The sequence below is a fragment of the Corvus kubaryi genome, unplaced genomic scaffold (assembly GCF_017639235.1).
Source record: "Corvus kubaryi isolate FWS band 111438036 unplaced genomic scaffold, C.kubaryi_AGA036_p1.0 65360, whole genome shotgun sequence".
Lineage (NCBI taxonomy): Eukaryota > Metazoa > Chordata > Aves > Passeriformes > Corvidae > Corvus > Corvus kubaryi.
The window spans coordinates 77,216-142,954 of NW_024581941.1; the positions used below are offsets into that span (position 1 = coordinate 77,216).

The 65,739-nt window shown below is 42.8% G+C and overlaps 2 protein-coding genes across 2 annotated transcripts; both read right to left on the minus strand.

Moving 5' to 3' along the window:
- Positions 1-810: 810 nt before the first annotated feature.
- Positions 811-25,235, minus strand: LOC121673339 (proline and serine-rich protein 2-like). The gene is given in 5 exon segments (XM_042046563.1): positions 811-4,515; positions 4,517-4,581; positions 5,470-5,722; positions 15,710-15,925; positions 25,094-25,235. Coding segments are annotated over 4 exon segments (1,419 nt in total). The 5' UTR covers positions 15,890-15,925; positions 25,094-25,235; the 3' UTR covers positions 811-3,594.
- Positions 25,236-43,794: 18,559 nt separating this feature from the next.
- On the minus strand, positions 43,795-49,607 carry LOC121673341 (enoyl-CoA hydratase domain-containing protein 3, mitochondrial-like). The gene is made up of 5 exons (XM_042046565.1): positions 49,340-49,607; positions 49,132-49,253; positions 46,848-46,945; positions 45,793-45,993; positions 43,795-44,283 (listed from the first exon to the last, which is right to left on the minus strand). The coding sequence occupies exons 1-5, from the start codon at positions 49,465-49,467 to the stop codon at positions 43,957-43,959; spliced, it is 876 nt and encodes a 291-aa protein (XP_041902499.1). The 5' UTR covers positions 49,468-49,607; the 3' UTR covers positions 43,795-43,956.
- Between the last annotated feature and the right edge of the window lie 16,132 nt (positions 49,608-65,739).

Consider the following 65,739-nt stretch of genomic DNA (forward strand, 5'->3'; position numbering starts at 1 on the left):
GTCTCCCTCTGGCTCCAGGCTGGAGCTGGACACAATTACAAAAGGGCACCTGCCCTGCCGTGGCTGAGACTCGTAGCTGAGCCCTGAGGCAGTCCCGGAAGGCTTGGAGACAAGGCTGCTGCATCTGCTGATGCTTTCTGGCTACCAGCACATCCAGCCTCAGGGATAAAAAAGTAGCTCAAGCAAATGGGAAATATTTCTTTTTGCTAGAGTGATTTCTGTTCTCTCTTTCGTGACACATGATGTTTGGACAAATGCTCAACAGCACCTGAATACTTACCACGAAATCCTTCTTCAAAAGACAGAAAGGCAGCAAACACAGATGCACATGCTCAGAAGGGATGGGTAGGAATGTTCTCTGACAGGGAACTTTGCCCTGTGCCACAAGGGAGACTTCCACACTCAGCAGGACCACCCTCACTCATGGTTACAGCCTTGGAAACAAAGATGTTATTTTTCTTTCACATGTAAAATGTTCCTCTTGGAAAGGTCATTTTAATAATGCAGAACATTGTGAGAGAGGGGCTTTTGTCTAATTCACTGTTCAGGATGAATTTCATTCCTGCAAGGACCCTGATCACAGCTGCCGAAGCCCAGCAGTGAGAATACACATCTCTTGTCAGACATAACCTTTTATTTTTGTCCCTCCTCCACCACTTGACATGACAGGGTTGGGCTCTGGCTCACACACATCCACAGTTGCAAAATGAAAGGTTATTAAATCAATATTAGCCATTAAGAAGAAGTCACCTCCCTCATCCAAGAAAGAGTCATACTACTGGGTGGCAAAGAACACAATGGCACCTCTCATCAGACATCATTTCATTGGGTTTATTCTAGTTTAATAGATGATTATCAGGTTTGTGCAAGACAGTTACCTCTAGCACAAAGGGGAAGAAAGTAAAATCACAGCAACATATACACACAAAACAAGATACACAAAATAGAGCTAAATTTATATACAGGTTATTAGCAGCTAGACTTAACTTCATTTAGTACATGGCTTTACTGACTACAGTTTTAGGCACAGAGAAGGATTTATCTGCTATGATGAAGGGCCACAATGAATACCTCGTTCCAAGTCCTCCCTGGGCAGAAACTGCTTTACCTAATGAAGATCTAACTCTCACTTCCCACCAGTTGAGGACACAGCCCAGCACAAAGGATGAGAGAACATGATCCAGCTAATTCAGCATACAGCAACTTTAGATATTAAACATCTGGGGTATTTTTAAGTAGGGTGACTTTACAGAATTATTGAACTGGACTGAATTTCAATGAAACAGTGTCAGGGTATTTTCCCCCCGTTTGCTTAGCATGGGCTCTCAGCTGTAAACAACTCAAAGAAGAGCTGGCAAGAAATGATTAGATGTGGAGATTGCTTTGTACGCACTTCACATTCATAATGAAGAATTTGCTTTACCAGGATTTAAAAGCACAAAGGCCATGAAACATTTAAATTTACTTATCAGGTTATGTTAATAAATGATGATGCATCATCCACATGTTGGCCTCTATTCCAGCCTGCACTGCAGCACGTGCTTGGGTGTATTTTATGTGACCCCTTGTCTTTCTGATTTAGGACTACAGACTCAGAGCCCAGCAGAACAAGCCTGTGCTTTACTTGCAGCACACAAGCAGCCTTTTTTGTTTCAGCAGCACCTCTCACGTTTGATTATGCATGCCCAAGTGCTCTGCCAGCCCAGGAATGGCCACATATTTTAATTACTGATTGCTTATGTATAGAAAGCCTGTCACAATGAGGAACATGATCACTTACCCAGTGAAAAGGCTGAAAAGAATAACTACATAACAGAACCAGCCAGATACCGTAACAACACAATTAAAAATTTAAGCAGCAAGCAGATAATTTAAAAAAAAACCAAAACAAAACCAAAAACCCCCTTAACTTATGAGGCAGGTTGAGAATGACACAAAGGTTTTTTCCCTTTGTGACAGCTTCATTTACCAGTACAGCTCAGCAAGTTTGAAATACTTTATCACAAGCACTAAAAACTTGTTTATCACAGTTATGTCAGAGCTCCTCGTCAAAGGGTGTGTCAGTTTCTGCTGTAGCCACCCCTCCTCTTCTCCAAGGTTTATCGCTCAGCTGCTTGGGAGAAGGAGTGGGTTGGTCGAGGCTTTAGAAAGTGCAGAGAATAAGTCAGTTTTTCCCTTTAGAAAAAAATCCAAAACACCGAGAAATCAAACATGAAGGAATAACAACAAAAAAATTGTGAGTTTGGCATTTGATTTTAAAGTGGCTATTCTTGATGTTTTCAGGTAATACAAAAAGGGAAGGAATTTCAATGTGGAAGGGCAGCTTTGCCATATAAAAAAAAAAAAAAAATCATACCAACACACAAATATACTTTGGGACGATCTTTACCAGCTTGTCTATTGAAAAAAGGCAAAATACCACCAACTTGGACCATTCAGGAATGATGTGCTCTTACATGCAGCTCTCCTGAAACTCCACTTAGCCTGCACAAATTTTGGCTGTAACTTCTGTTATGCATTGGCAGGGCAGAATCAAATAAGGCTGTGAACAGAGGATTATTAGGGCTGTCAAACTACAGGAAGACCAATGACAGTTTTAGAAGTAACAGAAACTTATAATTTGGTAGTACAGTTACTGTTCAAAAAGTAACAGCTCCTTCCCAGGAACCCCAATGTAAAAGACAAGACTTTTGACATACAGGTCTTGCTTTTGGTACAAAGTTAACTTGTTCCTATGGCTTTTCTGCTGTGAGATCCTCCCTGGGACAGAGCAGTTGGGGTCACAGATTGTCGGGAGACTCTTTGGCTGTCAGTGCGAAATCTGGTGCTCGGTGCATATCCTTGAGGCTTTCCTGGTGCCTTTCCCTGGACACGTGGGCTGCTCAGGCATGACCAAGAAGCAGGTGGCTGGGAAGGGAGGGGAGACTCCAGGTGCAGCAGCAGAGTGAGGCAGTCACCCATTCAAAGCCTGGGCTGCTCTGTCCAGGAGAAGGTCGAAGCAGAAGCCACCCTGTGCACAGTTCGGAGTCAAGTGCAGAGAGAGGGAGCAGAAGACCCCACCACTGGCAGGGAAAGAAGCCAAGCCAGATAACACAGACAACAAAAAGTCACAGAAGGGTGTCACCCTGTCAGAAATTTCAGCTGTGACATTATTTCGAGCTCCCACAGACAGACACATGTGGACAGGACAGACAGAGCTCTTGGTTTTGGCTTCAGAAAGAGCGAAAGCAAGATTTGCCATTCAGTTTGCTATGTACAACAATACTGCACTGTACACTTCATTAATGAGATGCTGCCTGCTACAGTCCAGCATTAATTAAATAAAATTCCTCTTAGTCACAAAGAGCAACAGATGAGTATCTCTGTAGGAAGGAGAGCCAAAACCCACTGCTGTACAGGACCCTACATGGAGCCAGTCCTTCTGGGATAAACACAAGTGGCCATTCCACAGTGTCTAGTACCACCCTGGCTTGCCTGAAGCAGAGAACTTTCCCTTTTTTCTTCCAAACCACTTGATCCCAATCCTGTTGGGACTGTTCTAGCACAAAGCCGTGCTATGACTTTCCCCTCACTGCCACAACATTTCCATCCAAGTTAAGCAGTCTCTTTCAGCAGTCCCAGTTTCCGGAGTGCCTCTCTCCTGGCTTCTTCAGTTGAGCCACGGCCGGAAAACTTCACCGTTATCCCTTGGGATCGAAATCCTGAAGGTCTAGGCAGCGAACCCGACCTCCTCCGCATGTCCAGGCTTACACCAGGTTGTTTATAATCATTACAACTCTCTTCTGTGTTCTGCTGTGTGCTGCTGACTTTGTTAGTGGCAAGAGCCACCTCTGGTTTGATTGTTACAGTTTTGCCCATAGGAAGGAAAGGGCTGGGCTCGCTTTTTAAAATCTCATGGATGTTTTGATATCCATTGGTAACAGCCTCTGCCTGCTTGGGCTGCACATCACGCTGCTGAGTGCTTGGGGCATGGTCCACTTGGTCCTGAGCTGGCTTTCCCTTAACTAGGCCAAGTTTTGTCAGGGCTTCATAGCGTGTTTGCTCTGAGGAGAGATCCCGTAAAGAAGAACTTCTGTTACGTGACAAGAAATCGTTTTTGTGCAGCTTTTCCTCCAGTTCAGCTGCCAGAAGGGCTCCCCCATTGATGTTGGCCAGCACCTGAGCCCGCCGCTCCTGGACGTTAACCGCTGCTTTGGAAATCGTCTCGCTGAATTCCTTGCCACTGACATTTGTTATGTTGATGTTGCTTGGGAACCGGTGCAGTTTGGGGGCAGGGGCAGGAGGGTGCTTGGGTGCCGTGAAATAATCACCGTTGGCTACGGGGACTTTCTTCCTTTCGGAATTCCCTTCCTTGAGGGCACCAGGGAAGCGCGCCCGGCTCTCCGCCTGCTGCTCACAGATCTTCTGGGCCATGATGAGAGGAGTGGGGATGGAACGGAGCAGCTTTGGGTGCTGCACTGGAGGAGGGGGTGGAGGAGGAAGTGTCTCTGACACCGTTGGTGGTGGTGCGGGGGGGGTTTGGGGGAAGGTCAGCAGGTACAGCTGGCTGAGGGCTCTCGGCTCTCCGGGTAGTATCCAACACTAAAAGGCAAAACAGCAGAGATGTCATTAAGTCTTCACACAGAGCAGAATGCAAAACCTTCTTTTAGCATCATTTCTCCCCTCTCCCTACCTTTCCAACTCAACCTCAGCCCACATAGCCAGAAGAAACTATAACTGAGCTCCCAGCAATGGCATCTCATAGGCAGTGCCATAGCTCAAATCACCACATTTACACTGTGTCACTACCTCAGCCCTCTCTCTGCCTCTCATTCAAAGTCTGTGTGTTGCTCCACTGTGCTTCAATGGCTGCTCTTTCATAAGAGTTTTGCAGTTCTTATTTTTTATTAAAACAGCCAGGAGAGGACACATTACATCCCACTGTGTGTACTAGCTGATAGATTCATTCTCCAAACACAGAGAGAACACACTCTACAGGGTGACAAAAACAACATGCCATATGCTATCTTGTCACAAACTCACTGATAGGAAAGTGTGCCTTTCAGTCCCACAAAAAGTAACACTGAAAACAATCTGCTATCTTAAAACTCTTGGAGAAAATCTTAAGAAGTCTTAGAGAAAAGCAGAGTGTGAACAGGCTGGTGAATACTGTCTGCCTTGTAATGACTGTGCACAACAGTGACAAGTCAGTCTCCAGGCAGAGGACAGAGAGCAGACCAAAAGCTTCATCAGACGCACGAGCCCCATGAGGGACATGGAAAAATTAGAAAAAAAACTTACAGTAGCAGCAAGAATTTCAAAAACCCCAAGGCAAATTAAAATCACAGTCCTTAGAGCTCCTGATGTGTAACAAATTTATCTTGAGGTAGTAAGGAAGGTACAGAATTTCTTTAGCTGTTTCTAAGGAGAACTGGAATAGGTCAGGGCTTGATCAAAGGGAAAACCCACTCTTGCAAGAAACACAACTACCTGGTTCTGTATCTCTGCTGGAAGGGCCTTCATGGTCACTGCTCTCAGGTGTTGACTGTACTAAATCAATGATATCTTCAGTCTCTGAATGACTGGACACATTTTCTTCTGTCGACCTTGGGGACTGACAGTGGATGCCACTGTCACGTAGGGCCATCTCCTCCAAGTCATCTTCTAAGGCATCTATGGTTTCCTCAAAGAACATGAGAACATCCTGTTCTTCATGAGTTAAGTATTTCAAACTTTCATCATCCTGTGAGGAAAAAAAGAAAAAAAACCAGAAAGATGAACACCTTCCCAAAGAGACATTTAGATATTACAGTGCTAGAGGACAAAAAAATTTTTTTAAAAATCCCAAGAGCAGTAACTGGTATACTACATCCTTTAGTTTGGCAAAGAAGTCTTCGTTTGAGTTGTACAGAACAAACTGCTAAAAGATCATAAAAGCCATAAAAGCTACTAAAAAAAAAAAAAGGCAAAAGAAAAGCCCTGCACCCACTGGTGCCTTTGCAAGGGTTAGGATGGCTTCTTCTGGTTCCAAACTAGGCTAAACTGTGTTCTGTGTCAGATTCAGGGACAAGGCTTGGGGAACAACATGGGAGGGAAAGGGTGCACTCAGGACAGTCCCAGAAACAGATTGATTTCCTTTTTTGGTCTAGTCCAAAGTGGGACTTGGCTTCTGAAAGCAAAGCTGGAGCTAAGAAGTGTCTCTACCCCCACAGAGTATAAATTATCCAGTTACATGACAGATTACAAAGAAGTAATAGTTAGGAGGGAGCAGGTTTCTAAAGATTTTACCTTTGAGTTACAGAAAGGAAAACCCAAGAATAAATATGAAGATATGCTCCGCAGCAGTATACTGCCTTAGGCTATTTTCTTCAGCAGGAAACAATCCTGTAGACCACAGAAGTGATAAATAATCACTTGGCCTATCCAGTCTTCATTTTCTCTGAGTCACTGCTCTTGATTAACTCGATTAACACATTATCACTATGAGAATGCTGGGCAGTAATGCATTAGCTCTTTTCCTGACACCCTGGGAAACACTCACTTTTCCAGAAGCTTGGAGATGACAAAGAATGATTAAGAAAGGTACTGCATTAAGACAATGGACACAGGAAAGACATTTCCCAAGAGAACTGTGTAAGGTCTGGAATGTAAGTATATATTGTTGAAAAGCAAGAGAGGCTTTCCCTTTTCTGGATTGAATTTCTCCCCTGCCAAGCATATACTGGAAACTTTGCTGTCAGTAACTTAACAAAAAGCACCAAGGACACCTCATTGTATGTGCAGACAGGGTAAAAAGGCTACTTCTCAGTGGAGGGCTGGGAGAATTTAGGTAAATACATAAAGGTATGCAGTCCAAATATTCAAGAGGTAGCCATGTTCTTGCTAGGGCAGCACGACTTGCTTCAAACTCATTGTGCCTGTTCAGATCATCTTACATTAGATTAGACTAAAAAAACCTTCACACAGCTTTACCTGTTTACTCCTTGCACAAACAAAGCTTTTATCCCCATTCTCAGCATTAAAAATAAGAACAACACAGCTCTGTAGGAAAGTAATGCCTATAGATTAAGAAATATAACGTGCTGCATTGTACACAGTGGCAGCTGGTCTCCAAGCACCTAGAACACTACAGATCAGAAAAGAAAAGCTTTGGGGCTCTTAACTGCCTTCTCCTGTGTGGCCAATAGAACATTTGGTGGGTGGGAAAGATGTACAGAGGTGTGGTTATTTCTAACTTATCTTACTATCCACAGTGTACTGTCAGAATAAGTAACTTATTCCAGCTTGTAGAAAAACTGCTACAAAGGCTGAAATTTGGATGCCATTTGCCACTGCCTCTTTAAAAGATGAACTTCAAAGGCTGACGTATTCCACAGCTCGCACCCACCACATGTCAGTTTTCAAAGGCCAAGGAAAGTTTTACAGCTGCACTTGAAAAGCAAGAGACAGACAAGCCTTCCTTTTTTGTTTTTTGGTTGTTTTTTTTTTCCTTAATGGATGTTGCAATCTCCTTCCTTCCCCACCCAAATACTCATAGGGCTGCTATGTGTAGTAGGCGAGAGAATGACAGGAAAAGAGCCCTTGTTAGGTAGCCCTGAGCTGGAACTGAACAAGACTCCAAGAACCTTTTGTAGAGGGTGAGCTCACTGCAAGAGCCAGACTTACACAGGCAAAGGAAAAGAAGAGGGGGTGGTGTTTAAGAAGTGCATAGTGGCAACAAATCCAGAGTGTGGTACAGGAATTACTGCACCACACTGTGCACCTAAAAAAACTGCTCCCACCTGAGCTTAACTTGTTTAATCAAGAGCAGAGCAAAGAATAAAGCAAGGAAGCAAAGACTTCCAGAAACACTTCCTTCCATCCTTTTCTGTGCTGTAAGACTGAGCATTTTTCCATGCCAGGTAAGATCTGCAGGAGAGCTTTGCCTGATTTAACCATCCCTCATGGATCTTGCTGAAATGAGCAGTGTCCCTTTAGGTGAAGAATCCAAATTGAGTAATCATCCCTTTGTAAACACATTTGTTATAAATGGCATACCAAGATGTGAAAGGCCAACCTCATCTCTGTTAGTACTTCGATCTGTTTCCTCGTGCAGTTTCCCTTCACGATGATCAATGTCACATTTCATCAGGAAAAAAAAAAAACCAAACAAACCCCAAAACCAACATCTCTGGAGAACAGGCAGTGTTAGGTCAGGGCACTGTACTGAGATGCAAGGCATCCAGTCTGGATAGAAACTCCCTCAGGCAAGGCATGTTTCAGTTTGCCAGCCAAGGAAACAATCCCATTTTAGACACACAATCACAGTGGAAAAAAAACCTACTCAGGCTGGTCAAACCAAAGGAGCTCAGAGATGTGAAGCAAGCAGTGACTTGCTTTATTCCCACCTGTATTACTTGTATTATAGTAAAGCCTTCAGAAAGATGGGAGGAACTTTTGTAACTTAACAGGTACCAGTTTTAGCTAAGTTACCAAGTCTATTTGCAATTAATTCATTTGCCATATATTCCAAGTACTGGAACAGCTCATATTCTTTCCAGGCTGGTTTTCCAGGCTTCCTTTCTTCTTGATGAATCTGTGTTTTTTAATAGTCAAAGAAAAGTCTTTTCAGCTACTTGAGTTACTCACCTCAAAGTTTCCATCTATTCCCTACTCTTGACACACAAACACACCTCCCTAAACTAAATCTCACATACACCTAACACTGCAAACTTTAAAACTACTGTTTTACTTACTAAAAAGACAGCCTGAATTTGAAACTTGGTAACTGTGCCTCAGCTTAAAATTACATTAAATTAGGAGGATTAAAAAGACTGTTTGGACAGAAGAAATTTGGGATGCAAACAGCTGAAATAGCTGAGTATGCTCAGCTGGCATTAATATTTTAGATCTCTGTGCAGCCAAACATTTCCTGCTTACGCCAAACAGGAAAGAGTCTGTTATAACAGTGTTTGGTATAAAAGAGGAAAAAAAAAAAGAAGAGAAAGAAAAGAAGAATACAATCTGTTTCACAGAAAAGATTCCTTGATTCCTTTCCTACCTGTTTAAAACAATGACTTAATATCCAGAGGCCCACAATTTTTCATATACATCTTAAGAAATTCTGAACATCACATCCAGGTCTAAAATCCTAAGACCAGCACAGCTTTGACAGAAACAGACCAGCACAGGAAATCCCAAGACATCTGCAGTGCTTAAAAAAAATCCAAAACCAAACAACCTTCTAAAAACTGCTAAGGAACCAAACCTCAATTAGCAAAACACCAGGAGAATGCCAGGTTCAACTGATTTATCAATCACTTGACAGTGACAAAGAATTAATAGGCACAATTCCATGAGAGAGAAGTGACTGGATGCTTCTCAAATGAAGGGAGCAAACTATTCCAATATGAAGTACAAAGGCCAGTGTAGCACCACTTGGGCCACAGTCTGTTAATAACAAGGCAGTTTTACTTGTTAGAAGGGGTGAAAAGGAAAGCCCTACATGCAGGAACTGTATCAGAACAGGCATAAAAGCTTTAGCACAGAAGAAGTCAAGTACCTCTGACAGGATTTACAGAAAAGGGAGACGGAATGGATTGTACTGCTGTGTTACTGAAGCTGAAAGCAAGTGAATTACAGCTGAGAACAGGAACTACTATACAGGAGCAGACCAAAAAGCCCATTTAGCTCAGTAGCCCTCAGCAACTATGAACACACAGGACAAGGGAGAGAGGTTGGTGGGGGTGTTGCTGTATATTGGATGGATATATCTTTTTCTCCCCTAAATCCTTCCAGTTCCCAGCAATACATGTCTTAAGGACTTCCCAGATGCATCTGCATATTTAACAGCCCTTAATGAGCTTTTCTAGCATGAATTCATCTTATTGTTTGAGCCATGGAAATGACTGGCATTCACAGCATTCTGTGGCAGGGAGTTCCAGAGTGTAATTGTGTGCTGTGTCAAAAAGTGCTTCCTCTACAACCCACTATCTGATGGTTTTGATAATACCATTTCATTTGGTGAAGAAGACTATAATATTGAGTGTTGTTTTCTTCAGTTCACGAGCATAATTGTACCCGTGTGCTTCATAATAGGTAGCAAAGCATATAATCAATAGATCCTAAGTGATGAAACAAATTATCTACAAGTACTTAAAAGATAAACTAGATGAGCTGAAGTCATAAACGGACTAAATTACTCCTAACCTACTTTTAAAGAAAGCAAGCTGAGTATCTACTTAAACCCCAAAGACATCTCTTTGATAAACAAAATAAGGCTGATCAGCTCATAGACATTAAAGGGAAAAAGAAATTGTGTTAGAACAACATTGAGAAAATTGAGGATACATTTCAGGCGAAAGACACTAAATAGTTTCCATAAAAAAATCAAGTAATTTCACACCAAGCTAATTTCTCATGAGAGGGTTGTTGACTTGACCAATAGGTACAAACACAAAATGTCACATACCTTGATTTGAAGCCTTTATGACGTGGCCCCCAAAAATGCACTCACAGATGAACTAAAAAATGATGCTGAGATGAAGTTACTGCAAGGTACCTGCACGATCTGTGACTCTGTCAGTTTAAGTGCCATAAAGAGGGAAAAAATCTGCTATTCAGGGATGCAGATCTCATTCTGGGATATATTAACCAGGGTGATGACATGACAGCACATCCTCATTCAGAACACAGAGTTCAGAGTCAGTTGCTGAACTTTGGAAAGGATGCAGCCAAGCTGGACAGGGTCCAGAACAACGCATGGAATGCTGCGAGTTTAGCTGCACAGGAAGGCTCAAATAATGGAGCATGTTATATTTAAAACAGGAGAGAATGAAAGGGTGGTGGGCAGATGCAGCCCTGTGTGTATTTTAATTTATAAGAAGTTAACCACCCATATAATCACAACAAATCTTCTCTACATGCACTGAAGGTGAGACAGAAGTTGGCTTTCACATTACAGAAACTCTAATACAAGTATCCTGTGAAAAGTAATGGAGTACACAAAAAAAAACACCACTCTGGAAGTTCAGGAATGCTTATCAGTGTGGTTTAAAGAGCAGACTTGCCCACCTGCTAGAATAACCTATCCACCAGATCCTGCTTTGATGCAGAATGATGCAGTTTGTGCATAGAGCCCAAACTGCCTTCAGGATCCATATTCTCACTACTAGCACATTTTACAACAAGATCATTCCTTGCTAGAAGTCAGGCTCTTATTTTTCCAAGGCATATGCTTCCAGGTCATACTAACATCAGTTTAAAGCAGATGAAGCATAGCAGAGCTCTCTCCACACCCTGTACGGAATGGCTTCCACCTGCCCCAAGGCAGCTCTATCCATACAAAGCAAACAGTTAAAAATTCTTCTCATTTTTTTGTGTATTGTTATTTGGCAAAGTCCTTGGACAGAGTGAAAGGTCTTGCAGTACAGTAAAGCCTGTGGAGTGTCAGTGTCAAGGGGGAAAAACACATTAATTTTATGAAAGGAGTCTTTCTCAGGACTTTCCCTTGAATGTACCTGAAATGCAACTCGGCATCACAAGACTCATTCAAACTGTGAGGAAAAAAAGGTGGCAGTGGGCTAACAGACACATGATCTGTCCTTTTCCAAAACCCCTAAATCTACACTGGATTCTCATCAGAGAGGTTGGGGTAAAGAGACACTAGTATGGTGCACTTAGAATGCCAGATCTATTGCATCTGAATTATCTGTACTGATGCAAAAGGGATAAGGATCATAATAATGATTTGTTAGGCTACGAGAGACACCATAACTACAAAACAACCAGGTCACCCCTGAGTTAAATGGCTGAGTGTGTGAAACAAAACACTGAGCCACCTCAGACTACTCACAGCATACTTGCTCCTCATGTCTATGTAACCAATATTCAGAATGTCACCTGTACTATACAAGGGATCCAGGAGTGACAAATTATCTTCAGTGACTGGCTATCAAGTCTTGTTAGAGCCAGAGAGAAAGCCTGTTTGAAAAAATAACAAATCAGAACTAGCAAAATCTCTTTTTTTAGAGTCATGGCCTCTCCCAGTTTAAGCCATCTGATTAGTGTTCAAATGAAATAGTCACTTGAACAAATTCTGGAGGTCACCACTGCCCCAAAGAGAGTGGTGGTGAACTGTGGTATTAACCAAGGATCTGTCTGATCCAAAGGCAAAAAATGAAATAAAAAACACAGTATGATCCACCAAGAATAACAAGAACTCACTATCCCTCAAAGCTATCACTCAGTGAGACATGTTCAGATACAGATGGTAAAGTACTGAAGTTATAGCAACAGATCCAAGGCACTGACATAGCTTATTATCAGTGCAGTTCCAATTAGCACAGCTCACTTCAGGTACAACCAGCACCTCTGCCATGGTTTTCATAGGTAGCACGATTGTCGTAGCACATTATTCACACACAGAAACTAAAGAAGTTACTCATGGCTGAGAATAGATACCCAGTCCAATTACCAGAGAGAAGCACTGAAAGAAGGATTGGCTTTAAGAAGCTGGTCTGTGCCTATTCAGTCAGTGGAACAAGACAAATTGCTTCAAAAAAACCCCCAAGACCTAGTTTTATCTTTGAATTAAGTGTCCTTAAATTGCTGCAACTGTATTTCATGGCAAGTTAATTCTTATACCACATGTCAGGGAGTGTCATTCCAGACTGGGTTTTGGAAGCTAGAATTGCCAAGAACAGAGTGTTTTTGTTTGCCCTCACCCTTGGGTTAGTGCAACTGATTCCATGCATCGAGAAAATACACTTTTCTCAAGTAGATGTATGGATACCTCTCTTTAACAAAGAAACCAAAATATATGTGCAAATTCATGTCCTCATATGTAACAGTTTTTAAGGTTACAAACATTCGTGTGACATGAAGATATCAAGGCATACATTCCTCCCATCTCAACTCAGCCTGCTGTGATAGATTTGGCAGCATAAATCCAGACCTGAATATCTATCATTTCTATGGAAATTCTCCTAAAAATCAAGGCATCACCTTGCTTTCCATTAAAAAAAAAAAAAAAAAAAATCTGTCTTGAAGGCCTATAGTTGTCAAAGATTAACTGAAAGCACCCTTGTCTAGGTAAGAGAAGCTGAGGAATCTGGCAAAACTAAACTGAAGTGACAACAGCTGACTGGGAAGGGGCCCACATACAGAATTTTAAGACTTTTTTAGCACATGGCAATTAATGTCCATCTCCTAGTCATTCCTAAACTGACAACCAGTTCCCCAGCAAGTGATGCCAGCACAGACACACAGGATGCAGGACCAGCCAGAAGTCAGCCAAACCAGCTGTGAGCAGTCAGCGAAGGCTGAAGCCAATCCAAGTATTTGTCCCTATTATCACAACCCTGGTTTTGTTTGAATTCCACAGATGCAATACAAAGGTTATATTTAGTGACTAATGCAGTTTGACACTGAGAAACTTAAGAGCCTGGTTTTTTTACAATCAGATAGGAAGAAACCTGCAGCAGTACAGGCCTGTCATAAGAAGCACTGTTACACTTCTTTAGTTTGCAAGGCCATTACAAAAACCCAAAATAATCAAAGCCAACCCTGACCTTCCTTGCCATGTCTCTAGGTGAACAGACCCAGGAAAGGGCTAAATGAAGAGGCAGTTAAGTCTTTAGTTGCTTCTGTTTTGGGGCTGTGAAGGTGCAGTGTGCCTGAAAATAGATCCCCTCCTTTCTCAGAATTGGTATAATAAGAAATTCTTTGTCTAAACAAAGTTGCCTATTCCTTTCTTCTCATTAGGCCATCAAAGCTTCTGCATCTTCTGAACTTTTATAATAGAACTACTGAAGCCAGAAGATGAAGTCTCTAGGAGCATATTATATATATATATAAAATATATTTTTTTTATATATATAGTATTATATATAATATATACATATTATATATATAATATTTCTCTATATATTATATATATATTATATATATTAGGCAGAATTTCCTTCATGTTCAGTTTAACACAGACCCCTTCTCAAATTCAGAAACTGAAATTATGCCTGTATTGAGAAGAGTTTATATTGTCCAACCCTTTACTCCACACATGTGAGCTGTCAGCCTTATTGGACATGCCACCTACTACACTGCTGGAAGAAAAATCATGAAAGGGGATCTGTGGCATCACAGTTAAAACTCGTTGGTACACACTTCACTGTGTTCATGCACAAACTCTAACAAGAGAAATGAAAGGCTCTGTGAACTGCTAATTCACAGGTCTGGTGGGAATTGCCTAAGCCTGCAGCCAAATCTATAAATTACTGCATTACAGGGTAGGAAGGGATTCCAATTCTAGCTGATGCATCATCATATGGGTTATCACATGGCAGGATCTAGTTTTCATTTTCTGACACAGCAGACCCAGGATAAGACTGTACAAACAGACTGATTTACACATTGCTTTGTTATTCAATACTGGTTTTTCCAAATGTCTAGTCTCATGCCTGCTACTGCAGATAAGAATAAAACCCAAGGGGGAACATGATTGACTACTACTGTGATAACCTGGGCAACTAGTGGTAATGAGCAAAATTAACTTGCAATTCTGTTTAAAATTAAGTTGTAATTCTCTAGAAGTACTACTTCCACTGTAATTCTCTAAAATTCAAGCAGCTTTCATAAAATAAACAATATACACTAACTTCCCGAGTCCAAATGGTGTATTTAACCTCCTCCTGATCCTTCACAACTTTTTTCTAGAACAGATCGGAAACAGTTAAGGAACTGAATTCCATAATACTTGTTTTGTGTTTTAACTAGCAACACAAGCTGAAGGATACAGCGTCATATTAACAGTAAGTATTTTCAGTAGAAACAACAAAAAAAGGGAACAGCTTTAGAATTGCCTCCAGGCGTCAGAAAGCTCAGAAAGTAGCACAAAAGCACGAGTGTGTCTGAGGTATACAGATAAATACAGGTTTTGCCACTTACTCTTTCACAGAAAACTACCACATTAAAAAGGAAACTATCAGGGAGGGCAGAAGGAAAGAGACAGAAAGCCTAATTCTATGTTTAAGGCAAGACAGAGATTTAGATTTCCACTTAGAGCAAGCATGTTTACCAGAGTGTTCTTTCCTCAATTAAAAATGGATGCTTTTCAAATGGTCGTGATGATAAAAAAAATATGGAAGGAACCATACCTGCTTTCTAGGCTTAGTCTGTCACAGTACAAAGTGTACTGTTGAGTTCACTGCCTGATTCACCCTGCTAATTGGGAAAAACACAGAAGTGCATCCTACTCCCTCAGTTACTCACTCACGATTTAAATGGCCACACACTCATACTCACTAATGCGAGGATGGCTTTGTTTATGGTGACATATTTGTTACTCATCTAATTAAGGTAGAATAAGCTGAGACCTTTATTCAGGAGTGTCAACAAAGAGATTAAGCAAAAAGCAGCATGTAGAACAACCACTATCCTTAAATTCCTTCATGAGCTATTTAAAAAAGCAAGGGCAGAGCAGCCCTTACTGCCATTCCCGGCTCTCTGGGAGGAAGGGCTGGAGAGTAGCACTCTCCAAGCTCTCAGAGACAATCAGACCAGAATAACAAGCTGTTGTACCAAAGCTCAGAAGTTATTTCTGGCCTTTGAGTTTAACAACTGAGACAACACCAGCAACTACTTGGGATTAGAAATGGCAAAAATCAATCTTAATAAAACAAAAATTGCGTGATGTGGACAGAGCTATTAATGTAATCTGTATCACTAAGCACAAGGCTCATTAAACACTTACCAAGGCAAGATTTCTGCACCTAGCTTGGCTGCCACGATTCTCCACGCTGCCAGCCCTCTCCATGCTCCCATGCATGTGCTCTGGAGAGATTTCAGATGCCATTTCAGGAGAATCTGCCAGGAGATTCCTAGGCATCACACTTTCTTGACTGATTGATCCCGATGCAGCACAGAATGCCATCAGTGTGTTACGTGGGGCTGCTTGCTTTCTTCATGACTGGAAACAGAGAACAACGTGGTCTGGTTAGATCTGCTTGTTAAAACACTTGAAAAGGAATTGAAAATAAGTGGCAAAAAAAGATCCCACACAAGTTAATAAAAGGCATATCTTTATGCCCTGGAACACATCTACCACTTTATGGACACCTTTTAAAAAACTGGTTTTATTCAAAAAGATGACTAAAAATCCAACACAGAAAGGTTCTGTACCCCATCTCTCATGCTTCTAAACCAGATGTCTATGGTCAGTTAGAAGCAAGGACCCTGCATAAATCCTTGTCCTACAAATTCAGTTTGTGTTTTCCATTATGACACATCATTAACAGTAATAAAATCCCACTGGCTGAGATACCAACTGGCCCAGCTCAAGTACCTTTATTTGGTTTTAAACAAGAATTCTATTTATGGGATCACATGAGGGAAACAGAACCCTGTTCATTTCCTAACACTGCTGCAGTTAACTTGTGTTACTGAAGCAGCTCTATGCCGCCTGCTTCTGGTGAAAGATCCGTGAGCAGAACTCGGTGCCACTTTTGCACCAGCGCATAACAAATTACATTTTAAAGCTTCAAGAGCTTTTATTTCACTCAGCCATGAAGAAACAGTACTTGTACATTTGGAAGACACTTACTGAACAGACGCATGCACCAGCACTCACTGGAGCAAAATCCCCCAGTTTTTTAAGCTTTCCCAATGTCCAGTTCTGTAAAACCTCTCTGAATTATTGTCATCTCCCCAAGCACTCTGGCGGAACTTTTCTTTTCAAGGACACAAACGCAAAAGTCATCTCAGTGCACTAACAGCATGAACGGGGGTAAGCGAAAAGTAGAACCTAGCTCATTTCTCACTCCAATACATTAAACCACTCTCTGCAATGAGAAATTGCCTTGCTTGCTAAGAGTCCATCTTTTCACCCACCCTGCCTGTGACCCGTGAACAGCAGTGACACATTCCTCCAAACAGCTGGTTCTGAGGTACCATGTCATATGCAACCAGCTGGGAACTGGACACCATTCCCCTGACACTGCACAAATTAAATGAGATGGTCCTGCTTCCCAAGTGCTTCTCCCTTTATTACGGTTCAAGAGGCGACACGAGAAGCAAAGTCAAGCCTGCATTTCCAATTCAATCGGATTACTTCTCCTTGCTCCCCATGGCTGTGGGCTGAGAAACCAGAGCCTTCTGGTAAGCTGATTAGTGTTTCATAGCAGTGAGATAACATCTGCCAATACTGAGCAACAATTCCATCCCGCTGAGCCCTCCTCCCAGGAGAGGGCTATGACATTACCAGAGGTGCACTGCCTGCGCCGCAGCACCAACGTGTCCTGTGGGAAAGCTCCCACACAATGTAGCTAGGCTGCAGTCCAGCAAGTCTTGGAAGCACACCCATAATCCAGAACACTGGCATGCCACAACAAAAACATCTCATAGCCCTTCTTATGAACATTAGGTCTAACGATCAAATTTAGCCTTGCTTTTACACAAAAAACATTTTTCCTTTTTTCTATTAATAACTTTAGCTACCAATGATACAATGCATCCTCAGGATAATGGGCTAAGTGATGCCCAGAGGTAGAAACATGCTTGTGGTCCTGGTTTTCAGACTCGCAGGACAGGCAGACGCAAGAGCACTGAGGCAGCTGCTGTACTGCTGGGTGCTGCAGAAAGCTAAACAGGAAAAGAGCAGCCTGAGCATGGAACATATCCTGCAACAGCAGCTTCATCTACAACAAACCCTGTGGTGCTGAAAAGCCGCACACAAACACACCCACACAAGAAAATCTATGCAATTTTTGGAAACCAATATTATCAGTGAAAATCTTGACACCTCTGAAATTCACAGAAAACTCCCACTGACTTCAGATTTCATCCTATAACTGTCAAGGTGACGTTCAGATGGAAAAGAGAGACCAGCAAGAGGTGAGTACTACTACTAATCCAACAAAAGGCAAATATTATTTCTCATCAGCACTTTTTAAGTTGCAGCATCAAATTTTTATCCAGGTGTCCCAAATATAAACAGAACATCCCATGTTTGTTCAGTCCTTCAGTGATGCTATAGACAACTACATATAAGAGATTTCTAGAATTACACTCTATACTATGAACATTTTATGGACTATATTTTGAGAGGTCACAGCTACAGATTACAATAGATAGCACAAATGAGACCCACATTTAAAGACTAACCAGAAGAAGATACTAATCCAAGTTACCAAGAAACCAATCAAGAGGCCCAAATTTTGAGAGAGAAGTATTTAAGAGTACTGTTCTGCTTTGTCCAACAGCAATACCTTAGTTTAACCAGGACTAAGTTTCATGGTGGGCTATCTGCATTCAGGAGAGCAGGAACACCCAGATTCAGCAGCAATAAACATTAAAGCCATGAATTCTAAATAACAAGTAGCTCTGGTCCCAGCAAGCTCCCATTACTCATTCTGGAGCTCCAGTTCAGATGTTTCACAAAGCTCCTGAACAATGACTAAAGGCAGTGAGTGCGACTGGTTCAGAGAGCCACCCACACAAGAGCCAGTATCAAACATTACAGCACTGGTCCTGCTTTTGTGCTGGAAGCTGTGGCTTCTTTGGGAGTTTTACTCATTTCAGAAAAGCTTGAGAGCTGTGCAATAACCTGTGAGCCTGCAGAAAAGGTGTGGGGGAAGATTTTTTTTTTCCCCTTCTTTTACATCATCTTTAACACATCAAAGGTATATGTCAATAAAATCATAATCCATTCATATACATTATTTTTTCTCCCCTTCACTCTGTTTTTTATGCTTTGAGAAACTCCTACACCTTTGTACAGTGCCTAGAGCAGCAAGAGCCGATGTGAGGCTGCCTGGCACTGCTACAATAGGTAGAACATGTTTTACAAATTCCCCTTCTCACCATGGTTAACACTGAAGTCCCTTCACCCTTTTTATGTCATCACTATTAAGTGAAAGACTTTATGGATTTAAAATAGAAATAGTCAAGAATCTAATGAATTTCCAGGCCCCACTGTCTGTTTCAGTAGGATTGCCACGGTAACAAGCAGGGTTCAAAAATAAGGTAACGTAGCTCAGAGAAAGCAGGAGCAGCAGGACAACAGGCGGCTGTTCCTCCTGACCTTCAGAGACGCATTAAATATGAAAGTTGCTTGCAATGGGATTTGTTGTTCAGTCATTGTAGCTGGGTATTTTTCAGCTTGGCTTAAGAGATGTGTGCCTGTACCATTAGGGATTAATAATAAAAAAATATCAGACCATGACACAGGAGCGCAGAAGTGTGACAGGAGCAGTACTATTTGGAGAGAAGATCCCAGATATTAAACCAGAAAGGCATCCTAGAGCAGCTATGATTCTATCATCTGAGGCAATCACTTGGTTACACTAGAGATAGCCTTCGTGAGATATTTAAAACAATACAAGTCACATATCATGCATGTTTTTCAGATGGCAGAAGGAGGAAATTGAAAGATTCTAAAGTTAGCACTGAATTTCACCTCCAAAGATTTAATTTTGCTTTGACAGAGGCAAATAATTCAGAGAGATTGTATTAAGTTCCCATCAAAGATAAGGTGCGGTCTGTCCTTTCAAAAAGGATATTTTTATAATTTTGCTGACTAAGGTTGCTTCTTCACTGAAGCTCAATGTTAGCATTTACTGTTTCTATAGTAGCAGGAGATTGGAAGAATTTTTTATTAACAATCCTGTTTGAAGACTAGCTTAATAGGCAAAAGGATCAATCCCACAAAAGTGCAAGACATTTAAATGCTAAAAATCAACTGCTACGTAAGCCAGAAGCCAAAAGACAGCAGACAGCACCACGCCATTAACTGCACAACATACTTAAGGTGAGTTGACAATTTTTAGAAAATTATCATACATTTTTAAAAGGGCACAAGATCAGTCTGTCCCTTTCACTATACATACAATTTCTAGAACACTAATTGCACGAAACATTTCTCAAGATAGATTTCTAAGCCTTGAGTGTACTGAGCATCACACACACTTTGTTCTTAACCAGCTCTTTTCTCAGTGATTCAACTGAAACAGAAGAAGTGGTCAGTGAACTTCAAGGTTGGTTTAATCTGTCAGCTGTGTACAGACACAGCAATGCACACACTCAGCTCTGCACACACTGTCAGTCACCTTGCACTCCATGGCAATGGTTGAGTTTGGAGAGTTAAGCATCTGGAAAAAACATCTGGAAATATTCTGTGGTCATTAGAAGTGTTCCTGTGGGATGGGTTCTATAAAAATGATGGTACAGGGGCAGACTGGAGACCTGTATCTCTATCAGCCTCTGTCAGTTGGCAGCAAAGCAGTAAAACAAGGCAAAGGAGAGTAGGAATTCGTTCAGATTCCTGCGTGCTGTGGTCAGGAGACCACAGGGCTTCCCAAAACAAGTCAGGTATTCGTGTCTAATAACCTCATGAATTTTTCCTTGTATTAAGTGCTCCTGCAACATACCTTTGAACCAGCTGTACAAGACCAGAGCTGAACAAAACCAGCTGGCCCATGACATGTCTTTACTGAGCCACTGCTGTTCCGAACTCCTCAAAACTGATGGTTAGTTATGGTGGACACATTTCCTCCTTCTGAACAGGGCTAGCAGCAACTGAATTCTTCTACCTCCTTCAGTATGTTAAATACTGAGTAAATCCTTGAGCTTTAGGGGTAACCCTACTCTTGTGATACACAGTAAGATTGAAGGTTTCTGGTAGACGAATAGACTAAGTAACAGTACTGCCTACAGAGGCCAAACCTCACAGGCAACTTGACTAATTCTAGGAGTACACAGGATAAACTGATGAGGTTTTGCTGAACACATAAAATCCCCACAGAATCAGACAGTAAATTTATAAGTTGTTTTTACAGAAAGAAACAAAACAGAACTGAAGTAACAACAGACAACAGCTGATGTTTAGGAACCAAGGCAAACCAAAACTGGCCAACATGGTTAAATTCTGACTTTTCTTCTCCACATCGTAAGCATAGAAGCTTATGATAACATTTAGTATGATTCACAGTCTTTATCTGCTCATGAAAAATCCTTTGTGTTCGGAACAGTCATGGCTATTTAACATCCAGCAACCTGGAAATGTTCCTGCCCTTGTTTAGAGAGGGACTGTCACCACAGTATGGCCAGACAAATAGAAATGCTGACCATTAACAGAACAAAAAAATACACAGACACAGAATCCATGATAGTAAGGTCAGCTAAATGAGAGCCAGGCCAACAGCATTTTTATAGACACTTCCTTGGACATCAATATTGATTTGCAGAACAGGTGACAAAGTTCACACTTTAGCCAAGTGTGAACTCAGGGGGCTCTCATGGCAGCCCATCACAGAGATGCAACTACATCAAAGTAATTATAGAGTGACAACAATCATGCAAGAGTCCCAGAATTCAATGTATGTAACCCCGATATTTTGTCTTAAATTTTCTGGTTTCTGTGGCACACTTGTGACAGTTCAAACTTTCCTCTAGAGGCTGGGGAGCTACAAAATCCGTTAGTTTTAAAGTTAAAAACAAAGATTCTCTCAGTCCTCTAAATCTGGAGCCTCAAGAAACACACTGAATGTCATTCATACAACTCACACTAGAATTTGTGAGAGCTGCCAACAGTGAAATAACTAATCCTGTGTACATACATTTCTGAAAGAACTAGATGGGAAAGGCACCCATTCAGTAGAACTTAAATCTGTCTGACTTCACCAGGACATTCCATCACATGCTTAAATGGTTGGGTGAATTGGATCTCAAATTAAATGTAGGAACCACTTAAAAAGAAAGGAAACAATCACAAACCAACATTTTCATCACCTAAGTAATAACTCAATTACTACACTGAATTCTCCACATCATGCTTTGCCCAGAAACAATGCCTAAGGTCACACCATGTTAATCCAAGCCTGAAGACACCAGAAAATGAGGATTCCATACTGTGTGCTTCATTCTTAACTGGTCTTTCTAGATTTTCAACAACAGCCTTTTTACTGTTTTGAGACCCTATACATTAGACACTTTGTTACCTACAACCAAGCCAACCCAAGGGCATAGCTCATCAGTACTCACACATACTCCTCTCTGCAGTGTTTGGGAAATGATCCTTCTTTTAAGGCAGTGGAATACCAATGCAAGTTTTGATGATGCTAAGCACATTGATCCACCCTCAAGACAGAATTTATTGGGGTAAGAAAAGGCATATGCCCACACATCTTTGTCTTTTCCCTTGCAAATAAACTCTGTTCCCAGTGCACTACAACAGCAACAGCATCAGCTGAATCTCGATGCCCAAAATGAAGGCCAGTGGCAAAGGCTCCTAGGCAACATTGTGGAATAAACCACCAAAGATCCCTGAAGTGCTCACATTCCCCACATGTTTACAGTGGCAGAATCCCTTCCTGCCCCAACTAAAAATAAAACTACAGCCAGTGACAAGTAGTTACTTTTCTTTAGATTAGGGTCATACCTAAGGATAATGATAAGGCTCTCAGTGGGACTCTCTAGTTGAGATTTGATGACCAGTAGCTGCTCAGTGGGAGAATTATGAGTGATACCCAGGGCTGCTTAGTCCAGTCCTATATGGGGCTTTAAACACATCCAGGTGACGGCTGAGCTCTTCTCCGACTTCAAACGTCCTTACGCAAATTTCAACAAGGAAAATGTCCCATTCTTTTCAAGTTACTCTTTTTAAATCTCCCCTGTTAACATCAGGGTGGTGCTATCTGTGACAGCCAACACTTTAGAACCATGAAGTGTACATAAACAATTTCAGGCACAGACGCCTCTGTAATTAGTCAACTTCTGTCTTGTTACAGGTGCAGCATTGCTGGGGTTTAGGGTTTCATTATGTAACTACTGCTACAGTCATAGCAATGGTGAGCCAAATCCTGTTTTACAGAGTATTTAGGATAGCAAGACAATTTTCAGCCCCAGTAAAGCTGTGTCACAGTCTCAAAACTGGATTTTAGGCTGCTTTCCTATGTTTCCTTTTGTGACTGCTGTGCTGCTGTAGGGAAGAAAGCAGAGGACATCTGAAGCACAATGCAGGGGTGTTTACTTTAAAAATTAACTTATTTATGGACATTTCATTCCTATGTAAGTACATAAAGGTCTGCCTGCCCAAGTAAGCAAAGCTGAAAACAGCACTGGCAAAACAGAGCAATAGCGTCTTGGCCCTGGACTTTACTTGGTACAGGGATAATCCATACACATCCAATTGAAAAGAATATATTTAAGCAGTTAGTTATACTGGAAATTAAAATTACTTGGTTTTATTTTTTAATTAAAAAAAAGGAGGAGGGAGGACTTAGTAACAGCCTGTCTGGCTGGCTTTGAAAGCCACATTCATATGCTCATTTATTTTCATGCTCCAGTATTTCAGAAGGTCAGTCAGCCTGAGACTTGTCAACTGCTCAGGAGTTAAGTTGTTCCAGTTACTATATCCAACCAGCAATCTGTCTGCCAACATTCTTGGTTAATATTTCTCTCAGAGGCATGCAGAGAAAAAGCAGCTATGTCTAACAGAAGAGTTTTACTACTGACAAAACAGAGATGCAATAAAGAATCTCCCTGCTCCTTTCTAATGCCAGGCGTTACTTGCACTTCCAGTCACAAAACCTCATTTTACTCATTACTCTCTGTAGTAAAACCCCCAAACAAATCCTTGATAAGAAAGACACTGCTGGGAAAATCTATTCAATTTATGAGAAATAAGTAACATCTTCATTTCTTAGAGACCCAACCAAGCAACTACCCCCCCCCCTTTTATTGTTTAAACATCAGCTCCTCCCTTATACAACAGTAATTCCTGCAAAGGCACGAAAAAAGCCACAATCATAATTCTTTAAAGTAGTACCTGTACAAGGAAGGCCATCTGCAATACTGCATTAGTCAAGGATCTGTGGTAAAGTCTTAAAAGAATACCTTTTTATTAGCATAAGCCAGAAATTGCAAAAGCTTTTAAAGCTAAGACTTAATGCTTTAGGGTTTGCAAAGAAGTTTTTCCTTGTGTGCCCTTCATAAAAGGGAGGGGAAAGGAAATAACTGTTACATTTCAGATACTTGTTATAAAATCCTTGCAAAATGTTTAGAAAGATTCGGACGAGGCTGTCTTATCTCTTTCCTATTTCATCTGTATGCTTATTACCACAGGAATCATCTCTTGCTACACCCATGCACAGGACCAAGCACTACAGAGCTCCACTTCCAGCAACCGCCTCTCGCTGCCACACTAAAACAAAAACTATTCAGGAAACATGCCCTTGAGATCCCGGATTACTGAAAATCCCGAGAGTGTTTTTAAGGCTGTGCTTTCTCTTTACACGCACTAAACCTTCCCAGAACCACCTAAGATTAAGATCTTAAGAAGTACCAGCCATCGCACGCTCACCCTCTCCAGATGGAAAAGGCACCTGACGGGGGAAGGGGGAAAAGTATCCTGAACTAGAATCTTCTACTGTTTACACCAACAGTTTTTCCACTGGAACCTTAAATTGCAGACAGTCGGAAAGCAAAGAGGAGGCACAAGGCAGCTGTTCCCCATCACCCTTAGTCGGGCAGGAACAGCATACATCGAAGTTTTACGGGTATCAAACCTTTACTTAAATATATTTTCTTAAAGTTGCGGATTAGCAGAAGCAAATTTTAGGTTATGATAGGGAAGAACAAGAAATCCACAGGGGGAAAAAAATTCTTAATACTCAGTAGTGGGAAGCCAAGCCTCACACACGGCAGGGCAGCAGTTTGCTGACAGTTTTTCTGCTCCCCGCCTGTGTATCCAAACTAACCCAAGCCCAAAGGCGCTCTGCGGGGCTGTGCCGGTCCCTGTCCCCGGTCCCGCCCGGAGCCCGCGCAGCGCACGGAGCGCCCGCCGTCCTGGCCGCCGCTGCTCTTGGAACAGGAGGGAAGAATAATTAAAAATCCATTACTGAGTAATAAGAGCAACGCCGAAGCATTCCCGTGGCGGGCTGACAGGGGCGCGCAGCTCCGCGGCCTCTCCCCGCAGCCAGACCGAGCCGGGGGCAGGCGGAGCGGTGCGAGCTCATCCCCTCACGCCAGCGGACCCGACCCCCGGCGGAGACGAGTCCGGGAGCCGGGTGGGAGCGAAGACCCCCTCGGCCGGGGGCCCGCGCAGGGCGAGGGGAGCCCCCGAGGAGGCGGCGGCACTCACCATCTTTGGGGTCCGCGCCTCTCCCGGCCGAGGGCGGAACGAGCCCGAGCGAAGGGCGGGCAGGTGGCCGGAGCAGCGCCGCTGGCTCCGCCGAGCAGCCGCCCCGAACTCATGCGCACTGCGCCGGCCGCCACCCACGGCGGGCGGATAAAGCGGCCGGGCGGCGGCCCGGCTCCGCCTCGCCCGGGCGGGACCGTCGCCTTTGTCCCGGCGCTCGGGGCAGGGCGTGAGTCGTCCCTCCCGAGGGGCGGCTGTGGTGCGGTCGGGGCTGAGGGGCTTCTCTGCCGCTCTGCCCCTCTGCCCCGCCCCAGGAGCGGACCCCGGTGTGTTGGAGCTACGAAGTTCGTCAGGGGTCTGGAAAATCTCACTCGTGAGGAAAGAGGGAGATGGGCCTGATCAGCCTTGGGAAGAGGTGACTGAGAGGGGACCTCATCAGTGTCTATCAGTATCTAAAGGGAGGGTATCAGAGGATGGACCAGGCTCTGCTCGGTGGTGCCATCCAGTAGGACAAGAGGCAGAAACTGATGCTCAGGAACTTCCACCTGAACATGAGGAAGAACTTCTGTCTTGTGCAGTGACCAAGCATTGAAACAGGTTGCCCAGAGAGGGTGCAGTCTCCTTCACCAGAGATATTCCAGAACTGTCTGGACAAAATCCTGTGCTATGTGCTCTGGGATGTCCCTGCTTGACCACTGTGGTCCCTTCCAACCTGACTGATTCTGTAATTCTGTGTCAGGGATATGGGTCTCCACAGCCACCCTGTGAGGGCAGAGGGCTGGGTGCCATGGTGGGCACACTGGGAGAGGGGACAGTGACACCTTTGACTGCCGCAGAATCTGGAGGTAAAACCTGCCCTAATAATGCCCAGGGAAGTTGTGAATGCCCCATCCGTGGAAGTGTTCAAGGCCAGGCTGGATGGGGCTCTGAGCAACCTGGGCTAGTTGAAGGTGCCCTTGCCTGTCGCAGGGGGTTGGAATCGGATGGTCTTCAAGGCCTTCTTATAACCCAAACTGTTCTATGGGGCATAAATTATGTTGGATCTGGTATCTGAGGGGCTTGTCCCTCCACTAAACTACTGAGAAATGGTGAAGGTAAAAGAAGAGAAAAAGCTACTGTCACAACTGCCTGAGTCTGCTTCCTCAGTGGAGAAAAGGTTTGCATGCCTTGTTAATCTGTGCCACCCATATATTTAACAGCTCAATAACAAATATTGCTTATTTGTACTCTTATTTATTACTAATATATCGTCATACTCACAAGTATTTATCAGGTGATCGTGTCCTCTCCCTCCTTCATTGTGCAAGGCCACGGCAGCCAGCAAATTGACAGTTTGACTTATATTATGCTATAAAAATTTCAAGCTGCTCTCAGAAATCATTATTTTTCACCCATGCTGTGGTGGCTGAAATATTCCTAAAGCAAGAAGTTCCTCAAAGTATGGAAGATGGAAATGTTTCAAAAAGATGTGACCCTACCCAAATAAATGGTGTAACAGAACAGGGAAGGGGGAGCTGTGCAAGGTGGATCAGTGAGGGTCAACAAGGTAAGGCCAATCCTAGTCTATAACTTTTTTTTCAAGTATTCTCCAAAGCTACAGGAGCAGTGTCCAGGAGGAAAGCAAATGATTGAGACTCTAAGAAGATATTTACCTTATGTAATTTTTGGTTATGTTAAAGCTGGTGCCTAATCTAAGCTGTTTGGTCATTCTACAGCCAAGAGAGAAAGCGAATTTCCACTTTCCACTAGGTCAGGTTGGACAAATCACATTGTGAGGAAACATGTCTCTAGTTGTTGTAGCGGTGAAGCCTGACCAGAGTCCTATGTGTCTCTCTTGACTGGGGGACAAGTTTTGAGTTTGCTGATGTTAGGCTAAATGAATCCCACCTTTCTCTTTTATTCTTGGCTCTGGCAACAACTTGATACAGGATCACATGCCTGTCCTGTGTAACAACTGTTACACAACAGCACAGGAGAGGAAATTTCCTTATTTCATCAAAGAGCAAAGTGGGAGTGGTGTCTACAGCATATAGCATGGACACCCCAGCTAAGGAGTGCATCTCTGTTCTGGGAACATTTAATTCAAGAATTAAAGGCAAATGTGTACTTTACCAATTTCCAGTGTGGGAACATCAATACACAGATGGAGAGTGCTTTGAGATTCAACAAGGTGGAATGTTAGATAACTTCAATGTATTATATGCTAATTCAACCTGCCTGAGCTAAAATTCTCCTTAATAAGTAGGACATCACACTGAGGAAGATTTTACAGTTCCAGGGCTTTATCAGCTCCACAGTGTTATTTTCTTTATTTCTCGATATACTCTCATCACCTTGTAATATCAGATGTAGTCTCACATTAAAAATGTGCCCTATCAACGTTTTTCTACCCCAGGTGTGTCCAAAATAATTTTTTTCCTTTTGATCATCATTTGTATGTTTTTTCCCTCTTTCCTCGTTCTTCAACATTACTGATTGCTAATCCTGGCACCGAGTTTATTCTAGGACTGTGTTGACACTGTGTGTTGACACATTCTGTCCTGAAGGTGGGGAAATTTATGGAGCACAGTTCCAAGTACACAGCCCATTACTGTGTATTATAGAGAACTTCCCTCCTCTGCTCGGTGAAAACTTGTTATACCAGTTTAAAAATATGTGAGGTATGCATCTCCTTCCTCCAGCATTAATCATTAATTAACATGTGATACTGACATTTCTGGTTGCTACTTAATGTAGCAAAAACGGTATTTTATGCGCGTTTCTAATTTCTTCTATCATACTCCAGCATCAGTGGAGGGTGACACATCCAGCTGTCAGTGTCAGTACACTGGTAATGCTGCCCAAAACAGAGCTGCGAGAACAAGCCCATGTTTATAAAACTCCTCTTGCCAATCTGACTCCTCTGCCTTGTGTTACAGGCCAAAATTCATGTTTCTTCTCACAGAATGTGCTCCCTGTATTTGCTACTGCAAATAGCTGAGAGTAGACAAACTGAACTAAACAACTGTGATCAAAGAGGATTTTATTCACCTGTTTTGGACTTTTTCACAAATAGTTTTCATTTTGGGTCTGTCTTTTCTTTTTCTCTGTATGTGGCCTGGATTTGATAAGAATTGGTAGAACTGAGCAGTCAGAAAGAAAACATAGACTGATGGGAAGCTATCTGTAATTTACTTGAATTTCAGTAGGCTTAGAAAGCTCTACAGTTAAAGTTCAGAGCCCCTTGTGCGAGGCAGTGTATGTAAAGTAAAAGAACAGGCAACAGATAGACAAAGTAGGGAAATAAATATGCACTGAGATATGAGATAACCATGAAAGAAATAGGGTTTAGCCAAAGTGAAGGTCAGGTTACGTTTACAGTCATTATGGTTGACTTAGTGTTGTGATAAACATGGTATTATCATGACTTGTTATTTGCATAAGAGTGGCCATAGGAAACCTCCAGACAAGAGCATGGCTTGTTGTACAAAGTACTGTACCAACAGCAGGTCACTATTATTGTTTACAATCAGTAATCCCACACGAAATGTGTTCCAGGACTGATTCATACAGCTCTTCCCCGTGATTGACCACTTCCTTTTTTTGGCAGGGCACTTCCAGCCAGAGCCAAAGGAAAGCTTCAGTGTCACAGCACTCCTTGCTTTTCAGTGCCTAGCTGGCAGAATGCATTTCCAAGCAATGAGATAAACTTACAGTAACCAAAACTTGGGGCTTTGCCTGTGACTCAGTAGCAGTCAGATATCCCAGCCCAGATGTCACTTGCTGTCTCCCTCCTGCCAACTCTGTGGCTTTTGTTTTGTGGTCAGGCAGGTTGGCCTAGTGAAACAGCTGAAAACAAACAGGGCAAGATTGAATGCTCACTCCCCAGGTTTGCTGATGACACTAAACTGGGTGGTGAGGTGGACATGTGAGAAATGACAGCGATCTTGCAGAGACACCTGGATGGGCTGGAAGAGTGCACTAGTAAGAACTGTATGAGGTTTATTTAACTAGACAAGAGGCAAGATCCTGCACCTGGGACAACATAACCCAAAAACCCATTAGAGGCCAGGCCACACCTGGAGTACTCTGTTTGGTCCTGGTCTATGCAATTCAAGGCACAGTCAGTCTGGAGAGGTTCCAAAGAAGGGTCACCAAGATGATCAAAAGGCTGGAGAGCCTGCCCTGTGAAAAAAGAACGAGTTAGGTCTTCTCTCCTTGGAGAAGACTTTGGGGGACCTTATCACAGTATTCCAGCACTTAAAGGGTTACGACAAGGGGAGTGGAGGCTCTCCTCAAGGAGCCACATGGAGAAGACAAGTGGCAATGAGTACAAATTGCTCAAGGAGAGGTTTCATCTTCATATGACAAACATCTTCTATGGTGAGAACAGTCACTCACTGGAACAAACTCCCCAAGGAACCAGGTAGAACTGGAGGTTTTCAGTATGTGACTGGACAGGGTGCTACATAATCTCATTAAGGCTCCCTTCTCCATGAGAGACTGGACTTGATGATGTTTTGAGGTCGCTTCCAGCCTGGGCTGTTCTATGATTCAGTGATCATTTTGGGAGGTGCTTGTATCTCTTTTTTTTTACCCAGATGTTTTTGCATTTGGTTTGAACTGCTGTGGGACAAAAACTTTAGGCTGAGGGAGACAGCTCTGAAAGCAGATCCACTGCTGTAGGGACAGGAATATTTCTGAGCTGCATAGGGCAACTTCCATCCCTCCCCTGGGTAATCAGGGTATGTGTGTGTTGAGTTTGAACAGCCTGGCAGTTCAGAGACAATGGAGTCTTCTAGGTGGGCACTTCCTAGACAAGCACTTGAGATACCGTCACTTGCTGTGAAAAATAGTCGAGATAGGATCTGTGGAGAGCAGAGACAGTCTTTATTATGTACTCTTTAGGAACGCCTGTAGCATTTAGCCCTGTTTGTGATTAAGCCAGAAGAATATCTAATTTCCAGCTTGTGTTATAAATTAATTGAGAAATGGCCCTGAGGCTGCTGTGGGCAGTGCGGTTCTTTCCCTGTACAGAAGCAGAGCTGGAGGCATCACGAGCTGTGGTTATTAACATCTCTCCAACCAACCTTCACAGTCTTCCTTCTCCCTTCTGGATACCCAGATTCCCAGCTGCCCCCTCCCTCTTTGGTACCTTATCTCCTCCCGGCACTGCAGAGGCCAGCTCACTGTCCCCAATCCCTTCTGCCTCTCCCACCATCACCCCCACCCCACCCATGCCTTGGGACCTACCCTTGTTCCGCAGAACTCTCTCTGTTGCCTTTGTGGTTTCCTACTGCCTTCTCTCCATGAAGCCATGTTCCTCTTCCTTGCTTGATCTCATAGGCATACTAGAGAGTTGCCTAGGAAGTCGGACCTGATTCCTCTCCTCTCCTCTCCTCTCCTCTCCTCTCCTCTCCTCTCCTCTCCTCTCCTCTCCTCTCGTGTTAGTGCACCTCACTGGTGAGACAAGATTTGCAGGTACTAGGAGAAGGCTGCAGAGGAAGAAGTTGTTCCCTAATGAGTTGTGCTGCCTTCAGGCTTTGTCTGCAGTTCACCTGGGGGGAGAGAAAGGGAAGCTGGGGTGTATTTTTGGCACTTAGTACCTCACTTTCATTTAAATTCTAGTTTCGGCTCCTAAATCCTCTGTCAGATCTAATCTTTCATCTTTTCCTTCAGCAGATCCTACTCTGAGAGCAAATACTTCCCTTTTCCTGTGTTTTGTTTAGAGGGGGGTGGGACAGCTTTCTAATGGTGTTGCAGTATCTGGTTAAAAGTGGCTTGATTTTAATAGCTGTTCTTTGGCTTCTGCTATTTAAAACATATGTTTTCTGACATTTAATGATAAGTTTGTTCTCCCATACTCCCAATGAGTATAAACAACTGGTTATTTTCCAGTGTCAGTGAGTTTAAAATTAATGTAACTTATTTTCCTGTGGGGAATGGAGACATATGTCACTGAATTGAATTAAATATCAATCCTATTATTTCCAAAGGGGAGAAGTGCAACTAGAATCAAAGAAATATAGAAAATTATTTATTCCAAGAGAACATAAAATACATATACTTGGAAATAAACCTGTTTTTAATTAATAACCTTTTTAAATTGCTGTGGGGTTTTGTGGTTTGTGCTTTTTTCTTTTTCTTTTATTTACACTTTCTTTTTCTTTTTTATTTTTTAATTTCTGGTTTGATTTCTCTTAGAACTGAAAGTTAATTCTTCTAATGGTATTCCATTGGCCCGTGATATGTGCCTGGATGATCTTAATTCCAGTTCCCAAGGACAGGGTGTCCTGTGATACAGCGAGCTGTATTTTGCATTTGAGCTCTGTTTCAGCAGGACTGAATGGTTTATGGAGGAGGAGAGCAGGATTGAGGGGTTCCCTGTAGATCATGTTTGAGGGAAGGACTTGCCACTGTCATCCAGGATATTCTGGAAAGGGATTCTAGTGGGGCTGTGGCCTCTGCCCAGGGTCAACTTCAAGTCAGTAGAACAAATCCCAGTAATTTAATTATGAGCTGAATCAGGCCTTTACTAGACCAGGAAAGGGGTTTAGACTTCTGTAGCAGAATGTGGATGGACTTTAGACATTTAAATTCCATCTGCAATCCAAACAGTCTCTGTTTATCAGCCATCGAAACCCGCTTATGCCTTATCTCTTCAGGAGCCTCTCAGTTTTCCATGGAAGTCCAGTGGCTGCATATGAGGTGAATAGAAAACTTCAGCACAAACTTAACCTTGTCCAACAGACTGGCTCACACATTTTCCATCCTCAGCGTCCCTCAAGCTCAGAGTGTCCACAGTGTGTTTGGGATATTTACTTGTGAACTTGGGTTCTGAGACTGTACCTCCATAAAAACTGGACTGGGGAATACCCTTCATGGTTCAGAAAGTGAAATCAGAGATAAAAGCTTCTACTCAAGGCATTACAAGAAGATGAAAGGAGGAAAGAGGGATGGGAATCCTCACCTCCAGATCTTCAGGGACAAATCATGCATTTTACATTGCCATTGATGGATAAAATAATTCCCCATTGTGGCAATCCCTTAATCCCACAGGACAAGGCTATTAGAGGATAATCCTAACCTAAATTGCACCCCTGTGTTTGAGCACTGGTTCTCCTAATGCTCTAGGATACAATTACAGAACAAGGCCTGGAAACCACAGCCTTTGTTCTGCCTTATTGCTTAATTGTTTAATGAAGTATTCACTTCATCTAAGTGAGTGCTTTGTAATTTTGTACTTGCATGCAGCTGGCAGAGGCAAAGAACTGGCTTTTTTACAGAATAACTTGCTCTTTGGTGGAAGAAGGTGCTATTAAAAATATCAGGCTCCAATAGTAAATAATTTGAGACATCTCTCCATAAAAAGGAAATCTCACCCTTGAAAGTGAGGAATGAAAGCACATCTGTTACTGCTGTTTTTTTCCCTTTTCCTCCTTGATGCTGTGCAAAGACAGATGGAAGAAGCAGTGGGACAACCAGTACCACATCTTGCACTAACAGGTCTGTTCTGAGGTCAGGACACTGCTACCATGTGTACCTCTCAAACTGGAATGGGAGAGGCCTCCCCAGCCTAGGAAAAAAAGAAGTAACCAAATAAGCCTTATATCAAGATAAGAGCAATATTCAAGCCCTTAAATAAATGCAAAGTCATACATATAAGTGCAAATAACATGAAAAAAATATTCTAAAAACTTCTATGGATTTCATCAGTCTGTTTCTACTCTTGAAAATATTCCTATGCTCAGGACAACATGTCAGGCTCCAGCTCCTGAGTAGTTCCCTGATGAGGGTCAAGGGCTCTGAGACATCCGTTCCCTACAAGCTGTGGGCAGGCAGCTCTGTACCCCTCATCATTTCAGGTGTTTTCATCTTTTGAAGCTTTTCTTCCTCTTTATAACTATAGAAGGAGCTTAGACAATTAGCTTTGGGCTTGGATATCATTTTTGGCTGGTGACCTGAGCTTCAGAGACAGGATATCAGGAGATTTGCAACAGGGTAGTGAGAGAGAATGACCCTGGGAACAGGAGAAAATAATTTGAATGTTGGAGGCTTTTTTGAGTTTCAGCCATGCAGGGTCCCTTGCAAGTGCTAAATACCAAAGAAACATTGCCGGTCTGTAATACCAAGCTTTTCTTTAGTAGCTATGAAAGTGTTTTATGAATAACATCAGTACACACAGAAGAGGTGAGGTCACCTGTGCATGAATCCCTTCCTCTCTCACCAGCCCTGCCTCTTGGGAGGTACTGCCTATGGATACTTTCCTGGTTCTCACAAGGAAGGGTGCTGCTTCACTGAGAGCACATTGCTAGAGAGACACAGCTGTGAGAGAGGTTGTTCACAGTGGGTTCACTTGGTGCTTACCATGCAGACTCCACTGTAGGTGCTGTCCTTGTGAAGTCTGTGGAATGCAGATCATGGGAAGGAAACCATCACACAGTTGCATTTGAGGTACCAACAAACAGAACAGTATAGGGCACCTGGATGTGTACGGTAGATGCAAATGTATATAGTTAATATATTGTTCTTGGCCCCCCAAAGGTGACAAATGGATGACTTTTAACTGCTATGCTCCATTTGAAAGCAAGTACAGTGCAAACATTTTGTTTGTCAGGACATTTTGTAACTTGTGTGCATGCAACTACCATTTTCAACATCATTTAACTAGTCATTATAGACCTTTTAATAAATTATAGTCGTTAACTTTGCCTAGGGTAACCGAGGGCAAGATTTTAATTCAGGCAGTGAAGAGTCTGTCCTCTAGGCCTGTGTTCAAGATCACAAGAGTGTCAGAGCCAACATCAATTCAAGGACCAACAGGAACACACCTGGCTCACAGCCATCTGTTGTACCTTTACAATGCTGCTGGTTCCTGTTCATGCCAGTGCACAGAGATTTCTCAGGCTGCTGTTATCCATGCTCACTCCAAGCTGCCTCTGTGACCTGTTCTTGCAGTTGGGAGAGCTCAAACCTGGGAAGACCCTGGTTCCTTTGCCTTTAAGGACATACCTGGCAGCTTCTCTGTAGGGAGTTTCCTGCAGAGGCAGGGATCTGACTCATGGCTGCTGGAGACACCTCCTGGAAGAGCTGTCATGGAATAGCCACAGGCAGTCGTGATTCAGTCCCAAGCAGTCTCATTAGCACTTGATTTCTTAATGGCATCCCATATACACTTACATTACCAGCTATTTTTGCATCCTCCATGCAACCAACCACTGCCTTAACAGGAACTCTCTGTCCACATGAAAGAGTGGTGGTTTTTTTTTTTTTTATTTATATGGAAATGCTTGCATAAACTTTCATTTAAACCTTTTAAAATTTGTTTGTAATTAAGAAGAAAAAACCCCCTTTGCTTAAAACGGATGTTTTGTACCTTTTTTCCTAAAACAATCACTTTAACTTCTTTGAAGAAAAGATTCAAAACAGGCTGCAAAAGTATTTATTTAGCACATTTTTGGCTTAAAATACTGTCTTGCCAGGTCTGTTGTTATTGCTACTTATCACTCTGAGGTAACATTTGCTTTTTGTTCCAAAGTTTCAGTTGTTTGCTTTTAGGGATGTTACTGGTGGTGGTTCAATATCTGTGGCTACAGATGGCCACAGTCTGAAATGGCTCCTGCCTGAACCAGCTTCTCCCAGTCAGGGAAAGCTCAAAAGCGGCAGAGAGGAAAACAAAGCCAAGAGCACAGGTCACCTCTGTCCTGGCTCTGTGGGAGCACACCTGCACAGCAGGGCTGAGGCTGTCTGATGGAAAAGGTGTTGAATCACGACTGACTAGTCTGAGTGGAGCCTTTGTAGTGAAAACTGGCAAAGCAATTAAATTACATCTTCCACTCAGTCCACTGGTGAGAGTCGTCCAGAAGCTGCTGGGCACAAAGCTGGCATAACCTGTACCCCATTGCCAAGGGCTCCTGCAGGTTTGGCCTGGGCTGGACCCCACTTGCCACCTTATCGGTGTTCTTGTTGACCTGGCTGGGTTCACTGCATTCCACAGCTGGTCGTTCAATGTTGTTTATTTGAATTCCTCTGCTGCTCCAGCACAGCCCACTGTACCGGCTCTTTTGGTGTCTGAAGTTGTAGATTTCCCTCACTGTGGTGGCTTTGAACAGTGCATGTGCTCTCTATCCTTCTTCTACTGTATGGGAATTTGGGGAGAATCAGCTGATAAACCAGTGTTCTCTGAAATTCCAATTAATGAGAGTATCATGATAGGCGGTCATGCTCTCTTACTTTTCATGAAGCCAGGAGTAAAACTGAGGCTCAGATAGAGACACCTGGCATTTGTACTCCTTCATATTCACAACAGTGTAATGATTACCTTCACAGACTCTTGCAGGGTGCTCACCTGGCCTAAGGGATGGAATGACTCAGTAGGGTATCTGCATTACAATTGGAATATTGTTCCTGCTGGGAGAAGACTTGAGAGAATATTTTTATCTTTCAACAGCTCCTGCTGTGCCTTGGCATTTACAGTCCATCTGGACTAACACCTGCAGCAGTTTTTTCTCTGGCCAGCAGACTCTGGGCCAGCAGTGACAAGCACATTAGTTCATAACTAATGATGAACTAGCTAGTGAGTAGCACAGTTGATTAATTCTTATCATTCACTGCTTTTAGTGTGTCACACAGAACTTTAAAACTTCCTTTACATCTGGGGAAACTGAATCACGGCGAGAAGAGATGGTGCCACTTAGTTCACCTGTTAAGGTGGGTGAGGGAGACAGCACTGACATTCTGGCTGGCTGAGTTCTGGATGGGAGGCCCATCCTCTGGATCCTCTTCCTGAAAGCCTGAGGCATGAAGGATTGTCACAGTTCACTCACCTCTTCCACCTTGCTTGCTGACACAGCCTCCTTGGAAGGCCTTTCCGAATCACGTGTTCCCTCCAGAACCTCTTACCAATCTACACAGACCCATTTGGATCTAAAATTAAGACTCCCCAGGAAAGCCAGAACAGCCAGGCTTTCCCAAACTGTGCTCAGCTGAATGGTCCAGCTCCTGAGACACAGCTGTATTTCTCACAGGTGTATTCCTTAAAGCAGAACAGGGTCTCCTCTTGCTTCCAAAGATCTCCCTGGAATTTGGTACCGAGTTGTCTATCTTGAATCAGATTGCAACTGGTCCTCCACTGTAATCAGTGAGGATGCAAGGGCAGGGAAAGTAGAAGAAGAAAGCTTAGACCCCTGACTTGCGGGGCTCCGGGGGTACTTTTTCACACGTGCTGTTCGGAATAAAGCAGGGGCTCATTCCCTGGGAGCAGTCCAGGAGAAAAACAAGGCTGGCAGCACCGGCCTGGCGCGGGTCCCGGGAGCCGCTTCAAGCTGTGAGCTGCCACTGCCCTCTGCCGACAGTTCGGTGCCCTCACTGCAGAGGGAGGGTTCTCTGCTCCACGGCGAACGAGGGGTTCCGGGGATCTGCGGAAAACTGAAGGGATCCTCCCTCACACAGAGATTTTTAGTATTTATTGGTTGATTTTTCTTTTGTCTTTTCTCACTGTTGTAATTTAGATGCTACACATCAGTCAATCAATCAATCACATATCAATCACTCTGCATCAAAGCCAAGTCCACTATAAGCTGTTGTGCAAGGCATGACGTGTACAGGGAGTGAGAGCTAAATTTCCCCTGTAGAGTTTGTGGTGTACAGGGACAACTCAAATAAAACATAGTGAAAAAAATTCAATGATCAGTCCCATTTTACCTGTAAGTCACTGAGATACTAAAAGGTCTACCTGAGCCCACAAAATGAAGCTCTGGTACTCCGCCTGGAAGTCAGATTAATTCAAAGCAGAAATAAACCACAAGTCCTGACTGCAAGGAGAATGGATCACACTGTTAGCATCTTCTTTTTTTTATTTTGAACTTTTTTTCATCACAAGGTTAGACAACTCCTTAGCTCAACCAAAGCTGCAATTCTTATGTTGTTTGGGGGTAAAGCAGGCAGAAGCAATGACCTGTGATAAACAGAAGGTTGGACTGAACAGTCACATTTCTGCCTCTGCCAGTTTGCCCAAGGTCATAGTGGAGTTTTGTGAGAAAGCCAGGAAGTGAATCAGGGTTTATTTGTTTTGGTTTTGTTTTGTCTGTTTTATTGTTGTTGGGGGTTTTTTTTAGTCCAGGGATTTAAAATCTTTTATTCTTTTTATTTATGTTTCAGAATTATCTAAAAAATTACTTATAGAAATATATTTAAATATTATAGTGAATGGGACAGAAAGGTCTAGGACATTTTAACAGGTTTTTTTTAGCCTATGAACTGCTACTGAGCTCTTTACCGACTTTTCCTGTGGTAAATTCACTGTTTGGGTTCGTTGTGAGTGCTGAATAAATTGATGTTGTATTTCAACCATCCAGTACCTCATAAAGATTTCAGGCTGTCAATGGAAATATTCTTGGGCTGCTTGCTCTGAATAAATGCTCATGTGGAAAAAGACTAAAAGCTTACAGGAACATCCACAGACAGCAAAGAAAAAGGACTTTTATCTTTGACAACTTCCACTTTACTGTGATGAGTACATGGTAGGGACTAAGTGTTTTTTCATAGGCTCTGTAAAAGGATAAAGTTTTCTCTTGCTGCCAGACAAATGCTATTCCCCATTTCAAGCATCAAAGGCTTCTGATTTCAGTGATTCGGACCAGTTTCCAAGTCCATTTGTGGGGAGGAGATATCAAAATCTAAATTCCTGAACTTTAGTGCTGTCATTTTATTTAACAGACTATAGCATGAATTATAGCAACTATAAAAATAAGTAATAATATTGATAATTAATAATAATCTCAGGCTAATGAATAAGAGGCTGATCATCCTTGCATGTTCCCAATGAAAAAGGGGTAAATTAGGTCAGTTTTCCAGTCCTCTGTGTGGGTGCTCTGGAGAGCACCTCAGTGTTTCTCCTGCAGGGCCTTCTTTCAGAGAGCTAAATTCTTTCATTACACTGCTCTTTCATCTGTTATGTCTCAGATTTGTGGACCCATGTAAGAATGAGTACTTCAGTCATGTAAGAATCTCAGCATTCATTAAAACAAAATTAACCCCCAATGAGGGAGAGAGAAAACCAGAATAAGAGTTCTGACTTCACACTGAGGTCTCAAAACCAAATCAACAAACAAAAAAAGAAAAAGCACACTAGTGAGGTCTTGAAAGAGAAGGGAGATTAACTCAGAATTATTCACCATGTCTATATTTATACAATATCCTAACCCTCAGAATAGGGATTTTTGTTATAGGATTACCTCCCTTAAACAACAGATGATAAAGTTCTATTGGCATGAAGGGTGTATTTCATTAAACAGGTACAAGAAACAAAATATTCTTATCTAGACTGAAGACCACATTAGGAGAATTACTTCATATATTCATTTCCTTTTTCCTTTCCCCTGTGTTCTATATATGATTTACTAATTCTTTATTGTTTCTTTCCAGAAGCATCACTCCCTGTCTACGCTGAGAATGATTTTGGGCCAGGAAGTGGAGAAGACCAAAGCAGGTATATATATCACATTATCCTTGATGCTGGCAGGGCAGAGTTGACAGGGAAAACATCACCCATCTTTCCAAACATGATTTCATCCACTGTAATTGTTTATAGGAGGACAGGTCTGGAATAAAACCTGAGCGCCACTTTGGAAAACCTCACACCTTCTCTGTCATCAGCAGCTGAGGCAGCCTGAATGTCAACATTCCCTTATTGCAGGGAATGTGTCCTTAAAAACTCCTTCAGGAAGCAGAGCTGCTTCTGCTCCCCCAGACATGGCCTATTACATCAGAGCTCCTGACAGGGCTCTAACGGGCCAAGTGACAGACTCAGACACTGCCATCCATACCTGTGCTGCCTTCCTGGGAGGGGATGTTCCCACAGCAGAAATGGTGGATGAGATCAATACCTAAATCCATGTTCAATCCAACAGGTTAGTCTGCACTGCCATGGAAGTGAGGTTAAAGAGTTGGTGGGAAAGTTTATTTTCAGTTAACTCCAGAGCATTACAAGTCTTGGTTTTGGCAGGCTGAAAATATCATCCTACCTCAAGGAGGGAAAGTTAGTATCTCATATTAAGTAGCTGTAAACATTAGTCATGAATCAAACCCATTTTAGTAGTACAAATTCCATTAGTTATTTTAATATCTGGTTCTGTTTTAATTTCTTTGTCTATAACAACCATAATCAATAAAATATACAATAGCCCTGTGATGTTCCCACTATCATGACTCCAGGATACCAATATTTAAAATAAGTTTTAAAACTCATTGTATGAAAATTACTACACTTGGGCACATCAAAGTTGAATGAACTCTTTTCCCCTTTCCAAATACACAGTGGTATTAGTAGTATATTTCTACTATTTTCTTTTCAGAAAATCTATGGTTTTGACAAAAATAATTCCTAATATTGACCATAAGCAGCAAGGAGATGGTACATCATACTGCGGAGAGTGTAAGGTGCAGCTCTGAAGGTTTCCTCCTTCCTTTGCAAGTGTAAAGCAGGATGGGAATGCATTATTCAGCAGTGAAATTCAGAATTAGTATAATTGAGGTGCAATGCCAGTGGAATCAAGACAAATAATCCTACTTGTTGCAGTATGAGATTTGTCCGATAGCTTTAGGTCTTCATGGAAATTTAACCATTTGTCTAGTCTCCTTATTTCTCAGATAAGGCAGCCAGCATTTCCATGAGATTATTTAAATGTAGAATTATTAGAAAAGTTTGCAGCTACAGAGATAGATGGGTTTTACATAAAATCTCTGCTCTTTGTAGCAACCCAGTGTGATATTGAGAAAGATAATGGTCAGAAAGTACATTGCCAGGCTCCTAATGAGAAACTGTTGACAGTAGAATTACCCCAACATTCATCAAAAAGCCAATAAATGTCAAGCAAGAGGCCTTTGATGCAGTAGCTCGTAATTCCTGTTCAGAAGCCTTTGCAGTCACTTCAGGGCATGCCGTCATCCTGCATTTCTGCTGATTTTACTGAAAACTTTGTTGCTGAAGAAATACAAGGAGCAGGTGTCAGCATTCCGAGTGCCACTGCTACAGGGCCACGGGCTCACTGTGAGACCTCAGGCACAGCACATTTGGTCTCAATTTCCCCATCTGCAATACAGGAATGGCAATACAGGAATTACCCAGAGGCAATTCTGTGAAGGACACGGTGCTGCCATCCAAATGCTCAGAAATCATGAGCTAGATGGTAAAAACTCTGGTGCTGACTCCTGCCAATGAGGTAGTCATGCATTTTTAATGTTAACTATGTCCAGCTTTTTGGGCCTTTGTAGGACGTATTTTCAAGCTCTCTCTTCCACAGCTACAGGAGATTACTTCAAACCAACCCAAAACTAATTCTTATGCAGGCTGCTGAATTCTGGGTTGGGTGGCCTCAAGGAAACTGCATGCAGTTTATATAAAAGCTTATACAAACTGTTCTTGGGCTCTGTGGAGCACAGAGGGTATAAATACCTTGCCCATTACCCAAATCCTCTGTTTAACTCTACCTTCAGTACATATTCCCCAAGTGCTGTGGTGAGGCAGGTCATTGCCTGGTCCATGAACTCGGAATCACCTTGTGCCATGTGTTATTTGTCACTGCTCACTGGCTTTTCATTTGCCCTGTTCATGAGGGGAGCCTGAAGCTATATCACAAGTGATATGATCATATCCTCTAGATTTTGCTTATGTATCTTTTCTAAAATTTCCAGGTAGAGGCTCAAAGCCATTCCTCTAAGGCCTCCATGGACTCTGAGGCAGTCCCCTTCATTCTATTCAAACTGGCAATTCCTTCCTTGCATATCATGACTGGTTTCCTTTCCAGCTGTTCCTGTATATATGGATGGAAAATGTTGGTCATTTCCAAGGATAAGCTGTATCCTAGAGGCTGTATGCAGTTGGAGTTGTACTTAGTTTCCAGAGCCACATGCTGTTAGGATGGCTTGAAACTAGGCTAATTACCTGGCAGACTTTGCTGCAGAGAGATTCTTTAATAAAAATGGAGGGGGTGACAAGGGATAGGCTCCTTGCTATCTTGGGATAAACTCTTCCCTCAGGCAGCAGATAACCATGGTGGTAAGGCTCCCCATCTATCATTTGGTTTGCTGTTTCTTGACTGTAGTACTTAATTAACAACTCTGGAACTGCTCTGTTTCCCAGGAATAGCCTGTAAATCCATTAAATGAAACAATAAGGGCAGATGTGGGCAAAATAAAAAGCCCATGCAAGACAGAAATGAAAAATTAAGTTGTTTTTTCAGTCTTCAGAGGCCAGTGTGAGGATGTTTTAAAACCTTCTGAACCTTTTCTGTCTAGTGGTTCAAGCAAGAGGGAAATGTTCCTGGGGATGCCAACATTTTTAGAACCGATGATTGCTAATTACAAAAGCACTAGTGACAGGACAAGGCAGAGTGGTTTGAAACTGAAAGAGAGGATAGGTTTATATTCTATTCTATTCTATTCTATTCTATTCTATTATGAAGAAATTCTTTAATTTGAGGGTGGTGAGGCACTGGCACAGGTTGCCCAGAGAAGCTGTGCCTGCCCCATCACTGGAAGTGTTCAAGGCCAGGCTGGATGGGGCTCTGAGCAACCTGGTCTAGTGGAAGGTGTCTCTGCCATGAGATTGGAATTAGATGGTCTTTAAGGTCCCTTTCAACCCAAACCATTCTAGGATAATCCTACGATTTTATAATTGCATAATTATTTAAATACTGTGAAAACTGAGTTAAAACAAAAATATTTTTTCTCTTTAAGATCTGAATGGAATTAATAATAATGCCAAACCCTATCTTGTGTAGATGGCAATCAACTGCAGAATTTCTAAATATCTGAAAGAATGTGCTCATCTAAACTGTCACTCATGGTTTTAGATGGCCAGTGAAACCATTTTATTAGTGCAGTTAGCTGAAAAGGGCACTGTTCTGCAACAATCAGATAATGTACTCATTTCTAAAAGCCTGGAACAAAAGAGCCAGTTGAGATTTGCTGAGTAGTTTCAAGACAGCCATTAAATATAAATATTTTTTAAAACAATTTACTCTTCCTAATGCTTTTAGAGCAGCGTGTGGGAACAGAGTCTAAGTGCAGCATCTTACTGCATTGGAAAGGACATGATGAAGGTTACTGGGCTCCAGATTTAACTCTTCCATCTCTTAATTGTGCAGAACAGTTTCTAACCTATATAAACTACGTGAGTTTGTAAAAAACTTACCCACCTTTCCTGGTGGTGACAATTAAAGTTTGTATTTTTAAAGCAACTAGTGCCAAGGATACACATTTTTCACATTTCTATGGAAACAGTTTAATGGTGAATTTAAGTTTCCATTCTTAAAATTAAAACTTGCAGCAGAAATGAAAATTTCGTTCTTTTGAACCTGTAGATGGAAAAGGGACTTGCTTTGTGGGGCTGTGTATGTATAAATGATACTTCTACATTTGGAGTTTTAGTAGCCATAGGTAGGATTAATTTGATCTAACTTAAGACATTTGAGTCTGCATCAAGCACTTTAGGCTGCTTCTACTGTCAACAAAGAAAAAAGGCCCATCCATACTGTGATTCACATGGTCTGGCTTAGGTGTCTATTTAAGGATGAGATGGATGAGCCCTCATGATTTGGCTATGTGGAACTTCAGAAAAAACGTGTTTGCTGGGAGGTCATCCCATGTTGATCACCATGGATTGATACTAAGGCTCCTTTGTATTGTCATCAATAACACATCCTCAGCAAATCTGCAGGTTCTGCAAAACTGGGGCCATGGCTGACACCCCAAATGGCCTGGCTTCAATCCAAACCAACCATGATCTAAGGAGAAATGCAAGTTTCTTCACCTGGGAAGAATAACCAGTACAAGATACCAGTACAGGAAGGAGTGGACTGGCAGGGCACATTCCTGCTGGAAATGGGCTCACAGGGGATGCCTGGCTGAATCCAAACCAGCAGTGCACTCTTGTCACAGAGCAGACCAAACACACACTGAGCACTACTCACAGACCAGCACATGGAAGGCTATTTTGCTCTTCTCTGCTCAGCTCTGGTGAGGCCATATTTAGGATACAGTCCAGTTTTGGCACAACCAGTACAAAAGGGATGTGGATAAACTGGAATTGGTCCACTGGAGGGGTGCCAAACTGGTTACCCAGAGAACATGACCTACAGGGAGGGTGGAGGAAGCAGGGCCTGTGCAGTCTGGCACAGAGAAGTCTAAGTATGGTGAAACTGTAGCCTGTGACTGCTTGAATAGAGTTACAGAGATAATGGAGCTAAACTTTCTCAATAATGCCAAATAATGTAACAAGGGGTAATGGCCAGAAAGTGCTGCTTCAAGGCTCAGATTGGACATTAATAAAAAATTAACCTGGAGGGTTGTAACTGATTACCCAGGGGAGCAGCTGAATCCCTTTTGTTGGAGGTTGTCAAGTCTGTAAATCCGTGGCTGAATTGCTCCAGTGCTGGTAAAAGCCCAGCTATGAGAACAAGGATGGACTTCCCAACTAACATATCCATTATGATACGTACTACCATCATCTCTGGAATGTGTCCAAGCCCTTCAATTCTCTATTAATAACAATACATAGCAATTCCCATCCAGAACTACAGGGGGGAGGTTCTGAACAGGGTGATCTGAGCTCTCTCTCAGTCCCTGTGACTCCCTATGCAACCTGAGACACCTTAAACTGATTTTTGCAGCACAGTTACTTCTAAAACCACAGATTAAATTCACTGCTCAGAAAAACCATTGTCTTTGAATTTTCTTAACATTTATTACATACTTAGAGTAAATTTATTGTGTCTGGCATATATGAGAAGAGAAATTTAACTTTTAGTAAGAACAAAAATATGGTTCCCAAAGGCAACTACGTGAAGAATCATAAAGCATAGCTAAGGTTTGTTTAGAGACAGGGCTCATTTCTTCTCCTGAGAGTGTGACCAGACAGGCTTACGCTTCTGAACAAAGGCTTCGATACCTTCCTGCCCATCTCTCAAAGTCAAATTATCTACCATGACCTTAGTAGTCATTTTGTAGGCAGTGTCGAGGTCCTGGGTTATCTGTCTGTAAAAGGTGGCTTTCCCCAAGGCCAGGACAGATTTGCTGCTTTCACATATCTTCTGAGAGATTTTCATGGTCTCCTCTTCCAGCTTGTCTTCTGGTACCACCTTGCTGACGAGCCCGTGCATTAATGCTTCTTGGGCAGAAAGAGGTTCACCAGTGAAAAGCATCTCCAGTGCCACCTGAACAAGAAAGAATACTGTGTTAAATCAACCTAACTGCCTTAGTGCTTTGCTTTGTTTGGGGTATTTCAGCCTCCTCCTTCAAGTCAGTCTTTTCACAAATGATTTAAATCTTTTGGTCTTTTGAACTGCCAAGGACCTGTTAAGAGGTCTCAGCAAAGAGAAGGACTGGTCTAAAGCTGATCTCTTCAAGCCTGCCTGCTGATTCCAGCTGTCCTAGGCTGACACCTCTGGGTTTCTCTTCAAAAGCCCACGATCTCTGGTGATTGCTGTACAAATTAAGAGAGAGGTGGATCATCTGCAATGTCAAATGACTGAACTTGGTATTTTAAGCTGGGCGTATGTGCGGTTTTTGAAAACACCTGTCCTAGTTTTAAGTTTAGTATGAGTGGTTTTAAATATGTACTTTTTATAGCCACATTATTTCAGTCTCCTGCTGCTTTCAGCATCTGGTGCTTGAGGTTTGAAACTAAAAAATCCCCCAAATACTCAGTGACTATTCAATGTTATGTATCAATAAAGATGGTTTTCTAAGACTCATGATGCAATTGACCAATGCCTGAATCATAAGAGCTGATTATCCTCATTAGCATCTTTGCTCTGCTACAAACAATGGCAACACTTCTTTTGTTAAAAGGTAAAAATCATCAGTCCTGGGAACTGTAGGGAATGTTCTTACTGCTTTGAAAAGTGGCACAGAGAAAAGTATATCCCACACATTTTAGAAAGGTGATCCTACAGCCCAGAAATACTAATTCAGAAGCAGCTACAACTGCACACAAGAGCACACTTGGAGAAATCCCCCATGGGCTCTATTTGAACAGGATGTCCCTGCAGATGGGAAATTTCAAGCTGAAGCTCTTATCCAGCAATGGGATCTGGGCAGTTCAGTCACTGCATCTCAGCAAAGCCCTGCTGGGCTTGGGCTGTCTGTCTGCATGAATCCAATTGGATCAGAACTTAAAATTTCTTTTCTCAGTTATGGAAGCTTTACAGATTGTACTGTTTTTTATGTACAGAGAGATGTGCAGCCACAATCAGTAGGACATAAAACAGGAAGACAGTATAGGAGGGTTTTAGGTGCTATTTAAAGCATCTTGATCTACAGCCAGGCAGATCCTGCTGGCAGTGAAATGTCACTGCCTGGCAAGAATTGATGCCTCGGTGGGACTGTTATCCTGAACTTGCAGGGGTTTCCTCCTCAGGGGAGAACATCATTGGCTAAAGCCCCAAGCTGTCTGTTGGAAAGGAAAGGGACTGCTGAGCTGGTGGGCAGCTGGGACGAGCTCGTGCTGCTTGGAATCACATCAGTAGGAAGCTGCCTTTCCTAAACAGAATTCACCCTTTATTATTTTTCCCAGTCCAAAGAGTTATGGAGATGCCTTTTGAAATAAAGTACTTTGAATGTTGTACCGCAGGAAAATAAAGTTCAGGAAATGGAACTAAAACTTCCAACAAGGGAATCTACTTCTTGCAAAATTACAAAGAGTATCTGGGAAGGAAGCCTACCTTCCTTGGAAGAGATCTGCCCAAGGCCACAGCTGGTGTGGAGCAGAACAGCCCAATGTTTACTCCAGGAGTAGCAAACTGAGATTTCTCACTTGCCACCGCGATGTCACAGCTTGCCACGAGCTGGCAGCCTGCTGCTGTAGCCAAGCCGTTTACTTTGGCAATCACTGGCACTGGAAGTTTCTGGATTAAAGTCATAACCTGCATGCACAAAAGACAGTGGTCAGTACGGAAATTCAGGAAGACCCGATCCTGTTTGGGAAGCCATCAGAAGTACCTTCCTCTCTATTCATCAAAAACCCCCCAAACTGTTGGATCTTGGCTCCTTTCTGATGAACAGATGACGAAGGGCCCTTCAGCTGTAGCTTTCACACATGGCATTTACAGCATTCCTTAAATATGGGCTTGGCAATGTCTTAGAGATCATTAGTACTGGAGGAACTAGAACTAAAGGCTTCAAAGGACTTTCTGTTGTCACACTGAGCGGGATCAGGGGTCAAATTCTAGCACCACCACAATCAAAAGGGATTTTGCCATTCTCTCCAAATGCTCCAGGGTTCACTTTAACTTCCCCACCTCCCTGACCTGAGTCTTTAACAAGAACTTGGAGAACCAATGAATCAGATCTTACTTTCACATTGTCTACTTGATGTATAGGCTGATCCTGAGCTTTTAACTAAATGCTGGGAAGGAACATTTGATCACAAGTGATTTGAAGGTGGTTATCCCTAGACTTCTAGGAAAGACATTGCCCAAATACTCAGCTGCAAGGAACACTGACTCAATTAGGAACATACCCTGACTCTGCACATTGTTGGAGATATGCACATTTGTGTTCTAGCCCTTCTATTTACATGTAAAGAAATCCAGGGAAAACATTAATTTCACCAGAATCAGGCACTAAAATAGCAGGGCAGTAAAAATCAAGGAATCTGAAGGAATCTGTAGGAACAGTCTCTGCTTTAGCAAGCAGAGGACCAATGCTGTCCCTCCTTAAACCAATGCTTGCTCTTAACACCAGGCAAAGGCAGAGGCACTCAAGAAGAACTGCTTACCTCTGCACATAATTCAAATACTTGAGAATGATGCTTCACATCATCTTCACTTGACAGTTCCTTTAAATCATGGCCCGAACAAAATACAGGTCCTTCAGCTGCAAAGAATTTCAGGAAAAGTCAGTCTGAATTAATGAAGAAACCAGGGGTAGCAGTGTATCAACATCCCAGCTAAAGGGATGTCAATGACATGTCAATGTTCAAAAAGAAGTTTGGGGAGGGAGTTGTAAACAAAATTCCAAAAGATTACCTTCTGGGTTTTCTGGTAACTTTAAATTGCTGCAGTGCAACATTTAAGCACAATAACACCCATTATCACTTTTCAAGATCTCATTTTACTTCCATTCCACTTAACTCAGTTAGAAATAATGCACTTCACACCTTTGAGCCCAGTTTTGTGTAAGGACATTCAAAACAGCTCCTCGCTACAACGATAACTTGTCAGCTGGAGCAAGGTTGGAGGGCTCTGCTCTCAGACTGATAAATACACTTAGTCCCTATTTATTGTACCCAGAATTAATTATTAACTTTTGCTAAATAAGCATCAATATTTTTTCTGCCATGGTGTTGTAGGTCACAATGGAAAAAGAAAGAAAAAAGGCTATTCTGCTACAGGAGAACCAGAAGGGTTGTTGGGTGTTTTCTCCACTGCTAAACTGACATCCAGAGAACCCCCCAAAAGTATGTCCAGGGTTTGGGCAGCAATAGAGGAGGTTTCTGTGGAACTAAGCTTTGGATTTGCTAAGATCAGAACACTCTATACAGGTACACAATCTTTACAACAGTTTTCCTTTGTCCTGAGAATAGCTGCCATTAGAATGAACCAATGTGATGCTTTTCAATCCCTCAGAACTTCTCAGATATTTGTATGGATGTGACATTTCCAGCTACACCTATGCAGACCAAACCTCACCTATGGATTTCTTATGGATCAGATTATTGAGACACAACCTATCCAGAAATAACCACACAATTAACATCAGTCAGCTCATGGGGTTGGCAATATATATCTGGAGATTAACTACATCTGCATTTGAACCTCATTGAAGAATTCAGGGCAAAGTCTGTGTTAAAGGCCCAAAGTGTTTGCTGAGGAATCTTTTATTTTCTTGAAATTTCTTCTTTTGCACTTTATTCAGCAGGGGAATTAGAAATAAACAAGAACATGCAATTTCTAAAAAACCAAACACAATTGTGCTCACAAACTCCCAGAGCACTGTCTTCCCAAAGGAGAACCTTCAGTGTTTCGCAAAATTTGTCACTGCTGTTTGAAATGAGGAATATGTATATTTAAACTCACCCCTGTGAAATCAGCTCACTTCCACTCGTGTGTGTGTGCCCTTACACACACAGTTTTTCCCTATGTATAGGAAACAGCATCATCCTAAATTAACAAACCAATTCCTCTGAGATGTTTGGGAGGGAGGCAGAGGAAGATTATCTTAAAATAGCAGATGAAAAAAAGATGGTTTAAGTACAGCTCAAGTTTCATGATCTTTAAGGACTCTACAGGTTAATACATAAATGGAAGGAAACTAACAGGCTCTGAGAGAGGCTGTTTTACATCCGTGGGTTATGGGTGTCTGTGGTATTGATACTACGGTCTCTCCTTCACTGGAGTGTTTTAAAAATAGTTCTGACAAACCATTGGCAACGACAACGAGGCTGATCCTGGCTCAGAGTAGGGAAACAGAGCACCCGACTGGCAGAAACCCTGGTTTTTACTACAGCCTATACCTGTGAACGAAGGCAACAAATGTCATCCTAGCTCTGCCCGTTCCTGCACAAAACCCCTTTCTGGGAATGTTAAATGCTTTACTTCGCTAACTTTTAGAACTTTTGTTTGACTTTTTTCTGTTTAAAGTATTCTTTAAGTACAGTTTTAAACCACTCAACCCTAACCTGCCGATTGTTTTTACAAAGGGAAGCAACTCACCGAGTGTAAACACCCCCATAGCCCAACTGAAATGCTGACATTTTGAAACGTGTTAATACTTAGACATGTCGGCCAAAATCAAAAGCATAACAAACCCCAAGTCAGTCGCTAATGCTGTGTTACGAATGAGGAACTAAGTACAGGAGCGGGGAAGCTGGGGTGAGTACACAGGATCAGCGTGACAGGGAGGTCTGCCGGGGGCCGGCAGCCCCAGGAGACCACGGGAGCATTAGGGAAACACGCAGCTCCCTTTCCGCCCCGTTTCCTGTAATTCGGACCGAGGCTGGGGTTTCAGCTCCGCGTTCCCCGGTGTGTGCCCCGCGCCCGCCCGGCCGGGTGCCGCCCTACCCGCGATGACGATGACGCGGAGCTCCCGGCTCTTGACGTCGTGCAGCAGGTCCCGCCGCAGGCTCTGCAGCATGGGCAGCGACAGCGCGTTCCGCCGCCGCGGGTTGTTCAGGACGATGGTGCTGCAAAACCCGTGAGACACAGCGGGGTTACGGTCACCGAGCTCCGAACGCGGCCGCGTCCCGGAGCCCCCGGCGCCCCCGCTCACCGCACGCCCCCCGCCTGCCGCAGCTCCGTCAGCGGCTCCGCCGGCGGGGCCTGCCCGGCTCCCGCGGTCGCGGCGCTGCTGAAGGCGGCCGTGAGGTGCCTCCGCAGCCGGCACAGCCCCGCCGCCATCGCTGCAGGGTCCGGACGCGCCGGGCGGGGGCGGAGCTCCGGGGAACCGGGGCTGGCGACGCGGCCCGGGCCTGACCCTGAGCCGCCGGTGCTGCCGGCTCACAGAATGGATTTGGTCGGAAAAGACCGCTGAGATCGTCGAGTCTGATTTATGACCGAACACCAGTTTGTCAACCAGACCATGGCACTGAGTGCCACGTCCAGACTTTCCTTAAATACCTCCAAGGACAGTGACTCCACCACCTCCCCGGGCAGCCCATTCCAACGTCTAATCACACTTTCTGTGAAGAAATTCTTCCCAATGTGCGACCCAAACCTCTTCTGTCACAGCTTAAGACCGTATTCTCTCTGTCGCTGGTTTCCTGGGAGCAGAGCCCGACCCCCACCTGGCTGCACCCTCCTGTCAGGGAGTTGTAGAGAGTGAAAAGGTCCCTCTGAGCCTCCTTTTCTCCAGGCTGAGCCCCCCCAGCTCCCTCAGCTGCTCCTCATCAGACTTGTGCTCCAAACCCTTCCCCAGCTCCATTTCCCTTCTCTGGACACACTCCAGTACCTCAATGTCCTTCCTGAATTGAGGGGCCAGAACTGGACACAGCACTCGAGGTGTGGCCTCAGCAGTGCCCAGTACAGGGGAAGAATCACTTCCCTGGTGCTGCTGGACACACTGTTCCTGGTACAGACCATCCACACAGAGCCTCCCTCGGTCCCGCTCTCAGACCTGACTCCTGTGCTGGAAGGCCTGGGTGGGCAGTGGTATCATTAATGAGTAGCTGGGGTGTTGGAGAGCACTCGAAAATGTTGACTTTTGTGATAATTTCTTCAGATTCCACCAAGCATTTTCATCTATGACCATAGGATGGAGATTAGGACTGTGCTGAGTGAACTTGTCAGTGGCACTGGGGTGGGATCTATCATGACAGGACAGCAGTGTCATGCAGAGAAAATGACATCACTTTCAGGCTGAGAGTAACTAGCATGAGATGAAATTCAGTTCTACAGGGCTTGGAGTCTACTTGGGAACTAATAAATTGATAGTTTATTCACTGGGAGCTCATAATATGGAAATTGTTATGGGAAAGGCCTTCTTTGTTCTAATTGGTTCTGCAGAGTCAGTCTGTAGTCCATATGATGCATTCAAAAAGAAAAAAAAAAGGCAAATGTGATTTTAGGAGGTGATTTGGTGATTTTAAACTTCAAATGTGATTTTAGAATTCAGAGTATTTTAGGGGCATACAGGTACATTCACAGCTCATCTTGAATTATTGCTTATGCTTCTGGTCACCTGTGTTCCAAAAATCAAGCTAGAAGAGGGGCAGCCATGTGGATGAGGCAGCTGATGAACAATCTCATCTGCCAGGAGATGCTCACAAGCCCAAGGACCAAGCAGCCTTGTTCCACAAGATACAGGTACCCTAAAGTGGAATAGATTTAAATCCAGCATACACTCTTGTAAATGTAAATCTGTGCTCTTGCTTCCTGATCCCCCTGTTCTTGTGAGTTGTTGCAAAGTACTTGTAGGTTCCCAGATGTGTCTCCAGTTTTCATCAGTGTCTGTTGAACCTCTACAGCTTTTTTGACTGTAGTGACAATTGAGGCTTTTCAGTTGTGATCATCAGCCTCATGAACCACTTGAGTTTTGTGATTAATAACATATTTACTTACACAGATAGTGCATTCCCACACCAAGCTGTTACTTTCTGTTTACCGATTTTATGTTGCCTAGCACAATGACCCCTCGGATTCCTGGGCTTTGTGGCTCTGCTGTAAGAGCAACTGTGGATTTATGTACATTTATGTACACTTTTCAGTGTTGAAGGTCACTGTTAGACCTGAGAGCTAATTCTGCTCTGGGCTTTCCCCACCTGACCATTTTCTTTTTCTCATGGTTGTTTGTACCTCATGGTCAATTCACTAAAAAATTCTTCCAAAATTTAGTAAGTGGTAGGAATTTGTAGCAAGGAAAAAAAGAAACATTTAGAAGCAAATGAGATCATCTTATATAGATCTCAGCAGTTTTCAAAGTCCCTGGTTGGTGTGGCAAAGGCCAGCACACCAAGAACACAACTTGTGTGCTTGCTCTGGGAGGAGTTCCCAATCCCCTGAAACTTTGACCACTTACCTCTTTCAAACTTGTGAATACAACCTGATTATTTTTCTTCCAGTTCCTTCTCCTTCTCCATCTGCTTGTCCTTTTTCTGTCCATCTCCGAGGAAAGAATTTTTTTGTGGTCTTCTCCAAAAAGCTTATTTTTTATATAGTGTTTCCAGCTCCCTGGAAATTCAGCTCTTTTTAACTTTGATTGACAACCTCATGTTTCCTTTCACACCCACCCCCATTACAGATTGTTTTTTGGCTGCAGCTTCCCCAATGCATTTAGCAGACCTGCTGCTGCCTTCTCTGAAAAAGTACGGAACAAACTTTCTGATTTCAGGCAGATTTCCTTTTTATAGCATTTGCCAGCAGCAGCATTGTGGTTACGGCTGAGCTCACACTTTCAACTGGAGCCAGCCAGAAGCCAGGATTGCAGGTACCAGACAGGGCTTTTCTAATCCTTAGCTGTATTGATCCTCATAAAATATAAAAAGGGAAGTGACAAAGAACATGACGCAACTTCATCCTTAGATCATTCCAGAAACTATCAGGGTATCACACTGTGCAGGAAAAGATGTTTTGAGATTCAGGTGTGCTTAGGTGCTGTAAAGCCCTCTGTGCTCTCCATTGTGATGTTGCTAGATACCATGCATGGACAATAAAGATACAGGATCCCTTCCTTTATGAAGCACAGGTATTTATTTGGGTCTTTATTTCCTTGGCTTTCAGCAAGCCCAGATGGGATATGCATCTTCCAGGAGCACCTGCTGCTATAAATAGCAGGTCAGCCCAGGGCAAAGGCAGACCTTGTTGGGATGCAGCTGAAAACATATCCACATACACATATGTAAATTAGTAAATATATCCATAAAGACATTTCTATTAATTGGAATGCTATGATGAAAACTTGGGACTATTTTATGGAACATGAGGTAGACATATCCTTAGCAGAGTTTCATGCAAATTATCTCTTGTCAAACATTGACACTCCCAGAGGATCTTGTGACCTGATTTTCAACACCGCTGAAGGCATTCAAATCCCACAGGGAGCCAGGAGGCTTTGGCACCTTTAGAACTCAAAGACTGCTTAATTCTGGTCAGGTGTGTAGTAGTTCCAGGATAACAGGGAGAGCAGGGTCCTGTTCTTGCACCCAGGCCAAGGAAAATAATTTATTTCCCTGCTTTGTAAATTCTGCTAGCAAAGAGATAGCCTAGTGCATCATGGTTTCTCTGATGTGGAACCCTCCAGTACTGACTAAAGAAAAGATGAGAAAAGATTTTGCATTTTTGTCCCCATTTAGCCAGGATTCTGAGCTGAGTTCCAGCACCACAGGATGGGTGCTGTCTGTGTAACATTTTTTCTGTGTCCTTAGACAATTTATGTTTTCTATATTGCTATTAAGATAGAAATAGCAAAGAAACTTCAGGACAATGTGTTATTGTGCTGGGATTTTCTAAGGGCATGAAGCCTCTCTACTCTGTCCAAACCTGGAATTCCCATGACTTTGCAACCAAACCTCCTTTGAGTCCTAGCCCTGGGGTTTTTTTCTTTGAAAAGTCAGAGAAAAGTAAGTTATATATGTCTTCTCTTTATAGAGGCTCTAATTACTTGAAGTAGTAATTAAAAATCAGTTACAGAATTAATGTATAGGAGACTATCAGAATTTTTAGCGTGTACTTTAAGAGAAAGTTACATTTTTTAAAAAAATATTGATTATTCTGCTAAGAGAAAGGATTTGAATCCAGTTTTCACTCCATGATTACTACTGAGAATTTGCATCAGCCTGTGAACCGGGCTAGTCCCCTGCCAGTCAGGCCCAGATCAGGTCCTTACCTGGCAGTACTGCTGCCTCCTGCCTTTACATTTAGCATTCCTTCAGCAAACAATCCAGTGTCCTGTTTGCTCTTGACATTAAACAGAAAGCTCCCGTGTCACTTCTGCTGCAATGTTTTGCAGTTACTGCTCAGAGCTGTTTCCCAGACACTGTGTGGCAGCACTGCTCCGTGTAATGGGTGCTGTTTATTTTCCCTTCTGCTTGTGAACCAGGTGATTGACCAAAGCCCTTTTGTCACTACACCCATTCCTGCTCCTCTTCATTTGCTTTCTCTTACCCTACCCACACTCATCTTTTGTCTTGCACTGTCCTCACTTTTAAAGTGATTTCTATTTCCCCAGCGTTAACATTAGATTTTTTTTGTATGTGAGATTCTTAAGATGTGAACAATGACCAGAATTATAAAATATGTGAGACAGGCATCCCCTGCATTCCAGCAGGCTTGGAAACAAGGTGATATTCTTTCCTTCCCTCAGAGGATCTAACCTTAGGTCCCCAGTTTAGATACTTAAGTCTGCAAGGCTCCCTACACAATCAATAGAGACACTGTATCCCCTGCAGGGCTGGTCAGTATCTAAATTAGCTGCCTGCTCCCAGTGTCTCTCCAGGCTCCTCCTGCCCTCCATTCATTGCACCAGTGTTGGGGTTTAACCCCAACTGGCGACTCAGCCCCGCTCATTCACTTCCCCCAACAGGATCAGGGAGAGAGTCAGAAGAGTAAAAGTGAGGAAACTCATGGGTTGACATAAAGACACTTCATCTGGTAAAGCAAAAATGGTGCACACAGGCAAAGCCAAACAAGGAATTCATTCCCTACTTCCCATGGACAGTTGGGTGTTCAGCCATCCCCAGGACTGCAGGGCTCTGTCAAATGTAACGGTGAGTTGGGAAGACAAAAGCCACCACCCAAAATGTCCCCCCCTTCCTTCCCCCAGATTTATATGCTGATCATGGCCCAGAATGGTCTGGGGTATCTCTGGGGTCACTTGGGGTCAGCTGTCCTGGCTGTGTCCCCTCCCAACTTCTTGTGCACCCCAGCCTCCTCACTGGTGGGGTGGGGCGAAGAGCATGAAAGGCCTTGACTGTGTGTAAGCCCTGCCCAGCAATAACAAAAACATCCCTGATCTATCAACACTGATTCCAATACAAATCCAAACCAGCCCCATGCAGGATACTGTGAAGAAAACCAACTCTGTCCCAGCCCAAATGATCTCAGTAGGGAACCAAGGCAAACTGGTCTGATGCCTCTTGCGGGGGATGTGAACTTTGCCCTCACTCACATGGAAAGGTACAATACTGACCTCAGCCCAAGGACCTCGTTGGAAGAAGGGAGTACCAGAATGTTCTCACCCTGATGATTCTCTAACTGCATCTTAGGATGCACTTCCAGATGTCAGTGTCTCTCTGCTATGGTTGCAGACAAAATCGTTGCTGCGAATGGTGAGGTAACTTGTGTCTGCTGTTTGGGGCCAAGAGCAAAAGTTTGCCTAAAGTTGTCCATACTTGGGAACAGACACTATTGTGGCCTGGCTTTGCTCCAAGTCCCTTCTGCAAATGACCACACCACAAAATTGCACCCTCTACCCAGCTTGTCCCTGCCTCTGCCGGTTACTACTTTACTGTAGCAAAATACACTGAATTTTCTGGACTCTTCTGCTTCACCTGTTTCCTGCCCCCTGACCAAGTTTCAGCTTGTTTCATTTTCTTTTAATCCTTTTCATCTCATTACAACCACCATATTAGAACCAGGGAAAATGCTCATTTTCCAGTTAAACTGGATTTTTATCCAATAAGAAAACCAGAATCTTACAAATGAGCACAAGAATGACAGAATCCTAATAGTTGTTCCTTGGCACCACCAACATCAGAGGTGCACAGGGATGACACAGACAATAACATCCACCTTGGGAAGAAAAGTTTACAAAGTCCCAGAAAAAATTAGTTCAGTCAGAAGCTGAAGCCAGTCATGTCCACACCAGATTGGCGCAGGAGGAAGAGGAGGAGGAGGAGGAGGAGGAGGCTTTTATGTGTCCTTGCAACATTTCTTGCAAGGGGCTTGGCACAGAATGCTGCTCATTACCGGGTTGGTGGTGACTTACATATCTTAATGGTGTATATTTTACCTTATCTTACATCTTGTCTCCCCTGTGCTGTGTCAGACATGGCAGCCAGGAGGCAGGACAAGGAGTCATCAGGAAAGCTGCCAACTGCTCATGTGCATTTTCTTTATGGAAGGAAATGCCAGGCAGCAGGTTGGGCTCAGACCATCCAGCTGGCCCCGATACTCTCACCATGCACTTTCATCTTATCAAGGCCACACATGTTAAATTCACAGTGTGTTGGCACAAAGGAAAGGGCGATGGCCTGATCCAACACAGCTGTCTGATACAGTGGAGAAACATCCTGTAACTCTCTGTGTCAAAGTGCTCGTGGTTCCTGTTTCCAAGCAGAGGAAGCAGTAATACATAATGAGCACAGAAAATTATTCTGTGTTTAGGAAATACGCACAAATTGAAAGGGGCATTTTTATAATAAAGAATTATTTTAGTTTTGAAGGAAAAAGAAAAAGCTTCAGGAAATTATGTCTGCCAGTCCCCTGGATCTGTCAAAGAGATTGGAAGAGATGTTAAAAGTTGCAGGAAAATTATTGCTGAGCAGAACAAAAAGACAGAAATGAGTGCTTGCCCTGAGGAAGAGGCTGCAGCACAGGCTCAGCGATGCTCTCTCTGGTGTGACCTCCTGACCAATCCGTGGGCACGCGTGTGCCAATCGATACACGGCGCTCAGAGCCAGCCCTGTTCTCACCCAGCCAGGAGCTATGGGCTGTGGAAGGGAGCTGAGACATGGGGTGTTTGTGCCACACAGAGACACTGAGAGACAGGATTTACATATGTGGGGAACTTCAGGTTACTGTGACAGTACATGACAGAATTAAAATTAGCTGTCAACAGTGTTTACTAGTCCTGTAGTTGAAGAAAGAACCGAGTTGACTGGATAAAAATCCCTAACACTCCATGTTGCCTGCCCTCCCACTTCGCCTCTGTTCCTTTAGTCCTCTTGACCGTTCCCTAAGCAGATGTACTGCTGTGGGAAGAGTGCGGGCTTTTGGCAGTCTTGGCACAGACAAAGCAGTGCCCAGTGAACTCTGTGCCTCTTCTCTAATTTGAGGTGGTAATTTGTGTCTCCAGTCGCTGTCCAGCCATCGCTGAGTTTAGGAGAGGTGGATACTTAAGATCACTGAGAACCCCAGCCTGCTGTTAAATGTAGCAGGAGACAGACAGTCTGTTCACATTTCCACAGGAAACCAGGCTAAAATAACCTTCACGATCATGTTAAACTCCTACATTTAAAATTACACCATTGTTTTCATGAACAGCCTCCTGCACAACAGCAACACTACAGTGAACTAGAGATTTTCATCATTATCCATCTGTTTTATTGAGAGCTGAACCAATTAGTACTGGAAAGGTTCTTAATATGGCAACGGACTTACCAATTATCAATGAATATTTCAATGAACTAATCCCATTAGTGAATTTTTAGAGTTTCATTTATTTTAAACAGCTGACTGACTCGATTATCTTTGTTTTTATTTTCAGTTTTTCACTCCACTTGTATGAGAAATTTAGGCTTGGGCTTCACAAGACAGCAGGAGAGACGTGCATGCTGATTTTCCCCTCTCTTCTCATCAGAGGCAAGGAAATCAAATGCTTCCTCAATTTACATCCTGCTTAATCCCTCTGACATTAATTTACTTAAATCTGGGTACATGATTTGTTCAATTAGATCTGAACAGTATGCAAAATACGAGGGTTTGGTTAGGTCTCTTTAAAATAATGTAGTTTAATTTATCACTTATTTTTAAACATGGCCACCTGCATTTCTCCTTCATCAGTGTTTATATGTGTAGTTTTGGAGGAGGCAAAAGAAGGCCATTCCTAAGTAGTAAATTCATTTAAATTTGGACTTCAGTGGTCCTTGTGGGTCCCTTTGAACTCAGGATATGCTATGATTTTTTTTTAAATTTCTTCTTGTTTCAGGAGTACCTTTTGTGCTTGGCATGTTAAGCTCTAGGAACCTGGGTGCCTCAGCTGGCACTACTATTCCCAGCAGGAAACCTTCAGGGAGATGAACAGCATGTATTTGGACATCTGAGACAAATGAAATATGATTATATGAATTAATTGTGGCTGTGAAGTTTTTCAAGTTCTTCACGTTTTTCATGAACATACAGATTTGGTTGTTGACAGTGGCACAATGTTTCATTTGAATTGCTGAGGATGGAAGAGTTTCTGACTTTGCAAGGCACCCCAAGACACAGCTGAATCCCAGTTCTATTTGAAGCTGGTGGCTGGGTTCTTATGGATTTCACTGTCATCAGGATTCCATCTGCCGGTTTGCTGGACCTGGCACAGCAATTCTCCAGCACTGACGCTAGTGGCAACTCATGACAGTTCATGAAGACCTACTTTCAGCTTTGGGATATGCAGTGCCATCCAAACTGGGTTGGAACTAGATGATCTTTAAGGTCCTTTCCAACCAACTCATTCTGTGATTCTGTGATAATATCATCTGTGCAATCTCAGAGCCATGGAAGTACAAAAAGGAATTCAGACAGCATGTTGGATCCCCAATGCTCCCAAAATTACAGAGGTACATAATTGCACAGCTTTTTGATACTGGAAGACCAACTACTTTTCTTCAGTGCACATTAGCACTAATCAGTTGTCTAGATCTGGACCAATCTATAGAAGTGAAATTACAGAGACAGTAAGAAAGTAAATCATGTTTATTACACTAGTGCCTAAGGCTGAGAAAGTACAAGGCTCTCCCCAGAAGACACTGTACTCCCTGCTCCAAAAAAAGCTCAGAGCTGGAGAAAAGCAGCTGAATGTGTTTGTAAAGTGCAGGTTGCAATTTGAGAGCAAGCACGTAGGCTATGCAGTACCTTGGTCATGTAAGAGTCAGTTTGAGAACAAAAACAGAAAGAAGAGAGAAATGAGAAGAGACACTGAAAAGAGGATTGTTGGAGTAACAGTCCCAGGAGTGGAATGAAGCTGATGTAAGAGATTCTGAGCACAGGGGCTGGAACAACCAACCAGTGAACATGGGTGACTGTTGAGCCAGCACTGCAGAGTGGGGGTGGCTGTCACTCCTGCCTTGGCAGCTGCTTTCATGGCTTGCTTCTTCCCCATCTGAGACCTGGTTCCCCAAGAAATGGGGATTGCTCTCAGTATAGGTGTGAGCCAGAGCATCTATAGTTAATTTCTTTTTTCTGAACTTCCTTTTAAAGCAGATTTAAGGAGTAAAACAGACAGAGTACACAGAGGGACATTTGCAATATTATGTTGAAAATATTGCCCCAGATCTCAAGTTTAGGAACTAAAGGTAGGTATCCACATGCTAAACTGGAGCAAGTCTAATGCTGGTTTTAATGCTGCTCACAGCCTCATTGATGAGATGTTTTGATGCCCTCTTGTTTCTTCACTATATCAGCTCTAGGCCACCTCAGGATCTGACCTGTGCTGAGGGAGTTCTCCTGTAACACACTGAGCTCTCTGTCAGTTTCTTCCATCTGCTCGAGCAGGGATTAGAATTTGTCTCGAGGAAACCCCATTTTCTTTTTATAGCTTCACACTGATTCACCATGCGAAGGGGTTCAGTTATGAGGAATGTTGCAGGCTCTGAACTACATCCTGCTCAGCTGCACACCTACAGCTTCCACTCATTTGTAAAAAAAGACTAACATGCATCCAAGGGGGTAATTTGGTTCTGTTCCTGTTATTAGACCTGCATGACTTGACATTACTCTGTCAAGTCATAGAAATAGATTCAGGCTTTTGGACACCTGTTATTATCATTAGAAGACTTTATTACTCTTTGTAGGAAGAGGCAGGCTTTAGATGAAGAATAATTCTCCTCTCCATATCCTCAAGTTCTATTGTTCCCTTTCCAGTTATGTTCAAACATGACAGCTGGAACAAAAAAACCAGTCTCCTTTCTTTGTATATGCAGGTAATTTGTAGCTGCATTCTGTCCAAGATTACAACTATACCAAAAAATGTGGAGGTTTTTTTTGACCTATTTCTTTGATCCAATTCCCATCCCCCAAAAGGAAATCAAGCAATGTCCAATCCTGCAACAAAACCCATAAAGAACAAGGTATTATTTTAATACAGTTTTAAAAAGTGTACTAACTTAAAAACTTTAGGTGCAGCTGATCCAGCTGAGGGTAGGAGAATGCATAGGTAGGAGTAGATGAGCCCATCTCAGTGTCCCTTCCAGTTATGTTTCCTATGATAATATGATTGGGAAGAGGATAATTATCAGCAATATCTAGTGTGAACACAGGAGCAGATTTGGAGTGCTGCCTGATTGCAAGGTATTTGTCTGACACTCATTGTCATTGTATGACAATGCTTTAATAAGCATTGAAAACATGCAGTTACATGGCCCATCTCTGGCAAAAATAGACTGTCTAATGTTTTGTGCACTGTATAAATGCCAAGTGTTTAACACATGGACACACAATGCTACCACCTGAAAACACTACAATCTGTAAATCCTCGATTCTTATTTGCAACAGAAATACCAAGAATCTTTCAGTTTAAAGATTCTTTAAGAATCTTTAATGTAAACACTTTCTTATGAGTATGGATGAACAAAGTGTGTTTTTTCTACTCAAAAATAGATAACAACTTTATAATCCTGAAAAGGACTAATGAGTCTGATCTTTTTCTACAAATGCAGATCCTGTTCCGGCACCTGATCAGCTGAGTAGGAGGTAAGTATATATTTAAAGACTCAATACCACACAGACAGAGCAGATTCCTGTTTGGTTTTTGTACTGGTTTATATTCAGTTCTCAGTGCACTTGAGATTATATTTTCCAAACACTTCTCTCCATTTACTTCATCAAAGTCATTCAAATCTGGATTTTAAACCTGTGTTTCTAGCAAGTTGTCTGGAAGCAGATTCATTTACCTAATGTAAAGGTTAGACTCAGCACGCAGATTAAGACACCTAAATTTAGGTGTCTGCACGTAGGTGCTGACCTGTGAGGTGGCTGTGGAAGCTCTGGCGCGGCCAGGAGGCACCGGGGCTTGTTAGCTTGAGAGGGCTCCAGACTAACTCACTGGTGATCAGATCTGAGCAAGGACTTATGGAGCAATTTTCCAGTGTAATCAATGAAAGTCTGGACAGTGGGGCTTAGGGTGGCATCAATCCAGTCACCTTTAAGTGTTGTATAATGAGCTGTCTTGTGCCCTCCAGCCCTTTGAGTGCCCTCCAGCCCCCAGAATGGGAGCCCTGACACCTGGTTTACACACAACAACAAGGTCCCTGTGTTGTTGGGACCTTGTTGTTGGTCCCAACTGTTGACACAGGGACCTTAACCTAAGGTTAAGTGAGATCCATCCCACCCAAAGGGGATGCCAGAGGAAGGGATCCTCTCTGCTGACTTCTTGCAGGAGTTGGGCCATAGAACAGAGCTCAGAGCTCTGGATAAGCAGTCTCACAAAACCAGTGGTTAGATTACACCTGTGGCCCCGTTCATCTAAGGCTTGCCTGGAGCCTCTGCACATACCAGGCTTTTCCCAGCTCTCCCAGAAAATCTAGACAAGAATTAAAAATGATTTCTTTATGGACAATAAGGGTATGGGGCAGGGGGGTGACCAATGATTCCTTCTTCCCATGGAAAAGAGCTGGGGGTGACTGATGCAGGACACAACATGACTGTGCTTCTCTATCTCATTGCAGATGTTCCAGAACAAAATTATCAAGAAAAGGCTGATGCAGGTTGTGTGACACATTTTCTTGACTACATGGGAAGTCCAGGATGTATTTTAGGTGATGCATTTTGTGTCATTTAATTAACTGATACTGTAGCTATGTTTGCCCTGCCAGAGGATTTCTAAACTCTTTGTACCAACTAACTTTAGTTGAGATACAATACAATGGACTTACTCCTTTTTCTGCATTTTCCCAAATTCAGATTTCACCCTTTATCTTAACTGAGGCAGCAGCAGCACCATGTATTTTCCATTACCTCCTCCCCTGCTTCTAATAAAAATTCAACTATGGGTCAAATCCTTGGCTGGAAAGAGCCTATACAGACCAGGATCTGCTGTGTATAAAAAAGTTACAAAAACAGGATGTGTTTTATTTGACTGGAGTGTACTTAATGGTCAGGGGTCGTTTTCATTTAAGACACATTTTTTCTCATGGTTTTCAAATGTATTTTGTTTCTTAAATGACAGCAAGAATAAAATGCATTTTTCCCAGCATTTTTTCTTAAGGATCTCAAGGCACTTTGCTGGCAGTAAGTTGCTACATATTGCAGCTTCCCTACAGAGTGAATATGTCACTGCTGGCCTTATCTGCTTTCTCAGCTTTCAGGCTTATTTCCCTCCAGTGGGAGGGAAGACCCTGGGTGCTTTCCAATCTAGAATTATTAAGAGGACAGAAACAGCATATATTTTTATGTACTTTTTTTTCCCCTTTCTTTTTGTTACTTGTATTTTTCTTCATTTGTCTTCCCAAACTGAAAACTTGGTAATGAATTCTTCTTTTATTTCACTGGCATACTATTCTTCTCCCTTGTATTTAACTACTCCCCAGCAAGTCTCCGGTTTGCCCTGTTCCATTCATTCCCTCTGGAAGGGTTTTCAAGTTTTGAAAGTTCACTTCAGGAAGATTTCATAATAAGAACTTAAGGAAAATAATATAATCTTGCTTTAAAACACTTCCTTCCTCTGTTTTGCTGATAGATTATAACAATTCACAATACCATCTGGCCAGCAACTGCTACAGAACTTATTTCATTTTTTAAACTGTATTTGTTTCTTTTGGTTGTGGAGCCCATAACACAAGGTTTCCCCTGCTACTGTTCTGTGATCAGACCCAGAGTACAATATGAGATCAAGACGTGCCCAAATGTCTGGAATTGGGCAAGAAATATCCTTGGCAAATGATCTATAGACTTACATGGAATTAGAACGTGAATCCTGTGGTGGAGGGCAAAATGCAGGTCTGCATTTTCCAGGTTGATCCATTTTCTAAAATCACAGGAAAATCTGAAGAGAAATCTGACCTTCCCCTTCTTAGGGGGATTTTGTAGAAAATTCTTAAACTCATAGATTGAATTCAAAAGGAGAAAATAACCTGTTTTATGAATCCAGTTTAGACATAACTCAGAATAACGGAAATAGAACTGGACAAGACATTTTGAAGAACTTTCTACAATCCCAGTTTTGAGGAATCTCACAGAACAGTTTATGAAGTTGGGTAGTGCTCAAGTTCAAGTTTAGGAAGGACAGCCTCCATCCCAAAACCTAACTGACAAATGAAACATATTTCAGCTCTAAATTTGATCACACATGGGTTGGGAGCATTAGTGGTGATACAGAGGGGAAGTAGAGCCTGCCCCCAGATCACCTGCAAGCACTCAGTGAATGAGGGGAGTGAGACCTCAGGGTTTCTTGGTCCTCCCTCCAAGCACATTTGGAGCACTTGTGAGTATCAGACTTTCAATACATAATTTGAGGCTTGATTCAGTGTGGATCACAAGGTGGTGCAATTTCCGTGAAACTACTGCTTCTTATCTGACAGCTGCTCATTTAATTCACTTGTGTAATTTTGAAAGAATGTGAAAATGAATTACTCAAAGCAATCTCTAGTGACTATGAATGTTCTTACAGCCCTTACCAGAAGGTGATTATGGTGTAAATGTACAGAGCACTCAGCAGACAGATTCACTGTCTGTCCCATGAGCAGCTGCCAATCTTCAGGGTCAGTGCTGCCCCAGGCACAACCTGGCTAACCAGCATCATGATTGATGTTGCCTTTTTGATATAGATCTCTTGATCACCAGCTTTTTCATATAAGCTGTGGCCAGACAATAAAAGGCAAAGGCCAGTGTCACATTAATGACAGAGGGCATAAAGTTCTTAGAATTTATTTTTAGTTCACCAAACCATTCTAGTCCTGAGGTTTAGATTATTTAAAGCAAACACTACTGTATACCCAACACATGATATTTTCTCACATGTTGCCTCAGTTCCACATGCTCATGTCACTTCCATGTGAACTACAGCATATTGCAAAGCTGTGCCGTATTCTTTTAATTTTTAGACTGAAGGATTTCAAATGGAACCTAACATAATTAGATTACATGTAATCTCTTCCCATTTTGATCCTATTCTCAAGAGTGTTTGCAAAGGAGCTTACTTGAGTCTTAAATGCACAACTTGAAATCACTCTGACGGAGATGAATGAGAGCAGCATGCTCTTAGGAAAACATCCTGATGTGCAGGACAAAGCCTTGTGGCTTTATTCAGTGAAGTAGGTGTCTCCATTGGCAGTGTCTGCTTCAAAATCCTCAACACACAATTTTTTAAACTTCTTCACAAAACCTGTAACAAGTTGATTCAGAGTCTCCCCTTATCCATTTGTCTCCCGAATCAACACAGACTCCTATTAATACCTGCTTGTCTTGGGGCTTCCACAGAGCTGTGTAGCTTCTATTCAGGTGTCAGCCATCGAGATAAACTGCAGTTCAGAAGGGTTTTCAAACAGCCATCACCTTCCTGGGAGTACATTAAAAGAGATTATGCATTGCCAGACAGCAAGGCTTGTCAGGTCAGGGCAAAACAACATTTTAAGCCGACTGGCTCATATATCTCAAGGTATGTGTGTCCTTGCACAAATTCACTTTCCCCTCAACCCAGTATTTAAGAAAATCCACCTTTCATGATGTTGATCGAGATGAAGTGTGGTCAGATTGAATCCTGCTTATTATCTTGAGGTTACAAAAGGAGAAGTATCTCTGGATGTGATAGTAAATTACTGGACTGTAAGGAAACTTTGAGGAAAACAGCCTGTTATTTGGTAGTTGGTGCCTCACCTTTCAGAAAGCTCTTCCTTGCATGAAAAGGATAAAGCATGTTTACACTTCAAAGGTGTTTGCTGAAAGTTTGGGAAGCTTCATCCTGCTTTACAGCCTCAAGCTGGCTTTCTTTGCCAAAGCTGAGGGGTGCCCTTATTAGTGCTGGTGGCTGTGTACAGGGACCTTGGCTTCCCTACAGGATGAAACGGGGCACCTGGTGTAAACACCAGCCTCAGCAGGATCTATGAGCACACCTTCTTCACCGGCCAGGAATGTGAGTAACCTCGTGTCCCTGTGTTTGGGGAGCCTGGCCCTGGGAAACGCAGCAATGGCCCTTCCCTGAGAAATGAACTCTGTTCCTTATGGGTGTGAAACAGCTTGAGGGAGCCTGGCCACCCTCTCGTTGTCTTGTTTCACTCTACGGTTGCCATATGGGCTTGGTTAGGGAAAAGATAAGCACGATAGGACTACCATGTCCCTGGCAAGCTATTCCTGCAGTTAAGGCTTCATAGGAAACCTTCACGCTACTTTACCCTGAACAGGAGGCTGACCGAACACAGATGGCTCAAGGCAGAGGGGGAAGAACGTGCTTGAATGCAAAGTCCAAGTTGCATCCCCCACTTCACGTTGTGCTACATAAATTCTACATGAAGCGGAGCTGGGAAAAGACCCTAAATATCACATTGCTGGAAAAAAATTATTTTGTTCTTTCACAAGCAGCTTTACCTGAACGAACTGAATATATTTCTGCTCCATCAGTCATTCACACTTCTCTTTCTGCTGGTTTCAGCAGCAAATGGAAAAGGTCATAAAGATTTAACTTTTGCACTACATTAGACAAGTAATGACACCTTTTGCAGGATATACTATCACAGCACAGAGTATCAACACATTTTATTACAGCCTTCCATTTTCATTCGCTTGTAACTTCATGAAAATAATTCCCTTTGAGGCTTTTAGATTTGTTTGTGTCTAAAAAATTATTCTATTTCTGTTAACTCTGAGCTGCTTTTGACATTCTGGTGGTTATGAGTGAGTGATAATAAACTTTAATTGTGACTGTGCTCTGAGCGCTGACTCTCTAAATACTGTCATGAGATTCCTGGTTCCTTGTCTTACTGTAACTCTACATCAGATCTGCACTTTACAAAAATGTATCTTTCAGCTGCTCTCCTGGAAAATCACAATAAGGCACACAAAAGATGAAGCTGATGTTTTGTTTTGTTGAGCATCATTGCCAATAAGACCTAATCGTCTGTCTTATCTCTTCTTTTTCTTCTCCTGTTTTATGTTCTACTTTTCCTTGATTTGAAAGCTGTATGATTTGATTATAGCTTTTCCCTCTCTTTCACCAAATCCCTTTGCATCCTCCTGCGGGAGCAGGATGAAATCCTGTTAACAAGAATCTAAAACTCAGGTTCAGAAAAATATCCCGATTCATGTTCTAAAGCCCATCCCGTGCTT

Coding starts and splice junctions, on each gene's coding strand:
- LOC121673341 (XM_042046565.1), bottom strand. CDS start 49,467: ATGGCGGCGGGGCTGTGCCGGCTGCGGAGGCACCTCACGGCCGCCTTC. Junction 46,946..49,131: donor CCGCGTCATCGTCATCGCGG/GTAGGGCGGCAC, acceptor AATTCTTTGCAG/CTGAAGGACCTGTATTTTGT. Junction 45,994..46,847: donor TATTTGAATTATGTGCAGAG/GTAAGCAGTTCT, acceptor TTGTGCATGCAG/GTTATGACTTTAATCCAGAA.